This window comes from Arachis stenosperma, chromosome 5 (assembly GCF_014773155.1).
Source record: "Arachis stenosperma cultivar V10309 chromosome 5, arast.V10309.gnm1.PFL2, whole genome shotgun sequence".
In the NCBI taxonomy this organism is placed as follows: Eukaryota; Viridiplantae; Streptophyta; class Magnoliopsida; order Fabales; family Fabaceae; genus Arachis; species Arachis stenosperma.
Window position 1 is genome coordinate 5,595,205 of NC_080381.1, and position 72,089 is coordinate 5,667,293.

General features: G+C 33.1%; 3 protein-coding genes and 1 long non-coding RNA gene across 4 annotated transcripts in view; 3 read left to right on the forward strand and 1 right to left on the reverse strand.

The window, feature by feature from the left end:
• The first annotated feature begins 38 nt into the window (after positions 1-38).
• LOC130978964 (uncharacterized) lies at positions 39-3,677 on the forward strand. Its single transcript, XM_057902297.1, has 5 exons — positions 39-299; positions 547-608; positions 2,231-2,321; positions 2,626-2,728; positions 2,821-3,677. Exons 1-5 carry the CDS (start codon positions 163-165, stop codon positions 3,514-3,516), a joined length of 1,089 nt encoding a protein of 362 aa, XP_057758280.1. The 5' UTR covers positions 39-162; the 3' UTR covers positions 3,517-3,677.
• A 21,398-nt stretch (positions 3,678-25,075) lies between these two features.
• Positions 25,076-34,933, forward strand: LOC130981917 (E3 ubiquitin-protein ligase BOI-like). Its single transcript, XM_057905678.1, has 3 exons — positions 25,076-25,358; positions 33,782-34,141; positions 34,233-34,933. The coding sequence occupies exons 1-3, from the start codon at positions 25,104-25,106 to the stop codon at positions 34,767-34,769; spliced, it is 1,152 nt and encodes a 383-aa protein (XP_057761661.1). The 5' UTR covers positions 25,076-25,103; the 3' UTR covers positions 34,770-34,933.
• A 2,282-nt stretch (positions 34,934-37,215) lies between these two features.
• On the forward strand, positions 37,216-39,053 carry LOC130979597 (uncharacterized). The gene is made up of 2 exons (XR_009086684.1): positions 37,216-37,470; positions 37,767-39,053. It is a non-coding gene; the product is annotated as an uncharacterized LOC130979597 (long non-coding RNA).
• A 31,495-nt stretch (positions 39,054-70,548) lies between these two features.
• The window catches only part of LOC130980328 (uncharacterized), a 10,150-nt gene continuing 8,609 nt past the window's right edge, over positions 70,549-72,089 (reverse strand). The window contains exon 3 of the mRNA XM_057904020.1: positions 70,549-70,799. Within this exon, the coding sequence (XP_057760003.1) occupies positions 70,549-70,799 (251 nt within the window). The remainder of the gene's footprint in view (positions 70,800-72,089) is intronic.

The window sequence follows — 72,089 nt, forward strand, 5'->3', positions numbered from 1 at the left end:
TCAAAATTAAGGAAATTACGCCGAAGAAAAGTCGTCGGAAAAAAAAGAAAGAGAAAAAAAAAGAAGAAAGAAAAAGCTCCGGACTTGAGCAGTGGCGCTTCTTGAGCTGAAATCCGCGTGGTTCCATCGAATCGGAACTCGAATAACGAAGTGCGGCAAGCTATGGCGGCGCTTTCGCCGGCGCCGAATAACAGCAACCAGAAGGCAGTGTCGTTGAGCGGTGGAGCAAACCCTCCAAAATCGCAACGTGGTCAGAACAAGCCAAAGTGCAAGCAGTGCGGCAATGTTGCTCGCTCTAGGTTCCTTCTCCCTCCTTTCTTCCTATCATCTTCTTTGTTTATTGATTTCTTATTCTCGCTTTTATGGCTCTCAATCTTTGTTGTTGTTGTTGATGATGTATGCTCTTCTGGTAGGTTAATGAAAATTATTTAAAAAACTGAAATTTAGTTACTTTTTGGGAATTACAAAAGGGTTTCTACCATCTACTGCATCTCGTGCGTCATATTCGTATTGATTTTGATTTTTGTGTTTAATCAAATATTGCAGGTGTCCGTTCGAATCATGCAAGAGTTGCTGTTCAAGGAATCAAAATCCCTGCCATATTCACGGTCTGCTAACTTTTCAAACACTGATTTCGTGATTTTCTTGAATATATTTTTTGTATCCGTTTTCCTTTGATTTTTTGTGTGCTGAGAGCTTCCTTTTACTTGTGTACACATTGTTAGCTCATGATTTTGAGGTTAAAAAAATTGATGCTTTAATGAAGTTCAATCGCTATGTTGTGAGCCCTAGAATCAATATGCTCTTAAGCTACTTAAAAGGAGCATATATTTGGCTTAGTTCATTCACTATTTATCCTCGGTTAGACCACAGGTTAGTTTGTAACTTAAGGATTCCAGCTAAATAGATACAATAGTTTCCCCCTTCGCAAAACTTTCAAGTTGAGTGATATTAAAATATTACTCCATATTTTGTTTCGAGCATAGCGATTTGCAGACATTAGAGTTCTTGAAAACTTGCCAGTATTAGTAGTGCTCATGTAGAAGCAGTCTAGAAGAAATTGTTCAATAAATAGAAGAAAAGAAAATAGTAAATAGTAAAATACACATTAGGAATTCAATTATCCTATTCAGAGGCCCAACAATTGGGGACAAAAAAAATTGTTATGTTCGGGTTTGGGCATTGATTTCTTGTACTAGTAATATTCTATTCTATCATATGTCCATCCGTACTAGGTTTGATGTTCAATTTGAAAGAGTGAAGTTTATTGACATCCTAAGATCCTTCACTGTTAACATATTCAATGTAGAAGTGGTCAAATGGAAGCCTTACAGTTCTGCTCTAGCAAAGAAGCTCTCCTGTTAAATTTTTTTGGACTAGTCTAGCTAGTTCAGAAACCTTAGAAGCTCCTGTCACTTGTTTATGCTATTAGGAAATAGGTGTCCAATTTCATTTCCTAGGGAAACCATGACTTAAATGAGTATTTGAGAAACGATGCAAATGCATGTATATTTTGGTGGAGAGTAAAAGATTTATTTATTCTTCCTTTCCTTTTCAATTCCTGCTATTGGTGAGGTCGGTCTTCTTTTGGGAGATGATATCAGTGGAACATATCAAATATCTAAGCCTTGTTTCACTTGGTGAGATAAGTTACATGGATTAGGCAATGTCATATTATCTTGTATAAATCCCAATGCAAACATATGATTGACATATATTTGTTTTTTTTTTTTTGAAAAAAAAAATTGTTGTTGCTGCTGTTGTTGTTTAACTATAACAGTTTTATATTAACTAAGTTGTACAATACATACAATTTCTAAAGTTGAATTAAACAATTAACAACTTGTGTTTTTTTTTTCTACAAGACAAAGGAAAAACGGAAAATTTTAATCACATCTTTGGTGGTGATTTCTTTCTAGTATATATGTTAAATATGATAGAATAACTTAATTACAAAAATATTGTTCAATGAGTTTCATGTTAAGTTCTTTGTTTGATTTTGTGCAAGTACTACTAACCAGTTGCATCATTAATAAAAACTCTTTTCCACTACTTGAAAAGCTGAAAGAAGGCACAAAACTAGTTGCATAAATGCGTTTTTCATTTGATAACTTTGAGATTATCTATGTATAATTCTATTAATTTTCTCAAATTTGTCTATAATGTGAAGATTCTAACATCTTTTTACTCCATTCTAAGTCCCATATTATGTGTCTTATGGTGAATGCAGTTTTGAAGACAAGTACAACTTTGCCTGACAAGGCACCATCTTCCAGTGCTGCTCCAATTGAGCAGCAATCTGTAGAGCCATCTCAATCATCGTGAGTTATATAAGTTTCGAGGATAATCATTCCACATTTTGATCTTGTTCATCTGATCATCTCACAGTTTTATTCTTTCAAACTTAAAAACTTAAAACTAGAAGGAACAAACAAAATGTTATTTAAAGTCTATTTTTTGACAAACAGATGCAGGATTTTTATCCTCTAAGAATAGGTCTGCTGTTTCCTTCTAGAAACAGGGGGTGAACTCTGTAGTGAACAATTGTTTATTCGTGTTTTATCTCATCTAAAACTGTAAAAGTATTACGTCAAATAGTCATTAATCTTTAGTCATGTATTTCAGAACGGCAAGTAGAGTTGCATCACTTCGACAACTTTCCAACAGTTTTGCCCAGTTCAATAATTTGAACATTTCATTTCGCTCAAGGAAACCACTAACTAGAAAGGTAAAGATATACGCAAACAATGGTTGTTTAAAGTGATTTTTTGAATATCATTTTTCGTGAAAGTGAAAGTGAAAGTGTGGGAGTTATTACAGGATGCTGCAGCTATAAATGAATGGAGATTTTCAAAGTTAAAGGAATACAAGGAACGAAATATTGAACTGGAAAATGAAACATTTGACAGATACATGCAGAATATAGATCTACTAGAGGAAGTATTGGCAGTTAAGTCTATGGAAGACAATGTGTCTTCTGAGTCGGAGTCAAACGCTTCATCAATGGAGGTAAACAATGATCTAATGATAACAAAGCTAAAATTGCAAATACGATCCAACTCCGTGGGAAGTGACGCTGCAAGAATGAGAATGCAACAAATTGTAGACAGGGGACTAAAGAAGCTTAAGATGTCTGCAGTCAATGGTGCCGCCACTGAAGCACTTAGTGAAGATCCCAATAACACTTCAGGAGCAGCGAAAAGTTTGAGGACTGAAAGGTTGTCTGCTATAAGCGATCTTATTGATAAAATTAACAAAGCCCGAAGTGAGGAGGATTTGAAGTCATGCTTGGAGATAAAGTCCCAACTCTTCAATATGGATGGGGGCTCCAGCATAGTAGACCCTCAACCTCAAGACAACGAGACACATGGAAAAGAAATTGATCAAGGTGATTCAACATCAGGAGAAGAATTGGAATATTCTTTACCAAAATTGGTTGGAACTACTGATATTGATCAAGAAACTCTAAACACCATCGACAATCATTTTTCTTCCCTTGAGTATTTAGAGTTATGAGGTTCTTGATATCAATATAAATTTATATGTTCTGTTGTTTTAGTGAGTCTTGATTATACAATGACAGAATGCAGCTTCCACATTTTGTATCAGACAGCAATATTTATTTATATATAATTGTTCTTGCTATATTTTGTGCAAGTTATTCTTATAATCTTATCCACTAATGTGTTTATGAGATGAATGACAATTGATAGTTACACATTCCTCACATTTCTAAGGAATATCAGAGCCATTGACCAAAAAGAAAAAGAACTATACAGGTACATATTCCTGCCATATAAATTTATTGCACTATGCACCACCTTATCAGTGAAGAAACCAAATCGTATATATTCTTTCCCTTGATATCATTTTCATTAATTAATAAATTATTATTCCGGCAACAATAAGCATCCAACTTCCAACTGATATAACTAAAGAGAAGAATATTTTGGTGATAAAATGCTTAATAAAACAGCATGCATGATTCACTCAACGCTTAGTGGTTTAACAACTGATAAACAGATTATAGTTTACATTAGCATATTAATTTGATTCACTTGAAATTTGTGTTTCAACTACCTATTGAAGTTGATAATCCTATTTAGAATTTATCTTTGAATCAAAGACTTCATCAATTGATTTGAACTCAATTACCTCAAAATGGAATTAGATAGGGTTAGGCAGGTCTTTATGTTTCTTCTTGAAGATTTAATTATATACATAGAATCTTAAGCAACCAAGTTTTGTGTGTTTCACTTAAGAGCTATGAGTTTTAATATGATTAATTATTATTCATCCATCGCTATTGTGATTAGGAGAAGATATCATTTTCCCGCAGCCAAACAAATGTTTACAAGTTTTTGTTAGGTTTCTTGAGAGGTGGCATAAACTTTCTTGTTTATGTAACCCATTTTCCCCTTAAAGCAAGGCTTTCAATAGACTCAAATCTCAATGTTATTAATAAGCTTCAATGGCTATACTCATTTCAATGTCAACTTTGTAGTTTTTGCTAATTAATCTATTCATCATACTCAATGCTTCTCTATCCCCTTTAACTTGTGATGATAATGATTCTCTGATAAGACTTTGATTCATCAACCTACACAAAAAAGAAAGTAAAGGAGCCTATCAAAGTGGGAATTAAGTGTTCATCACGTAATTGACATAATATATGCTTTATTTTACTTTTGAACATAGGTAATATGTGTGGTGCAAAAATAACATACATAAGTAGTCACCCTTCCAATCACATTATTTAATTCTTAGATTCAAAAATACATATAAATAAATCTAATTAAAAATTCAATTTCCACCCCTCTCCTAGGACTTTGCATCTTACTTGCTTCCACAAAACTATGATTATGTTGGTGATAAATCGATAGTGATGGAGGAAAAGTTAAGCATATCACATGGAAATGGTGTTTTCCCAAGAGGGTATTAATTAAAAGTATGGCTTTGATAATAAGAGTTGGGATTCAGTAGAGAGAGCATCATGGTTTGGTTAATATATAAATATTCCTCTTTTGATGAACATGTCAGTCCCATGTGTATGGTGCAGCCAAGAATCGTGGGGTCTTGTTCATATATGAATCATGGCTTCTCTATAATTGTGATTTGTAAAGTCTTAGTGTGTTAGGACTGTGATTGATGCTGACACTATTATCTGGTCAAACAAAACACAGCAAGTAGTTTAGCTTTCACATTAAACCAAAAGAAAGGGAGGGGGGGGGGGGGGGAGGGTGATAATTACATAGAAAATAAAATAATTTAAGAAAAAATTATGAATGGCAATCTAATCTCGTAATTAATGTAGTCACTCAAAGGATATATATAATTGATTGCTTAATTTAAAACATCTTTTACATGCTATAAGCTATATCAATTATAGACTTATAGTTGTATTTGGCTATGTGATTGGTTTTGTTATTATGATATTTTTATTTTGACTTAAATATCAAAAGCTTTTTAAGATACACACGTCAAAGATAATAGAGTTTATCTAATATGTGTCCTAAAAGCATAAATTAAAATTGCTAGTAATAGATAAATATTTTACTTAAATAAATACATAACAAATACATTAAGGATTTAAATTTTACATTATTTTTAATAAAGACTTTTTTAATTTGTTATCATGTGTCTTAACTAAACCAAGATAATAATATCTACAAATTAGATAAATAATATTAATTTTTAGAAAAATGGAATATTATGTTCAAATAATAAATTTAAACGAACTTGAAGGATTTGATACATCAACTTGTGAAACCAGATGATGAGGTATGATTGCATAAGTTTCATTTAAAGAAAAATGGGTCAATGCTTATATATATAATAAGCATAGCTGGTAAACATTATTACATTAAATTCGTAACGAATTTTTAATTGTATTCTATATTTTTTTTTCTCAACTACATACATGTTTTAATTTCTTTATATATACATATAAATTGTTGTTCATCATTTTTGTGATTAGGAAGTCAGAACGATTTTGTTCAATGTTATATATGTAAGTCACAATCATGATGAAGAACCAATTGAAAGTATATGCTTGTAGAAGAATACTGAAACTTATGATTCAGCATAATGGTTTGGTTTGCTAAAGATATATGTTTTTTAATTTCCCTATAGTTGCTGAACTCTTTAGATTTCCTAAATTATTCAAATTTATTTTCAACAAGCAAAAACTATAAGAATAATATTTGATAAAATTATTCTAATCTTAAATATAATACATATGAATATTAAATAGAATAATTTATCCTTTAATAAATTATTAAATAAAAGATGACTCATTTTATAAATTTGCCCTTGCTGTAAATAGTGATATCTTCAATAACAAAAGAAAATAGCCCATTCTATATAAACTAAAGTATTTTGTGAAGTGGGCACTTAAAACATTACAATAAGTGACTTTTAAAATTAGGATTTGTTTTTAATTTATTTATAAAATTGGAAAAAATCATAATTTTCATAAATAAGAATACTCTAAAAAATTAACCATACTAAACTAAATCTAAACCTATCTAGGAATGCACATTTTAAATAAGAAACCTAACCTAATCCTGAAGTATATATTTGTTTTCAACCAACTGAGCCAAACTTCTTCCATTTGTTTATGTTTGTATTTTGGGGAGAATGATAAAGAAAAAGAGGGTAAACAAGAATATAGGAATTCAAACCGAATAAAAAAAATATATTTAAATTGAAACAGTAATAGAAATTAAAATGGATATATTGAAATTAAATATAAAAAGAATCAATCTACCTTTTATCCAATTTTTTGACGTAATAAAAAAGAGACTCCTCAATCTAATTTGTACACGCCATAATTTATTTAAGAATTGAATCGAAGGAACTCTTCAATTTTTTACTCAATTTTCCGATGAAATAAGAGAGGGACTCACTCAACCTCTCTTGTCCACACTATGATTTTATCACGAAATTAGAAGGGAGGTTTTCACACCTCTAATCTCTGAATCGACTACCATAATTTATAAGATATTTATAATTTTTTATTAAATTAAAATTAAAAAAAATTTAAGCCTATAACAAAGTCTAATTTAATAATTAAATAAATAAAAATAAAATATATCAAATTAAATTAAATATTTTAAAATATAATTTAATAATTTTTAAATAATACTTAATTTTTTTATATTACGAATAAATACGTATAAAGAAAAACGTATTTATCGTTGTTAACCATGCCATCATTCTTTTTAAGTGAAAATAACGACTTAGAGGAAGATAATAATAACCCAAACCTAATGAGTTTAAATTAAAAAGTATATTCAACAAAAAATTTTATTTTACATATCATTAAATTGCATTCATGTCCCAACTATTAGGGGTGTTCGCGGTGCGATTTGGATCGGTTTTGAATCAAAAATTCATCCGATCCGAACACTAATTTTACTTGCGGTGCGGTTTGGATTGGATGATGTTTTAAAATAAATCCGATCCGATCCGATCCAATTTCAAGCGGTTTGGATTGGATTGGATTTGCGGTTTTGTAAATTAAAAAAAATTAAATACATATAACAAGTCTTAACATCAAATTTTAAATAATTAACAATGACATAATAAGTCTCAACAATATCTTAAAAAACTAACGATAACATAACATAGAAATAAAATTATAGGTTAGTTAAAATAAATAATAAATAACATTTTGAACATAAACTATTTATTAAATAATAATAATACATGAATAATATAAAAATATATAATAAATTAAACATGTTATAAGTATAATTATAAATATAATAATAAAATAATAATATTATAGCACATTGTGCGGTTTGGATTGGATTAGATCGGTTTTGAAAAGTAGATCCGAAATCTGATCCGATCCAGCGGTTTGTAAAAAATAAAATCCAATCAAATCCAAATTAGTGCGGTTTTAATCGGTTTCGGTTTGGATTGGATTGGATGAGCGGTTTAATTTGAATCGGTTTGGATTTGAACACCCTACCAACTATATACCCTACCACCCTCGAACAGTTACAACTAAACATGTATTCAAAAAACAGTGGCTGATGGCTTAATCATATCTATCAAATATCAATGATCATTATATATACAATATTTTGGTGTATTGACATATATATATTAAACTACTCGTTAGTCTTAGCCCATGATGAGAATAAAAAAATTTTATAATCTACAAATTTAACCCAATAGAATACATAAATTTAGTTATAATTTTAGTTTTTATTATTTTATTTTATCTTATCTTTATCTTATATTTATGTGTTTTTATCTTATTTTTATTTGTTTTTATTTTTATTTTTATTCATAGACCAATACTCTATATATATTTAATTTTACCTTCATAAGTTACAATACAATTCAATTCAATTCAATCAATTAAAAAATACAAAATACAATATTCTTCATCTTTTCTTATCTCGTTCTTTTATAATTTTATCATAGTATCAGAGCTACTGTTCACAAACAATTCAATTCCACATTCGAAGATGAAGAAGTTCTTTACGAAATTAAAATTGTGCTACTATCCACGTCCGACTACTAATAAGAAAAAGCTATCGAAGTTTTCACTGTCCAGTGGCCGCATCACGAAGGATCGTTGTGATAGCAGCGTCGACCACAACGAGTTGTTGTTACCAAACCACAAAAAAAAACCCAATGTGATTTTACCCTCCGACGATTACAAGAACAACAAGGAGTGGTGGAAGTCAATGCCGATCATGACTTCAGAGTTCGCTTTTTCCATATCTTAAGCTCTAAATTCGTATAATGTTTAAGTGTTGTGATGTGTTCAAATCTGTGTTAATAACTAATAGTTAAATTTTTATGCTATTATTAGAATTGCAACTGTACATAATAGAACAATTAGTTTAACTTCTATATTTATACCATTCTATTTCAGATAGATTTTTTCTTAAAAAAATAAACAATATTCTTTATCTTTTCTTATCTCACTCTTTCATAGTTTTATCAAAATATATATATTCTTCATTGCCACAGCCTAAAGCTCGAGGAGTTGAGGGGTTAAGTCAAAGAAGGCAACTTATATTAAGCACTAGAAACTAGGGGTGTTCGCGGTGCGGTTTGGATCAGTTTTGAATCAAAAATTCATCCGATCCGAACACTAATTTTACTTGCGGTGCGGTTTGGATTGGATGATGTTTTAAAATAAATCCGATCCGATCCGATCCAATTTCAAGCGGTTTGGATTGGATTGGATTTGCGGTTTTGTAAATTAAAAAAATTAAATACATATAACAAGTCTTAACATCAAATTTTAAATAATTAACAATGACATAATAAGTCTCAACAATATCTTAAAAAACTAACGATAACATAACATAGAAATAAAATTATAGGTTAGTTAAAATAAATAATAAATAACATTTTGAACATAAACTATTTATTAAATAATAATAATACATGAATAATATAAAAATATATAATAAATTAAACATGTTATAAGTATAATTATAAATATAATAATAAAATAATAATATTATAGCACATTGTGCGGTTTGGATTGGATTGGATCGGTTTTGAAAAGTAGATCCAAAATTCGATCCGATCCAGCGGTTTGTAAAAAATAAAATCCAATCAGATCCAAATTAGTGCGGTTTTAATCGGTTTCGGTTTGGATTGGATTGAATGAGCGGTTTAATTTGAATCGGTTTGAATTTGAACACCCTACTAGAAACCTCATTCCACGAAACACATCGTTATTATTCATCACGATATCTAATGTTTCAAGAAAATCCAAGCACAATTCAACCTTAGCTTTCACAATTTTTTTTACCTAGTCCAAATGAAGAAAATGGCACCATCAATATCCCTTTAATTTTATATCGGAGACATACACAAACCTATACTAGATATTATGGCAATAATGACATGATTGAATCTAATAATTCCAAGTTCTTTTCTCTAAGCTTTTTTCTTTCTCCTTTAATTTGCGTATATTAACCGTATCATTGCTCGATGTTTATTATGTCTTATGATTTACAAAAAGGAATGATATTATTTATTAATTAAAGAAACATAAAGGAATTAATTAAGGATCTATTATCTATAAAGAGAATTGGTTGTTTTTAACTTTAGCTACAGAGAATCAAACCTGAATTATTTGTACATCAAAAAACAAAAGAGAGAAAAAAAAAAGTTGGCAAGCTATGATGTTTGGATTGAGATAACGACTTGGCAACACCCTTTAAGTTAAAAAGAATTTGCACGAGTTGGAGCAACTAGACAATTTTGTGTATTGTTTTTTCAGTCACTAATATTGGAATGATGCTTTTAAGCTAACCGTGCATACAATAAAGTACTCAATCATTCTATCTATTTTTTATTTTTTATTCTTGTTATGGCACGATATAATGGACTAGCTAGATATGTCAAGATTCTCCAGATTAACGCTCAAGGCTTAGTTTGGAATATTATTCAGTTAATTAGTTGTAATTGTAATGTGAATCTATATAGTTTAAGTTCCATCACATAAATGAGTGGATATGCATTCTCTATTCACCACTATACACTTCTAATTGATAATAATGCATGCCATGGTCTACGCTACTTCTTAGTAAATTAATTTATAAACTCATAGGAATTATTTGTAAAATAATCTTACACTATTCTATTACAAAAAGAAATAAATAAATAAAATAAAAAAGAAAGAAAGAAAGGCAACTGTTGGTGTGGATGAATCATTGATCAAAGTCAAAAGTAAATATTATTAATTAGACGAACATTAAGTATAATAATAATGTACCCTGTTCTGACCTGGCCAGAAGTTTGTACATATAGTGCGTTTGGAATCCATGTTCCGTATTAGTCACATGTTATGCACAAGAACTGTCACCTCCATATATAATTTCAGTAGTAATAATGTCCTGAAAAAATATCCAACTCGTACACATGCATAATCATAATCATAAATAGGAGCACCCCAAATATTAACATATATGTCATTTTAATTTTTTATGAAATATTTGATAATAAAAAAAATTAAATAAAAATAGTGAGAATTAATCTTATTTAATATTTATTAATTTTAATAATAATTAATGAATGACAAATAAAACAAGTTGTAATTATTTTTTTATTATTTCTCTAATATTATCGATTTATTTTTATATATAAAATATACTATAAATAAAGCAAGTTTCATTAATTTTACTTAAAAAACAAGACTTTTTTAATGTATAGTTAATATTATTTAATAATGGAAATAGATTATTAGAACCATTAGCTAGTGTAGTAACATGGCATTCAAGAAACAAGAATCTATTGAGTCAGTTATGGTTTGTTAGTGATTCTTGTAGCAATTCTTTAGTCCTATATAAGCACCATAATAGTTAGGCATAAGCAGGCTTTTGTATTCTACAATTCAGTGATAATTCCAATCACTTTCTTCTTTCTTTAGCAAATTTTTTTTTTCTGCTTTTGTTCATACTCTTGCTGCAACTATTCTGTTAATACCAATTAACTTTTTTATTATAAAATTATTGCTTTTTGACCCTCACTTTTTGGATAGTTTAGTATTAAAATTTAGTGTGTACTGTGTAGGACTTAAAATTTAGAGTTTAGAAATTAAGATTTAAAACAAAAGTATAATCTTAAAAAAAATTGATATTGACTGAAAAATAATTAATTTTCTAGCTAAACTCTTTTACTTGAGATGAATTCATTATATACATGTGTAATATTTGAATTTCTTTATGTATAATTATTAGCTTTTTTTTTATAAATAATGGAATAATAGAAGTTGGGTAACTTAAATATTACTATGATAATACATTGTATCTACATGCATCGCTCATCTTTAAAGTTTTGATTAATTGTATTAACCCTTTTTGTGCCTTAATTGTATTAACCCTATTTTTATGTTTTTATTTATTTATTTTTAAAACAAATATATGTATGTGAATAAGTTTTATGGTTATTGTTCCTACCCTGACCCAACGGTATGGCCCAGGTCCAAATACACCAAAAGGCCCAATCCAAAGATTGGCCTTCGTTATTCACCGACCTCTTTAGAAGAGGTCGGACTCAACACAGACTTCTTTCCAAAGAAGTCGGGTTCAAGAGATAGCTGGCAGATAACACTTATTCAAATAAGTAACTGCCCCTAAAATCTCTCTAACCACTTCTAGAAGCCATATCCCAACAATTCCTAGATAAAAGGGACGGTTATCCACCTAAAAAGGTGGCACTACTCCAACGGTGGTTATTGGATCACCACTATAAATACCCTGACACCCCTTAGGTATCTCTAAGTTCCAATACATTCTAAACCTGCTTAACCCCATGCTGACTTAGGCATCGGAGTGTCTTTGCAGGTACCACCCCCATCTCTTGGAACACACAACTCGGAGGCGGCTCCCAGACGTAAACCAAGTCGGAGACCACACTCCTCCAGCGCTTGGGCCTCAAACAAGTCCAACCACCGTCCGGTTCTAGGTAAGCCCCGGAACATTGGCGCCGTTGCCGGGGACCTGGAGCTCAACTCTTGATAATGGCGGATGATCAACAACATAGTCAGACAACCACTCGACATGAATAAGATGCAAGCATGTTAAAAAGAAGCTGGAATACAGTTTCTATGGATACCAGAAATCCCGTAAAAACTTCTCCCAATGGGCAGAGGATATCAAATAGGGATGATGATTCTACTTCTACAGTTAAATTGGATTAAAAGAGAAGAAAGCACCGTCCCAAGGCCATTGTAGAAAGCAAACCAAGATGAATTCGAAAGCCAATTGAATAAAAGAATTTTCAATTCAGAAAATTCAATTGGCAAAAGAAGTTACTTGAAAAAAAAAAATGAACTCGAAAGCCAATTGAATAAAAGAATTTTCAATTCAGAAAATTCAATTGGCAAAAGAAGTTACGTGAAGAAAAAAAAAAGAGGAAAAGGGAACGTGACTAATCCCAACCTCTTCGTGAAATAGGATGGACAATGACATCTGTGCCAACTTACAATCTCGGAAAAATCCATAATACCCACTCATGAAATGGAACAGTTGCATGTTCCAAATACACAACATCAGCCAATTTGAACGCAACCCAATCCGACAACGGAGTGATGAATCCAGTTTTTTCTTCAGTGGATTCACCTGTCAATTACAACAGTGAATAACACAAAGAATTCTCATGGTACATCTTTCGTTGGTTGCTCAAAAATTACATCACTGCAAATGAATATGGAAAGAAATATTCCTGTGGTGGAATTTGATGTTGTTTGCACACCAATAAAGATGGATGTCTTCCAGGAAGAAAACTGGAATCCGATCCAAAGAAAAAAGAAAGTCGGGGTGACAAAGGCCCAGTCTTCATTGGAGGGAATGATGGTCAGACTTTTCTTCAAAGGTCGGATGAGCCGGGAGCTCACAAAGAAAATCCGACCTCTTTTAGAGAGCTCACGAATAAAAGTCCGACCTCTTTTAAAGGTCGGACTTTACAATAAGGTCGGATGAGTTGGGAGCTCACCAAAGAAAATCCGACCTCTTTTAGAGAGCTCACGAATAAAAGTCCGACCCCTTTTAAAGGTCAGACTTTACAATAAGGTCGGATGAGTTGGGAGCTCACCAAAGAAAGTCCGACCTCTTTTAGAGAGCTCACGAAGAAAAGTCCGACCTCTTTTAAAGGTCAGACTTTACAATAAGGTCGGATGAGTTGGGAGCTCACCAAAGAAAATCCGACCTCTTTTAGAGAGCTCATGAAGAAAGTCCGACCTCTTTTAAAGGTTAGACTCTACAATGAGGTCTAAAACCTCATTGCTCAGAAGAATCCGACCTCTTTAGATCCGACAAAGAAAAAATCCGACCTCATTTTGGAGTCTGTAAAAAATCTGACCTCTTTTACGATCAACTCTACAATGAGGTCAAAAACCTCGAAGAATATCAGAAAGAGGTTCCGACTTCTTTTAAAGATCAGAGTCTACAATGAGGTCGAAAACCTCCAAGCTTAGAAAGAAAGTCCGACCTCTTTCTGAGCTTAGAAAGAAAAATCCGACCTCTTCTAAAGATCCAAGCTTATGAAGATAATTTGACCTCCTCTGAGGATTCAAGTCTACAAACAAAAATCCGACTTCCTTTAAGAGCTTACAAAGAAAAGTCCGACTTCTCTCTTGAGGTACAACTTCGAGAACCAGATCCCAAGCATAAATGGCCATGAGAAGGTCATACGAAGAAATTTCTTAACTGACAACCTCGTCTTGATCCAAAATGACATCGGACCAAAAGCGGACGAAGAAAAGCCAACACCAAAATGAAAAGATCCAACAAAGTCACTTAAGACTTGAAAAAGAACTACTACAACATACTCAACTTACTCGAAAACAATCTACCTAGATTGTGCCATGTTTACAACAAAAGGGATACTACAGCTAGAAAGTGCACCTTACTCCTTAATGCACACTTTTTCTGACTTGAAGTGATGAGATCCAAAGTGGCGTAAGAAGTTATAAATGCAAATCGTGGTCCGACCTCATTAAGCCACTTGTACTAAATTAAACTGGCAAGGGGCAAAGCCTAAAACGAATTGCACAAATAACTTAAGGACAACGTGATCATAATCAAACATCAACACGGAGAGGATGTAAACCCGACGTCACAACAATTTGTTTAAAACAAATTGAGAAAGGATGGCGATTTATAAGAATGCCTCCTCAAGCCAAGAGATAAGTATCCGACCTTACTAAGTTGACACAACAAGTATAAAACAAGTTATCCGACCTCCCAAAAAGAGAGTCCAAAATAACTTGTAAAAGTCACATAGCAACAAATAGTAAGATTCAAGAATGGCATGACTGAATACTCGAGTCCGACTTTATGAAGCTCGACCTCGAGTAGGGGCACTGGCTTATCATGAAAGCTAAGTCCAAAATTATTAAAAACTAAAGACAACATCCTACAATGATGCTAGAGCACGAAAGAAGAACGTGACCCCCTTCCAGAAACCTGAGAGCAAACTCAGATAAGGAAAGAGCTCTTGAGACAAAGGATGGCTACGAGATTCGCCGCAAAAGACCTCATCTTGATAAGAAAAAATATCAGGCTACTGAGTTCGGGCGAATGAAAGCTGGCAACAAAAAGGATAGGACCCTACAAGATTACTAAGATCTTAGGAAAAGGTTATTACAAGGTGACCGACTTAAACAGCACCGAGCTACCAAGGTCGTGGCATGCTTGCAACATGAAAAGGTACTATAGCTAAAAGCGAACTCTACTCCCTAATGTACTCTTTTTCCAACTTCATGATTTTTTCCCAAAAATTAAAGGATTTTTTCTGAAGAAGGATTTTTAACGAGGCATCATAGTAGAGACTAAGGGATCATAGATAGTGAAAAACCCTTAGTAGCAGTAAAAGTACCTTCGCAAATAAATAAAGATCTTTTATCTCTTATAAATTCCTTCTCGTTTTTCTTTCTTTCTACGAAACGCGCCGACTTAAGCTCGACAAAGCGTGAAAATCCCATGAACCGACCTAGATGGTCGTCAGGATAAAACGACGAGGTACAAGTCGGTGTAAAGATGTTATAAAAGTCGATCGTAATAAACTCGGAAATTATCTGACTTACAAGTCGGAAAAACCGAGAAAAAAGGAAACGCATCGCAAAAATAACCTAAATCATAAGAGCTCAATAAATCAAAAATTGAGTACAAGGAATACCAAAAAGAGATCAGAAAACCTATTGAAAGCACTAAGGCAAAAGGCTGTCCCGAGTTGTTAAGGAAAACTTAACTTAAAGAAAGGGACAGTCAGCCAAGAAAAAGGTTTTTCCAAAACAAAGATCAAAAAGGTTTTTTCTAAGATTACTGAAATCTTAGAAAAAGGGCTACTACGAAGTGTCTAACTTCGAGGGTGAAAAACTACCCAGGTCGCAACACACCTCCAACATAAGGAGATACAACAATTCCTTATGAAAATTGATTTTCTACAATTAACACACACCAATTGAAGCTCGATAAACCGCGAAAGTCACGGGCCGATCATATAAAAATCGCCTGGATGAAGCGACGAAGAACCAATTGGTGGAAAGAAGTTACATATGCGAATTGGAAAGAAAACACCTCGAAACAGCTCGGGCCAAACGGGTTGAAAAAGTTGTGTTTAGAACAAATCGCAAAAGTAACTCAACTAAATATGCCCCTTAAGGCATAAATACGATCTAACAACTCGATCCACACGGATAACAAATGGATCGTACAAAATCTCAAGCCCACAATCTCATCTCTACAAGTTCTAAAAATAAACGACCTAGTCGTATAAAATGGAACACTTTCACAAAAACAAGTTGTTCCAAGAAAACTCGTTCTAGCATTCACAACAACATAAGGATAACTTGGATTAAACGAGTTATGCCAGTCAACCATATTTTCAACGAAATTGTGTCAAGCACAAGTCGTGTCTATCTAAAAGCAAAGCTTTAAAAGTGATTTGTATCAAAATGAATCACTTCAAACGACTCGTATAGAAATGAGTTAAAAAGGAAGGATTGTAAACGTTTTTGAACAAAATTGAAACGTAAAAACTATCCTCCAAAACAACTTGGATAAAACAAGTTGTATCATACACAAGGACGACAACCTTGTAAAAACTAGAAAGGGGAGGGAATAAGCATATAATCCCTTCACCTATGGCGCCAATTTATGCTCGACAAAGCGCAAAAATCACGAGCTGGCCTTTTCAATGGTCGCTCGGATAAAGCGACGAGGTATAAATTGGTGTCCAATGGTTATAATACGGCTTGATGATTTAAAACAACTCAAGCCCATGAGTTGAACAAAATCGAGTAAAAAATAACCATATGATCTAAGTAATTTGTATCAAAATAAATTGCGCAAAACAACTTGATATATAACGAGTTGTGCTTCAAAAAAGTGACTTGTATAAAAACAAGTCATCTAGAAAACTCAGAATGAATGAGTTCAACAAAAAAAAAAAAAAGGTTTCATTCGAAAATCCTTTCTGCTTGATTGCTCGAGTCCGACTTCATAAAGCTCGACCTCGAGCAGGGGCATAATGGATAAAGCAACGAAGTCTGATGGTTATAAAGATGATCTGATAGTTTAAAAGGACTCAAAATAAACAATTTGTACTTGAAACAAGTTGTGAAGTCCTAAAAAACAGCTCGAATTTAAATGAGTTGTACAAAATTAGGATAAGAAATGTTTTCTGGTTAAGCACGATGTGCTAAAACCAGTCATACAAAGCCTATAAGCCTTAAATAACTCAGAAAGAACGAGTTGTACCAATCAGTCTTAGAAAAAAGACTTGGCCAAAAACAAGTCGTTTAAAGAGGGAAAAGTATTTATAGCACGCCAGGGGCATAAGGGTAAATTGACGCGATCATTAAAGAAACGCGCTGTTACCAATGTAACTGCTCCCACGTGTAAATGCGAAAACCCCAACAGACGCGACATTTGATTAGACTTGGCGTTAAGAAATTTAAAATCACGTCAGTTTTAAAAGTCACGTCAGCTACAGACCAAGTTCAATACTCGAATCCAACTCATAAGCAAAAGAGATTGGACTCGAGTAGGGGCACTGTTCCTACCCTGACCCAACGGTATGGCCCAGGTCCAAATACACCAAAAGGCCCAATCCAAAGATTGGCCTTCGTTATTCACCGACCTCTTTAGAAGAGGTCGGACTCAACACAGACTTCTTTCCAAAGAAGTCGGGTTCAAGAGATAGCTGGCAGATAACACTTATTCAAATAAGTAACTGCCCCTAAAATCTCTCTAACCACTTCTAGAAGCCATATCCCAACAATCCCTAGATAAAAGGGACGGTTATCCACCTAAAAAGGTGGCACTACTCCAACGGTGGTTATTGGATCACCACTATAAATACCCTGACACCCCTCAGGTATCTCTAAATTCCAATACATTCTAAACCTGCTTAACCCCATGCTGACTTAGGCATCGGAGTGTCTTTGCAGGTACCACCCCCATCTCTTGGAACACACAACTCGGAGGCGGCTCCCAGACGTAAACCAAGTCGGAGACCACACTCCTCCAGCGCTTGGGCCTCAAACAAGTCCAACCACCGTCCGGTTCTAGGTAAGCCCCGGAACAGTTATATATGTTAATATGTATGTTATGAGTTATCCAATGAATAATCCATGGATGTTCTACGTAGGTCCTATATTGATTTAAGTTATAATTATTTTCACGAAAATGACATGAAATTGGAAACGAACAAGGTTTATGTTAGCTACTAAAAAATTATTGAAACATAGCCCTACCTTTATTATTGGCTTCTTCTCATGATGACCGTCCAACACCGACAATGCAAAAAGAAAAGGATATTATCGGCATTTCAACTTTGTTTTTCTCTCTCATATTTCTCATTTTTTTAGAGTGCTCTAGGAACTCTCTAGTACTACTTGCTTTATTGCTTCAATTTACTTTGTGTTTCTATAAATAATGGCATACAATATTGTTATATATAGTCACGATTAACGATTTTATAGTAAATTATTTGACGATTATAGCAATGGTACCATGATATCATTTGGAGACAAAAAATAAAATTGATTGTTATTATATTATGTTTTATTTTAGATGTATGATTTTATTGTTGTTAGACTAAGTTTCTGTTTTTTTTTTGTCTGAATTTTTTTTAAAGGTTTTGTTATTTTTTATGACAATGTCGAAAACATACATAACTGTCATAAATTGGTTTTGTTTCTTCCTTTTTAGGTCGAGTTTGTACCGAACCATTTTGAAAAACAAATATGTTTGTCTCTTGATTGTAAAAGTTAGAGTCAAAATAGGAAAAAATCAAGAAAATTGAGTATACTTCATTTTGAGAGCCTCCTCCTCCAACTTTGCCAAAGTTAATTAACACGATAGAACTTGGAAGGAATGGATTGCCATTTTTACGTATCATGAATAAATGAAATTAGATTTGTATTTAAAAAGTTCTAATGGTCGAAAATTTTAGGATTCTTAAAATTGCGAGTATAACTGAAAGAATTTGTTTTTTTAATTTTTTTATTAAAGTCTTTTATATATATTTTTTATAGAGTTGAATCGCAACTCTTTTGTTAAAAACAGAATTATGGAAGCGAATTTGATGGGTTGAAAGTCAAAATCTTAAAGTCATTATTTATATTTGAATATAACACTTATTAAACTATAAAGTCTAAAAGTAATTTTAAATAAATAAAATTACCGTTATATAAATTATTTAATGTAAAATAGTTTAATTTATAATTATAATTGATATATGTATTTTTCATAAATAGATTAAGAAATTAATAATTTTCTAACACTAATAAATTAGTATTTTTATTTATAAAATATTTAGAATATTGATAAATTTATTCATAATAAAATTAATATTTGAATATTTTTGTGACCCAAATAAAAAATTATTTTTTATAGTGCAAAACTAATCTTATTTATTTATAAAAAATTTTATAAGTAAAAATAGTAGTTGATTTTATAGAAGTGTATGTGAGAATATTATTGGATTTGTTGACTACAAGTGCATTGTTAGAAATGGAGGAATTTAGGTAGTATTTGTTTTGAGGTATTGGGACGAAAATTGGGAGACTTGGATTCAGTATTATGTTTATTGGTCCAGAGACTAATACTAAAATTTTAATTTCTATCTCTAAAATTTTAATATTTCAGTACCTCTAAAAAGTGGGTACATATAGGAAAATAAAATTTTTTGAGACAGAGATTGAAAATTTAATAATATTTTATATCTAAAATATCCTTATTTCAATTAATTCTAATTTTATCTTTTTGTTCAAATTAAATTAAAATTTCATTCTTATTTCCATCTTTATCTCTTATTTTACACTAAATACAATCTTAAAACTTATTTTAGTTTTTGTCTCTTCGTCTTAATTTCTTAGTCTCTGTCTCTTTTTCAAATATTACTTTAGCTTTGATTTGGAAGTGTGATATTAAAAAATTATATTATATTGAATATAGTTTTGAGAATTGGATTGAGTCAAAATTAGACAAGTTTAGTTTAAGAAAAAAGAATAGTTATTAAGAATCGGTAGAAAAACGAAAAAATGGTTTTAAAAAAAGAACTAATTGAATTTATTTAATATTTTTATAATTAATCGTTGATTTAAAATAATAAAAGATTATTTTAAAAAAGTATATATTTCATATATAATAAAAATAAATATTATTTTAATTTCTATAATTTGAGATCAAAATTGAAATCGTTCATAATATTTTTTTAAATGGTCATCAACGTCATATTTAATATTAAAATATTTTTTAAATATAATAACTTTTTAAATGAGAAAAGTTCTTCTTGTTTTATTTTAGTTGCAGCATTCTTCTCTCATTCTCTCCATGGTTACCATTACCAACAATATCATACTTTAAATCTTTTAAATTCAACCTAAATAACAACAAAAAGCTTCTCCTTTAAATTCAATAATAAAGAAAAATAGGGTAACAAAACAAAACAAGGACATTGGTGGTGGCAAAACCTAAACCCTAACAGCGTGGAGGACGCCAATGAAAGAAAAGGAGGAAGAAGTTGCCGAGAGAAAGAGATGAAGCTGCTGGGGACTTCTAAGTTGCTGTCATTGCTATTGCTATAACTTTTACTGTCACCAACCAGAAAAAAAAGGAGAAGAGAAAGGAGAAGAGAGAAAGGTAGAAAAAATTACTATGATAATACATTGTATCTACATACATTGCTCATATTTAAAATTATAATTAATTATATCAATCTTCTTTGTGCCTTAATTTTAAGGTTGGTTTGCTAAAGTAGGTGAAGAAGTTACACATATCAAATAAAATAGGGAGTAAATAATTATTTCTAGCCATAAAAGATCTGAATGTTGACAAAAATAATCACCAAAAATTTAAACTAACTTTGTATTCATCAGAATTTAGCTTTGTTTGACAATTCTAACCAAATATTAATTTTGGAGTGACGCTATTAATTATATTCCAATATAAAAATAATTCAGTTAATTAACAAAAATTTGTGAAATGAAATAAATATTTGTTTAATAAATCTATCTTTGTCTTACCAAATCACACAAAAAACTAAGAACCTAATTTGGACTGCATTGAGAAATTTTCACAAATATTTAATGTGCATGTTAATACTAAGACGGTCTACTATTACTAATTATACATCGCTCATCTTTAAAATTATGATTAATTGTATCAACTCTCTTTGTGCCTTAATTTTAAGATTGGTTTGCTAAAATAGGTGAATAAGTTACATATATCAAATAAAATGGGGAATAAATAATTATTTCTAATTATAAAAGATCTGACACTGATAAAATTAACTATTAAAAATTTAAACTAATTTTGTAATCATCAAAATTTGGTTCTGTTTGACAATTTTAACCAAACATTAATTTTGGAATGATGCCGTTAGTTATATTCTAATACAAAATTAAATCATTTAATTAACAAAATTTTGTGAAATGAAATAAATATTAGTTTAACAAATTCATCTTTATTTTACCAAATCACACAAAAAACTAAGAACCTAATTTGGAATGCATTGAGACATTTTCACAAACGGTTAATGTGCATGTTGTTGAATTTACAGCAAAATTTTGACTTCTAATCGATACAAAGTAATATGAAATTCAACACTATTTACAATAATGTACTCACTATATATTTCGTAAAGAGAAAAAATAATATGAAAGATTTATTCTAACTAATTCTATAAGATGACGTAAATAAGGATATTGTTATTGTTATTCAATTATAATTCTAGAGACGTATATATAGTATCTCTATGCTATAACTTCAACGAATAAGAATAAAATTCTCCGACAAAAAACTCCTTACTAAACATTTTGAGTTCTCTCTTATTAAAACTCATTTATTTTACTTCCTAAAATTACTTTTATCCTTCCTTTATTAACCTAGCTTTGAATTTTGTACCATCTGACTTAGTAGGATCTTCTTTTCTTTTATACACCTATTTACAATCAATTGTAGTCTTTTCCACGGACAATAGACCACCTCCCATGTCTTGTTCTTATGAAGAGATTGCATCTCTTCTTCTAATTCGACCAACCAACTTTCTCTATCTTTGTATTTGATAGCAAGTTTAAAGGTGACCAGCTCATCATCCTCCACCGAGAGTGCATAATCAACCAAGTTTACTTGCCCATAATGTCTTAGAGGCTTGTCTAACCCGAATTTTTGAACGAATTTATAATTTCTCTTTGGCCTAGTGGATGCCAAAGAATCCTGCTGCTGCTATTGACTATTGTAATGCATGTGCATTTTCTCGCTGAATCTCCTCATGATCAAGTTCATCCTCCGCATCATCGAGTAGTATTAGGATGTTCCATCTGAACATCATTAGAATCTATTTATTGGTATTTAGACTCTATCTCCACCACTTGAGTATTTGAAGTTTTTCCAACATCACCATCATCTAGCATCGTATTTTTAGACAAAGCTACCATAGATCGTTCATCAAAGGTAACATCCCTGCTAATTATAAACTTAGAATGATTTACGCTATAAGAAAGATACCCTTGAACTCCTCTTGGATACTCCAAAAAGATTGTCTTTTTAGCTCTATCATCAAGCTTACTATCTTTGATATGATAATAGGCTGTGCATCCAAAAACTCTGAATTTTTCGTAATATGCATGTTCTCCTGACCACATCATATAAAGTGTGTCTCCATCTAGAGAAGAATGTGAGAATCGGTTCACTATGTAGCAAGCTGTAGCAATCGACTCCGTCCACCACTCTCTGCCTTACCCAAAATTAGAGCGCATACACCGTGCCTTCTCAAGTAGCGTATGATTCAGTCGTTCAGCGACTCCATTCTGTTGTGGTGTTTCTCTAACTATCCAGTGTCTCACAATGCCCTCTCGATCACAGAACTCCTTGAAAGCTCCATCCGTGTACTCTGTGCTATTATCTGATGGTAGAGTTTTCAGCTTCCTACCTGTTTGGTTTTCAACCATTGCTCTCCATCGTTTAAAAGTGTCGAATACCTCATTCTTATGCTTGAGGAAGTAAACCCAAATATACCTGGAATAATCATCAACAAAAGTAATAAAATACATGGAATCACCATTGGAAGTAACTTTAGACGGGCTCTAAACATCAGTATGCACGTAGTCTAGCAACCCTCTGCTTTTGTGCTTGCTTGTAAAAAACTTCACCTTGTATGCCTTTCCATACACGCAATGCTCACAAAATTTCATTTGTGGTTTTTTTCATATTCTTCAACAAACTTTATCCACAAAGTAATGATAGACTTTTCTCTCACATATGTCTAAGCCACATGTGCCATATTCTTATACAATTTGTTTGATCTCTACTTCCACCGATTCCAATTGCTAACTCACATGTGACTATTGTCCCCGAAAGAGAATAAAGATTATCATGACAAACTCCCTTCATCACTACCAAAGAACCACAAACAACTTTTAGTATCCCATTTTTCGCAACTATTTTGCAACCATTTTTTTCCAACAAACCTATGGAGATAAGATTTTTTCTCAAGTCTGGAATATGTCTGACATCCTTTACGGTTCTTACTATTTCATCATGCATCTTGATTCTTATAGTACCCAACCCCATAGTTTTACAAGCATGATCATTTTCTGTTAAAACTGTGCCACCATTTACGCTTTGATAGGTAGTAAACCACTTCTTATTTGGGTACATATGTTGAGATGCTCCTAAATCAAGAATTCACTTATCGAAGATTTCATAAGATTGTTCTGTCATAGAGTAACAAGCCTCTTCATCATTTGAGACGTAGCTTGCTTCTTGCTTTTCTTCGGGTTGTCATTGTTCTATTTTTTAAAAGTTATCTTTTTATTTGGACAATTTGCTTTGAAATGTCCAGGCTCCCACATTTAAAGCATGTTCTCTCCACGTGAGGTCTAGATTTTGGCCTAAACTTTCTACGCTTATTACCTTTTCCTCTTTCATTAGTCCTTCCTCTAGCCGCAAACAATCCTTGTGCTTGATCATTATACTCTCTTCCATTTGGAGATGACATTACACTTGTAAGAACTTTACGTAGATCATCTGCTAAAAGTGATGCTCTCGTCTCATCTATGGTTAGAGTGTCACCCACCAGCATCAATGTCTGCACCAGATTTTCATAGGACTTCGGTAATGAAAGAAACAATGAGTGCCTGATCCTCATCATCAACCTTCACATCTATATCTTTTAAGTTTGATATAATCCTATCAAACTTATTGATATATTCTTGGATTGAGGTACCTTCTTCCATCTTGCATGTATATAATTTGGATTTTAAGTAGATCATATTAATTAGAGTCTTTGTCATGAAGTTACTCTCTAACTTTGCTCAAACGCCTGCTGTAATTGCTTCTTCATTTACCAAAAAAGCAACATCCATCTCAAGACATAAAATTATTACAGCCTGTGACTCAAGATCTAATTCTTCCCAATCTTCATCTTTTATTTTCTCCAGCTTTTTCTCTTTTCCTACCAGTGCCTTGTGTAATTTTTGTGATATAAGCAGATTTTTCATCTGCATCCTCCAATAAGAAAAATTATTTTTTCCATTAAATTTTTTCATTTCATATTTGCCTACTTTTACATTACCACTAGTAGAAGCTATTATATTCAAAATTGAATTTTATCACGCAAATCATGAATAATATAACGTTAGCTCTGATACCAATTGTTGAGTCTATTGCGAAATTTTTACTTCTAATAGATAAAAAGTAATGTGAAATTAAACACTACTCACAATAATGCACTCGCTATATATTTTGTAAAGCGAAAAAATAATATGAAAGATTTCTTCTAACTAACTCTATAAGATGATGTGAATAAGGATATTGTTATTGTCGTTCGATTACAATTCTAAAGATGTATATATAGTATCTCCATGCTATAACTTCAACGAATAAGAATAAAATTCTTCGACAAAAAACTTCTTTACTAAACATTTTAAGTTCTCTCCTATTAAAACTCATTTATTTTATTTCCTAAATTTACTCTTATCTTTCATTTATTCTCACACATGTTAATACTAAGACGAAGAACTATTACTAAACCTATAAACAATATGTCTCTTGAAAGAATCATAGCGACTGACCTCAACCTTGACGCTATCTTTCGGTAATATTCTGATGATATTCTTTCAAATTTTTCTAGAAACATATCCGAAAATGAAGTCCGCGTTGTCAAGACGAATGCGGAACATGCTACTGGAGAGGGACGACTCGGTGATGAGGCTCTCGTGGATCGACTTCTGCTTGTCGAACTTGTCAACAGGAGGGGGGCTCAGTGTGCGACACAAGGAGAGTTGCCGGCGGCGACGGAAGTGGAGGGAGGGGGCGGAGAAAGGAGTGAGTTATGCGGTGGTGGAGGATGATTGGATGAGGGTGAGTTATTTATTTCATTTCACAAATTTTTTTAATTAAATAATTTTTTTTATATTAGAATATATGATATTTAACTAACAGCATCACTTCAAAATTAATATTTAGTTAGAGTTGTGAAACGAAACTAAATTTTAATAATTACTAATTTAGTGCAATTTTTTTATGGTCAATTTTATTAATATCCAAATTTTTCATAATAAAAAATATAATTATTTACTCCTAGAACGGAAAAGGATTTAAAATACGTATCAAAATTAAATAAATGGAGGCATGGCAAGTAGGAGGGAGGGGGTCAATAAGGGAACAAACAATTAGAATCATGCATTATTACTCTTTTCATGAGAATTTATTTGAAAAAAATGGACTAGAGGGTTAAAATTATACATATTAATTAAATTAGTTTTTAAATTTTTCATTCAATTAAATTGTAATTGTTTTTGTTAGGAATAAACTTATCTTTTTATTAATAGAAAACCATTAAAAAATTAATGTTAAGAACGATTTAAAAAAATTAAGAACGATTTTGATTTTGATTTTAAATTTTAGAAATTAAAATAGTATTTATTTTTATGAATATTTTATAAATTTAATTTTAATATATTGTCAATATAAAATAATTTACATATATATTTAATTACATAATATTATATTATTAAAAATAATTATTTTTTATATTAATCATATCATCAAAAATTGATTTCAATTAGATAATTATTAAAAATATTTTATATTATTAATAAATTAAAATTAAAATTATATTTTATTCTATCTAATTGAACTTCACTTGTAATTTTATTTTAACCTTTTAGTTTTAACTTCTTCCGTATAAATCCGATTCACTTTTCAAAAGTTTGAACATAGAAAAACTTAGGGTGCATTTAATTTTTATTTTTATTTTTATTTTTAATAATTTTTATTTTTTAAATTTTATAAAAAATAGAAACAATAAAAATAATAAAAAATTTTTTTATTTTTTATAAAAATTAAAAAATAAAAACAAAAAATAAAAATACAAACTAAACGTACTCGCTATTAGCTTCTCGAACAAAATAATACTATTTCTAATAACCCGCTGAGAAAGACATCAGTTATATGTATCATGAGATTATTGAAAAATACTGGAAATTAGTTTTGCGTGATTCAAATAACAGTTAATTATTGCGTGGCATAATGAAATAAACTGAAGAAAAGTCATTGATTGATTTGTTTGTCTCAAGCACGTGATAATAACTAGATTTCACTGGTCATTTGGGTGCATTTCAGTATTTCACCTTTTCAATTTGTTAGGTTTAATTTATTTTCTGCTCGTCTCTATTATCCTTTTTTCCCAAATAAAAAAGGCCCACTTGCTTTTACAACATGAGGGAGTGTTTGATTTATAGTTCAATGACATAAATATGATTTATGTTTTAAAATACAATAATAATGTAAGTCCTAAATTTACATTTTATTTCAAACATATTTTAATATATTTTTATAAATTTAATTTTGATATATTGCTAATATAAAATATAATTTTATACGTATTTTTAATTATATAATGTTATTATTTTTTATATCGACAACATAAATAATTATCCAAAAAAATAGTTATGATTGTACAATTATATAACACATTTTACATTGTGAATGTATTAAAATTAAATTTTATTTTTATTATGATATATATTGTTTCTTATTTTTCAAAACTAATCACAAATCAAATGATGGTAGATAGCTAGCTATTAGACATGGTTCTATAGTCTAGATATATATAATATAATCCCTATTCACATTATGGACTAGTATGCTTATTTCTAGATGGCACTATGGAAACACGTAACGTAACTTGGAGGGTTTATTTCCCATGAATTTGATTTAAATCATAATAGAAACAATGGAAAGCCAATAAATTTAATGTACAATATATACAATAGAAGAAAATTAAAATTAACATTAAATAATAATTAAGTTAATTAATTTTTAATAATTTTTAATTTAAAATTTAAAATAAATAAAAATTTACAACAGTTATATACACCACAAAAACGACCTCCCACTTTACCATGTTATGTGACTTGTTGACTTGTTGTGTGTTTTAGTATCGTTTTAAAGATGTGTGGTTCGGGCCCTTCCCAATTCAATTTAAATGAGTTATTTGAAAGTCTATATGTGCTGGTAAACCTTTTGGTCTTTTACTATATTAAGCTGATGACTAACCTCTCAATTTATTAGTTTGATATCAAACCTAACCATAATATGTCCCAGAATTTATGAGTTAGTTTTATAAATAGTTTTGTTGGGAACTAATTTTTTTACCTAATATTAATCAGTCAATAAAATAATAGATAAACAAATTGAAAAATTTAAATGATTATTTTAGGAAAAAAATAAATATCCCAACAACACGCTCTTCTATCTCACTATCTATTATCGAAAGTTATTCACTTCTTTTTCCCATGAACTTAAGATCGAGTAATTTCTAAGCACCTACAAATCAAATATCATCACTAAAAACTTATTTGAAATGTTAACCATTAGAATTCATTCAAAAATTAATTTTTTTATTTTAAAATAATTAAAAATAAATAATTTGAATTATTTTAAAAATTTTAATTTTAATTTTTTCTTTATTTGTAAATCAAACTAAAAAGATTTTTAAATTTACTCTCACATTTTTTAAATTTAAATTATATTCTAATAATATATTAGAGTAATTTCAAATCATGAAATTGAGTTTTAAATAAAAATTAATTCTTTTCTTATATTAAATAGTTTCTAAACAACCTCTTAAATATTTTATATTTTTAATTAATTAAGAAGTAAAACGTCAAGAGTTTGGCATTGATTTTAATTCTCAGAAACAAAAATCAAAGGAGCGAATAAAGTTAGATAAGTTTAAAATTCTTTTATTCGTTCCAATTCCTCCAAAGAATGCCAACCCATATATTATGGCATGTCCATTTTCCAATGCATTTCATTATTGATTCACAACCTTATTATCAATCTTCACCTCACCTTATTACCTTATATATATATCTACATGGTCCCCATAATAAACCCACGATCACGATACACAAACCTACTTTAAGAGAGAGTAGTGTGAACAAAAATCTATCTAACCATCTATCAATTTGAGGCTAATGAGGGGAGTCCATCGTTCTTTTGTTTCTAAGTGAGGACACATACATGGCCATATAATTAAAAGCAAAAAATGGGTCATGGGTCATACCTCGTGCTCTTATCTCACTAGTTATAATAATGAAAACTAGTTTAACTTAGCCTTATAGCCTACCTCATTGCTTGCTTGCTACACCCATCACATACAATTCAATATTCACAACTTGGAAAGCTCTATTTCTTTTGATTGATATAAGATTTCAAAATTTAAGAATGTTGTTATTATTATTTTTTCTCCTATTGAACTAAGAGTTTAATTCTAATGCATTGATTTTGTAAAGCGTTTTACACAGACGTGCAGTTACATCCACCTTTTTGAATGACCATTCATGTGGTTAATATAAAAGATAGTTATATTTACTAATATTGTGTTATGTAATTGAATGCAGTGTAAAAATATTTTATACCGATAATACATCAAAATTAAATCCGTTGAAGGAATAATATATTATTCCATAAAAAAAATTAGTATTTATTATTTGAAAGTCATATAAAAATAGTAAATTGTCAATATTTTTTAAAACATATATTAAATATATTTTAAAATTATATAAATATTTGTCTATAATTTCTTTCTATCGAACTTTACACTATAACTAACATAAAAAAAAAAAGTTGTATGTATGTGTAGCACTTGAATAATATTGAAAAGAGATAGAGAAGAAGACACCAAAAATTGGTTTAAAAAGTTAAAATGGTAGGGTTTGTATGGTAGTCGTTGTTGGCAATAGTAGGAGTCGCTTTCTCTTGTACGTACGTATTGGCTCCTGAATTAATATTCTTTGTTTCTTAATTACATGTGACATAATTTGTTTGTTCACCAAGAAACATTGAAAAGTTGAGAGATGATAACAAAAGAAATTTAAGATGATGGCTAATTCTATATACATGCCTTATATATGCTCGATCATGTCAAACAAATTAAAAGCTTTCATGGGCCTCTCAATTCTAATTTCAATCTCATCATGGACGGAGGACGGTGAATATATATTAAATCAAAGTTGAATAACGCCGACAATAATTATATTAACGAAACCCATCACCATATAGGTCTATTTAGTGCAACTTGACTAATTAAATTTATATTAATTATTTGAGACTAGCAATGTTGGACTACTACCCACCCAATAAAGCGTTAACAACTGTACGTCGTTAATTTTATATGTAAGATTATTATTACTTGATGAGGATTATTCTGTTTATATATAATAACATGATTATTTCATATTTTGATTACTTTTATGCATCAGATTAATTATGAAAGAGCTTGCCGTGTAGCTTACTACCTAGTTTCCATTTTATTTTAATACTTTAGTTTGTATCTTTATCACACTATACTTTGATTTGTTTGTCATTACTTGGAAATCATCATCAATTCCCACACACTTCACGTTGTTTTTGTTATTGTAATAGTAATTAATATACGTTACTCCCTCAAACGGTTTGAACTACTGCCAAATACATGCATTATATTCCTGACCTTAGTTTATTTGGTTTCTTAATTAGGCATGCATAATTATTAGACCCCAGAAATTGAACTTGCTGATATACAAATTGAAATTACTCAAACGTGTTAATGTCTCAAGTGTGAAGTGTGTATAAAGTTAATCCCATATAAAAAAAAACAAGAAAAAGTAAAGAATTTATAAGACGAGAGACCATTAATTTACTATAAATTAATCATTCTACCAATCTAAATTGATTTTCTATGTTTCACATTAAAATCCTGTAAACACAATCAAGATATTAATAAAGAGAGTTATTTGAAATGGTGGTGGATGGTAGGGGGAAAAGTGGGAAGTGTGATATATGAAATAGAAATGTCGTATTATAGGCAGGTTGATGCATGAAAATAAATAATTAAAGGGACCACACTGCGCTGCAAGGGAAGCATGGTGGTTCTTGTGACTGCCATTATCATCATATTCATGCAGCTCCTCCTGGCCCTGCCTCACCCCTCATAAATAATCGCCAACCTTCCCAATTCACAACAATCCCATTAATAATTCCATACCTATACGTATTCTATTCCATCTTCCAAATTCTCTCAATTAATACACTTGCAAACTATTCTTCTTATTCTAATAACCTTACATGCTAGCTAGCTAGGTAGATAAATCTCTCGCCTATTATAATTATCTAGTGCATGGTTAATAAAAGGGTCAAATATATTTTGTCTTTAAAATTTATTAAAATTTTTTAAAATATTCATAAATTTTATTTTGTTTCAATTTTGTCCGTAAAATTTTTTATTTATATCAAATATATTCCTAGCAACTACTAATTCACTAATAATGTATGACAATTATATCTAGTTTGATTATGTTAAAAATTATTCTTGTAAAATTATTATTAAATTAGTCCTAATTTTTTTTAAAAAAATTAGTCCATCAAAAATATATTTATCCAATAATTTTAGAATTTTTAGGACAAAACTAAAACAAATAATATACTTTATCCTAAACAAAACTATATCTACTAATACTCATAGATTTAATTTGCCGTGCAGGGCTGCAATTATAATTAATTAATAATTGTTTAACTATGTTTACTAATTAATTAGTATACAATATGCCGACCCTACTGCTGGAGGGACCTGCTAGACAAAAGCAAATTTCGTGATGCCATTCTTCGAAGCACTCTCTTTCACATTTTTTTTCTCTCTTTTGGTTTTGGTGGCTTCTCTCTTTCTTTGTCACCATTCTCCCAATTAAAGATAATAGCAGCTGGTAGAAGTTCTTGAATTTTAGGTAACTTCACCGAATACCGGCTTCATTTTTTTTCCCTTTTTTTTTTCACTCGTTAAACTTTAATAATATATACATATATATATATATATATATATCTATAACAAAGTTACAGCTACCGTACGGAACATATTGAAATAAGGATCGACTATATATTTATATTTATAATTAAATTTATAAATAATATAATTTATATTTTGTAATCAAATTTTATAAATGATATAATTAATTATATTTATATTTACAATTAAAATATAAATAAACATATAAAAATATAGTGACAATTAATTTTTGGTGCTTATAAAATTTTAGTTACACACTTAATTATACCCCCACAAAACATTTTAGTTATTTGACTGTAAAACATTTAATTATTTTAATAGTTAAATATTTTATTTAAAATATATAAAATTATCTGTTTAAATATACATAAATATGAGCTTTCTTATTATATTTTACCATATAATTCATCAAAACTTATATTATATATATTAATTTTAGTATGTCTATGTTATTGTCATTATAGTAATTATATATGATGTTTCAAAAAGTGTTAGTTATTAAAATTATTAAAATAACATTTTTTTATTATTTGGCAACGGTTTTTTAAAAAGTGTTACTAAAAAAATATTACTAAAATATATAAAAAATATTACTTTAAATTTAACAATATTTGTATAAATACCATAACCACTGTAATATTATAATAACCATATAAACATACTCTGTATATATAGGGAGAGAGCGAGAGATATATATCCTAGTAAACATAAATGATGTTGATTTGGTTGACACAGGATGATGTTTGAAAGCATATTGTAAACAGATTTGAAAAGGGAGAACTATATTGGCAGGCTCCAAATCAATCCTTAATTTGAATAATGAATATGAAAAGGAAAAGAATCTGGAACAACTCTAGATCGGCCAAGAATGAATCGGAACAACTTAATTAATTATAAATATAATAATTAATTTTATTTATTTATGATTTAAAATATTAATTATTAAATATTTCACCACATTTAAATTAGCAGGAAATACGTTTAATATCATTGCAACGTGAAGTACGGAAATCGATTCAATTAGCTTCCGTCTCTTCACTCTCAATCTCTCTCCAAATACCTAAAACATGATAAATTAGAAAACAGATTCAAAACTATCTAATTTACAAAGAAAAGAAACATCATAATACCTAGTATAAGCACTATCTATGTAGAAGTTTTGGATTCACCCAAAAATATTTGACTGATTTTTTGTTGAAACCATCTTGATTTCCTAGCATTATTGATATGAAAAAAGAAGTAAACTAAAAATAACATGCTAATTAAGCTAAGGTAGATGTAGTCAATTTTGTTGCAGCTATTTCTTTTATAGATAACGAATGTCAGGTTTGAAAGTTTCTTGTGCGTTAGTTATTAATTAATTATATGGGGTTAAGTTTTGCTCCGTTAGTTTTGGCTATTTGAAATCCTTTCCGATAAGCAAAAAGCTGTTACTATTAAGGAGAGAAATAATGAACATATATGGCTGTATATATTCGCGTAATATCCAATTAGATCGGAGATATTTTGGTATGCTTTGTTCATCGCTAAGGTTAATAGTTAAGATAATTGACACACAGCTGTTAGGTTTGAACATTCTCAAACCTAATAAAGAATTCAACGTAGCGTTACCACCATTATTGACACTGGTTTTAAGGTTCAAGCATCGTAATATAATTAACAACCTAAATATTACAATATCAATCTATAGTAAAAACGCCGATAATAAGCTACTAATCTTTGTCAAAGTTTTTTAGTGATATGAATTTTAATTTCAAAGTGAACGTAATTATTATACACAAATTGAATTTGTGTTTTGGTTGGATAGATTCAATTAACGGATTCCTCCTTTTCTTATAACAAGCCTAATAATAATATGAGTTGTTTTTTCAATGAACAATGTTTGATAAAACGTTTTATCAACATTTTTTTGTCATGCAAACATCATTGGATTAAGACGGCATGAAACTTCAATTTGATTTATATAAAAGTAAGGCAACCAGCAGAGGCATGTATATATATGTCAAAGGGAAAAGCATAATATGTATTCACATTTTCTTTTAATGAAAATTATAAGCGTACGTGTATATATATATATAAGGTTGGGGTTTTTAAATAAAATAAATTAATTGTAGTAATTTATATGAAAGGAGTTGGCATTAATAGGAAAGGAAAAAATAACTGCACATAAAAATAACTGCATCTGAGTTTGTATCAAAGTTGAATTGTTTTGAGGTGTAGTATAGAAAAGGGTGGCGCGGGTGGCATGGCATGGATCCATTGAGGCAATTATTTAATAATTAAGAGTGAAGGGAAGGAAAAAGGCTAATTAAGGTGGGTGTGGTAGGGGCAAATTGGGAAGAAAAAGATAATGTGCCTTAGCTTGAGCTGCCTACTGCGTCGCCTCTCATGTACGTTACGTTGCTAAATAAGAGACTCACTCCCTTTCTTCATTTTCATTTTCATTTTGTGATAGATGGCTGTTCAAGCTCAATACCCATCCAATCTTCTCCTTCTCAACACCAACAACAGTAATAATAACGATGACTATTCTTCTGCCTTACAACCACCTCATCAACTCTCCCGTAAGAGACCAAGACAAACAACCCCAATTCCAATTCCAAATAATCTCATGAATCAATTCAATCCTCCTCCTCCTCCTCCTCAACAACAACAGCAGCATCAAAATCAAAATGTAGTCTCCACTGGCCTACGCTTATCCTTCTCTTCTCAACAAAGACTACAATGGCAGCAGACTTCTTCTCTATTATCCCAACAATTAGCAGACCAAATCAAACAACAGAGACACGAAATTGATCAATTCCTACAAGCACAGGTACCTATCATATTCCTATCTAGCTATCACTTTTTTCCAATTTCAATATCATCTTTCGTTTCGTCTTATTAAAGTTGAACATCTTCTATAGGGAGAGCAATTGCGCCGTTCATTGGCGGATAAGAGACACAACCATTTCCGCGCACTCATAACCGCCGCCGAGGACACATTAGCGCGACGCTTGAGGGATAAAGAAACAGAGGTTCAAAAAGCCACGCGCCGCAACGCTGAGTTAGAGGCACGCGCCGCGCATCTTACAGCCGAGGCTCAGCTTTGGCAGGCCAAGGCAAAAGCGCAGGAAGCCACCGCCGCTTCCTTGCAGGCGCAGCTCCACCACGCCATCATGAATGCCGCCTGCGGAGGCGGAGCCGGTGCTGCAGGTACGGCGGATGACGCCGCCACGGGGGTAATGTCGTGCGCGGAGGACGCAGAGTCGGCCTACGTTGACCCGGAGCGAGTGGCGGCGGCGGCAGGTCCAAGGTGCCGCGGGTGCGAGAGGCGCGTAGCGACGGTGGTGATGCTGCCGTGTCGACACCTTTGCGTTTGCGGCGAATGCGAGATGCATTTCCGTGCTTGCCCCGTTTGCCTCACCGTTAAAAATTCAACCGTTGAGGTTTATCTTTCTTAATCCCAATTTCATAGGGTTTCGTTCGTTGAACAAAAAAAATAGTAAAAAGAAAAAATTTAATTTAATTTTTTGTACATGACGGTCTTCTGTGACTCGAGATAGTTTTTTTTTTCAAATTTTAAAATTATAATATAATATTACTCTTCCCGTGTAGAATTACCTTATTACCTCTGGTAATTGTAAATGGCCAAATAGCTATAGTGGCATTTTTCTTCTCTTTTTTTTTTTAAATTTTCTTAAATTTCATTAAACTGATATTGGGTATATACTTGATTTGGGGTAATCTTGGTGCATAATGTTGAGAAGCTTCTCGTTAATGTGGAGCATCCATATCCATATAGATGCTTTGATGGGTGAGGCATTAAGTTATGCTTAATTTCTAGGCATTATTTATTGTATTTCTGCATACTTTGTTTACAACTGTCAAAAGAAAATACTAGTTTTATTTTAATACGTGATTCTTTGAAATTATATATAAATATCACATTCAGATTCCACTCCAAGCACCATGGTTGATGCTACTAGCCAATTTGTTTATTTGTTTCTTTTTTGGTGGGAACGAATTGATTTTGGAACACACTACTGTCCACATTCCAAGCAACCCACTATAGGGTGGGGAATAGTGATGTGCACATAGTTTCAAGGAAAGCATTAATTTGTTAATTGTTATCAAGGCTATTTGGGTTTCCTTTCTTAGGGAAATTCTTCATACTTTGGGAACATTTTTTTTTTGGTGACTACTTTGGGAACATTTAATATATGCTTTCGTAGCTTTTATTTTATAGTATTCGTAAAATATGTGAAAATTGAGAATGTTGATCATGCCAATACTTTTTTCTTTTCCACCTTAGATTCCATGCGAAATTTGATAGGTGGGTAATCTTTACACCTCTTTTGGGGGTTGCTAATTGGTCAGAATGAAAGCAGGGTGGAAGTTTTATAGATGAGCTAATAAAAAGGGTGGAAAATAAGTGTGTTTCGAGTGCGTTTTCACTCTTTTTATTTTAGTATTATTTATTTTTAGAATGTAATAAAAAATAAAAAATAAAAATATAAACTAGACGTATCTAAATGTTTCAAAAAATTGATAGTCATTTTCCAAATCTGATTTTATTTGTACTACTTTTTTAATAGAAAGCTACAAACCAGATATTCTAAAGTAAAACCTTATTTACCTTGATATTTGTTCGTTCTTCTAGTTCATTAGTAAACAATAAATGGTAAATATATATAAAACATTATTTATCAAATTAATCCCTATACATTTGTTTATATTTATATATATATATATATATATATATATATATATATATATATATTATTGTATTCTAATGTATATTTTATATAAATTTAAATAATTAATTTAATGATTATTTTGTGTATATAATATAATTAAATAATAGATCAGTAATATTCATTGGTTATAGACTAATGAGGCTTACATGCATTTATATATGACACATCATTTTATTTTATTTTTTTTAAATAAATTAGTAAGTGAACTATTTACCTATAAATTAAAGTCATCAATTTGAATTTCACCTAATTTACTCGGAAATTGTTAGCCCATATACTTGTCAAAGTTTGCAACATAAAATGTGGCTAGTAATTCTGGCTCAAAATATAAAATCACATATTATATGTATGATTTAATTTTGATAGGTTGATAATGTAATTTTTTTTTTTAATATTGTCGTTCGAGTAATTTTTTGGGGGAACAACACTATTAATACCGTGATCTAATTCAACACTATAAATATTTTCTTGTCTTTCAACTTTATTTTTTGTCAATCTTGTCAATAATGATGAACACTATGATAAAAGGCCCTTTAGGTTAAGCGAGGTGAAGTAATGTTTAATTATCCAAGATTTTGATGTTCTAAAATTTGAATTTTATTTTAAAGAATAAAGTATGATCTTCTACTTTTAAATAGTTTTTTTTTTTATATTTATTCTTGATCTCACTTATGAAATAAATGGTGAGAGATCATATTTTACTCTCTAAAATAAAATTAAAAAACTTTAAAGGATTCAAATCCAAGTATACAGGCACACTTTCTGAAATCTGAATTCTGAGAAAAAAAAAATATATTTAAAGAGAAATGTTATTTATAGAATTAATAGTTAAATTACTTTTTAAAAGATAGGTTATTTTTTAAATTTATTTTTAAAAAATTTATTAATTAAATTAATCTTTTAAAAATTAGGGGTAAGTATTGTTTTGGTCCTTAATGTTGAATGTCATAATTGAAACTGTTCTCAACATAATTTTTTATTTAGAATCATCCTTAATATTTTTTTTGTATTAAAATCATCTTTTTTAATAAAATTTTTTATTTTATTACTAAACTACCCCTGTTAATAAAAAATTATAAAATTAAAAAAAATCCACGAAGGAGTAGGGGAGAAGGGAAAAGGGGGAACGGCGTGGGAGAGTGGGGGAAGGAAAAGGGGAAAGGGAGAGGGGAAAAGGGGGAGGGGGACAGCGCCGCCGAAGAGGGAGCTTTCTGCTTGAGCTTCAGCTTCTATTTCTGTGACTGCTGTGTTGCCGGGAAGGAGAGCCCGACGTGAGGAGGGCGGCGTGCGAAGGAGAGAGAGAGATTTGAGGCTGAGCTGGGCTCCTACCACCACCGATCTGCCCAACCGCCGTTGCTCCGTCGCCCACGAGTTGCCGGTGGTTTTGCTTCAGCTTCTGCATCTGGTTTTTCTTATACATCTGTTTCTTCTTCTTGTTTTGGCTTCTGCTCTTTGTTTTCTGTTTCTGGCTGAGCTTTTGCTTGAGTTTTTGCTTTTGCTTTTTGTGCTTCTGTGACTGCTTCTACTTCTAATTCTGATTTTGATTTGTTATTTTCTGATTTTATTGTTGTTGTGTGTTGATTTGGTTGTTGAATTTGTATTGATTTGTTGAATTTCTGATTCATTGATTTGTTGAATTTTTTATTCCTTGATTTGTTGAATTTGTATTGATTTTATTGATGTTGTTATTCTTGGTGATAGAGGTCCTGGTGCTCGTTGATGTTGTTATTCTTGGTGGTGGAGGTGCTGGTGGTGGTGGAGGTAAAGGTGTTGCTATTGGTGGAGGGTATTTTTGTCCAAAAAAAAGTTAAAAGGACGATTTTAATACGAAAAAAAAAACGTTAAGGATGATTCTAAATAAAAAAAGACGTTGGGAACGGTTTCAATTCTGACCCTCAACATTAGGGACCAAAACAATACTTACTCCTAAAAATTACAAATTAATTATTTTTAATATGGAAAAATATATATAGACAATGAGAATACTAAACAGTAAACAATGTGAATAATGGATATGTCGAATGTTCAATTCAATAGATATGCAGATAATTATGTTCATTATTTTTAATTAGATGGTTATTCATTTTGATTCGGTTTACTCATGCATAGTTAATAATGGGTGGATGTTCAATTCATTAAGTGTGCAGATGGTTATCCTACTGTTAGGATTTAGGGGATAATTTGAGAGTGGAGTATTTTTCTTTACTTTATTGGGCTAATTTTAGAACCCATTGTTCCCATTATTTACAAAAATCATTGTCTATCTAACAAAACCCTTTTAATATTCTATCACTCTATTAACAGTTTTCGTCAACTACTAACAATATAAAATGTTAACTAATAATATACACTTGTCGGAATAAAGAAAAGACAAAAATAATTAATTTATAATTTTTAAAAGACTAATTTAATTTATATAATCTTTTAGAAACAAATTTAAATAATGACCTATGTTTTTTATGAGCGAATTTAACCATTAATCCTATTTTTATATTATGTAAACATTATTTTTTAAATTTAAATGCTATAATATGGTTTATTGCAATGACTACATGCAATATGATGCCTAATGACCCGAGTGTTTCTCTATGTGTTGCTTATACCAAAGAGCAACCTTTCAATTAAAGCAAAATTCAAGTTGTGCACACAAAAACATAGGCATCATCGCAAGTGTATGTTGACCCTTCTTGGAAGTGAAGCAGCTGATGAATATAGTAAAAATAATAATAATAATAATAATAATAATCAATAATTCTTGGTTCATGGACAGAGTGGTAAGTAATAAGTAAGTAGGACACAACTAACAGGAGAAGCAGAAGTTGAAGTGATTTCCAAGAAAATGTCCTTCATCTTTCAACATGATTAAAGTTTTCATTTTTCACTGCCATGCCCAGCCGTATATTTATTAGGTGGATCCATTTCATATTCCATGTATATAATTCCAAGTTTCTTCACAAATAAAAACAAAAACGTTTCCCTTTATTTTAACTTCAATTATTAAAGAGAAGTTGAACTCAATTTGAATACAGAACTGTGACAGTGAGACAAACGTTACAACTTAGGCAACACAAGAGAAAACCAATCTCAAAGGTCGCTATTATTATTGTTACAATATGTTTATTAGTCAAATAAAAAAGATTGGATCTTAAGCATGTAACTAATCTTTTGTTATTAATTAGTAGTACATGATAATATGATTCATAGCACTAATAATAATAATTGTGAGTGGTTGTGGCACTGACTCGTATAGATAGATATACACAAACGCTGTTGCTATCAGATTGTCACATGTGACCACATTATATGATGCCACTGCCTCCCAATTTTTATTTCATTTCAATTTTCTATGTACTGTCTCTGACTTTTCAACTAGCCCAGAACATAGTAGATACAAACCAAACAAAATTATTTTGAAACAGGAAACCAAGTCATGCATGAAACATGGTAGAAAAAAAAAAGTACCCTCTAAATATATATATTGCTGGCTTTGGGATGTGATATTATGGAAATGTTTGATATCTAAAAAATTAAATAAATTTAGTTTTTTTTTTTTCTTTTAGATGGCGATGAATATATAGATAGATATTCACATACATGGGTAACATTATTCTAGAAAGCCTCAATAATAGTTACAGCCATTACCCTTACATGAGTTATTTGTTTAACACGAGACTAATTGCGATGTACGACATATATGTTCTGTTCATGATGTGGACAAAACCAATGTCGGTAAAACTAATAAGAGTGTGTATATAGTGCTCAATAAATTTGAAAGTTTGAAACGCGATCAATTAAAGTATTCAAACAACTTCTATCGATTTAATATGAAATTTAGAAAAATTGAAAAAACAGAACACTGAATCAGTAGTTCAGTACAGTATCAAGAGTCAGTATTGAAGAGAGGCTCAAGCAATTCATTTAAATGGAGAACACATTAACCTAAATAAATAAAGCTCTGTATACAATATAGATGTATAAATATAATTATTAATACTGAGTAAGTTTGTTTCTACTCGAGAGGATCCAATCCCTTACTACTTGGGTTGATCTGATCTTAAGAGGAATTGAGACTTTCAATCCTCTGTAAACATAACACTTAGGTAGCGTTTTGTGGAAAAACAGAGAAGGAAAGACTGAAATTGAGAGACAAAGATTGAAATAAATTTTAGTATTTGAAATAAGAATGAAATTCTAATTTAATTTGTACAAGAGGTAAAATTGGAATTAATTAATTGAAATGAATGTATTTTAGGTATAAAATATTATTAAAGTTTCGGTCTCTATCTTTAAAAATTTTTATTCCCTGTGTCCCAACTTTTTGGAGGTACTGAAATACTGAAATTTTGGAGACAAAGACAAAAATTTTTGTACCAGAAGCAATACTGAATCTTAGTCTCTCAGTCTCTGTTTTAGTACCTCAAAACAAATATTATCTTAAAGTTTTACTAATTAGTATATTGTGTTGATTATATATGTTACATGAATTGAGCTCCCTTTGTACTCGGAATTAGAAACTGGTACATAACGAACTTAGTGCTTGATTCATGGCAATACTGAATGATGATAATTATTCTGTTATAAAAAATGGTGCATGTCCAAGACTATGTATAAAACATGGCCTTTCTGAAATGCTTAATATAGCAATAGTAATATATCAATGTGAAGGTGAGAAATTGAAGAAAATTGCATGCTTAAGTTTTGTAATTAGTATTAATTCATCATATATTCCGGTTCCCTAAATGGAATTTACTTGTTAAACTCAGCATTATTACTTGTTATTTATTTGTGTCCATAGAAAAATGAAAAGACTTGTGTGGCAAGCATTGATGAGGGAAATGGAAGTGAAAGTAATAAAGCAAGTCAAATAGGAGGGTGAGGAGCGTGGGTGCACCTTCATTTCAATAATGGAATGAGACTAGGCGTTAGAAACGAGCACAAATCTTGCACAGCAATAAGTTGACATTTATGCCAATTTTAGGTCTATCTAACTGCAACAGATTCCTCTGCCTTCCATCGCGGGTCAACTACTCCTAATAATAGCTACTACGTACACCATGCAATATAATGTAACGTAAAACAAATTAACAAAATAAAAGTGCCCATACACCATCATCTTTGTAACATGACATAATTATTCCTATAGCTTCATGTTAGGTGGGGTACGTAATATTGGTTTGGTACCTTCTTTTATGAGGATTTGCCAACCCATTTTAACAACAAATTTCAAAATGTTGTACCTTACGTAGACATTTTAATTGGGTACAGCAATATGAACCTGTGACCTAAGACCCATCCACAGTAGTATTACCTAAGAAAAAATAAAAAGGAGAAGAATAAGAAAGCTTAGCTTCATCCGTGGCACATACATGCATTCATGACAGGGATAAGTAAAGTAAAGAAGACACTTGGTTATGTTCTCATCAACTACCACCATCATCTCATTCTTTAGAACCAAAAATGATTTTCAACATTAACTTTATTATATTTTATAATTTAGAAGATCAAATCTTATTTTATTTTATATATTTATTTTGACAAAAATTATGTTTTCGTTAAGAGTTAAGAATTTGTCATTGGTCAATAAGTTACGGCATATATAAAATAAAATTTAAATTGGTTATAAAAAATAATAATTTATTATTTAATAACAAAAAAAAAATAGTCAAAAATAATGAACTTGTCCCTTTTCTTTGGCCTTTTTAGTATTTCCGTTTAAATAGTTGGATTGCTCAGAGAAATCCGAATCTCTTGGAGGAGGCATTTTTGCTTAATTGGTCAACGGAGAAGACTTTCAAACAACCCAGGTTATGGAATCAAATTAGACAGAGCTGCTCTACAAAAACCATATTGGATTGGGCTTCTTGTGTTTCACAATACCAACCATCTTCAACAGAAAGAAACAGAAAAACACTTGCATTGTATTATGGGCTTGGCGGAAGGCCTTGTGCTTTGAATGGTATACTTTATACTTTTCTTTTTTTCACACACCAAAGAAGAGGCAAATAAAAACAGATCAATATTGAACCAAGTTGGGTTGGTCTAGTGGTTAGCTCACTAGTCCGCTTAAGCAAGTGTCGGGGGTTCGAATCCCGCCTTGTGCATGCAGCAACCCATTGGCCAGCGGCAAACCCTTAAATGGAGCTCAGTACCGCGACGGATTAGTCCTTGACTTGTCGGGTTGGGAGATACCGTGGAAAACCAAAAAAAAAAAAACAGATCAATATTGTATTTATGAAAATATTAGTGCTAAAATTTTCCTAAATCGAACACATTATTATGTAAATTCCTAAAAGGCCAATGTATGAATTTTATATATATATTTTTTTGTCTTTTACGATATCCCTCAACCCAATAAGTTAATGACTAATTTGTTAACTCCATTTAAATCTTATAAAATTTATTGATACTATGGTCTAGTGAATTGAAGCCATGGCCCAAAAATGGACACACGATAAGCCCAAAGCTGACTACTCAGAAGGGGAGTGATAGTCTCAAAAGCACGTGGGTCTATGTCTGAAAAAAAAAAAAAAAAACACGCGGGTCACTTAACCCAGCCTGCCGAGATGTGGGGATCCAGGATTCGAACCCGACTTCGCTTGGGGAGCAAGTTACGACTTCCCTTCTACTACTTCGGTTGTTGTCTTCAAGAATAATAACCACGTCAATGTGGGTTAATTCTTTAGAATTTAATTTTGATGTATTATCGGTGTAAAATAATTTTATATGTATATTTAATTATATAATACCATATTAATAAAAATAATTATTTTTAATTGATTACATAAATAGTCATTTAAAAAAATAAATTTAATTACACGACAGTTTAAAATATTTTAATTATTAGTGCATCAAAATTAAACTCAATTTTTTATATAGTAAAAAAAAAACTACTTTTCTTTAAAAGAGATTATCATTTGAGATGACCAAGTCATTATCATCCTTTTAAAAATACAAGATATTTTTTAATTTAATATTTATTTAAATTTATTTCTAACTCTTGTTAAATTAGACATTAAAATAAATATTCTCAACTGTAATTTGACATAAAGACACTTTAAATATATTCACAAATATTACGATTTTTTTCATCTAATCCATTGACACACACTACATTTTAGATACACTTCGAAACAAACTCATACAATTATGTATTAATTCCTTTACAATCATGTAATTTCTTTTTTAGATATATAGATATTTTCTTTTAATAAAAAAAAAGAAAAAACAACCAGTATCCATAAATTTTATAAACGTCGATAAAAGTACTCATTAAACAAAAAAATTAACATTATACTAATAAAAAATAGATTCCGTACAACAAAAATATTAAAAGTCTAATTTTTTGTTGACTTTTTAACAAAATACCCAAATTAACCCTATCATTTTCTCTTTTCCAAACTTCAACAAAAACAATGTTTTGAGAAATTTCATTCATCGATGGTTACAATATCAGCACCTTTGTTTTTTTCCTCCCAAATCTTCTTCTTATTCTTCTCAAAATTCAACAAAAAACCACACCTTTTTAGATATAAAAGAACTATAATCAGAATCAGAAGTTTAACATGGCTGAATCTACAAACTGCCGGTTACTACCCTCTTATTATCATCGCCTCATCGTCACCATGTCTTGCGCAACGCTTGTTCAACAGCATCATCATCTCTGGCTCCACGCTCGTTTGTCATCGTCGCGGCCTCCGAATCGATCTTCCTCATCATTGTCGCCTCCAGCAGAATTGTCACCGTCACCAGCAGCATTCTTGCCACCTCCAGTAGCCTCTTCGTCACTCATCGTTACTGCCTCTCACAGTCTCGTCGTTGTCATCGCATCAATCTTTTCTTCTGTTGTGGGCACCTCACATTTTTGCCATCTTTTGTACTAAATACTTTCTCTTATTAACATTTTGGGATTTAAAGTTTCTTCAATTTTTTTTGGCAATATAAATTCTGGGAATGACTTGATTAAATAAATTAATTGGCAATTTAACTTCTTCTTGTTATAAAATAAATATAAAATAAAGAAGTATAAATAGAAGACTCTGGTACCATAATTACTATCTCAATATAATAAAGATGATTAATATATTTCCTAATATTATATGTAAAGAGTAATAGAAAAGAGTATTTAAAATACTTATAAAATAAAGGAAGAGAGAGAATTGTAGTAGAAATATAAAGAGAGAGAAGTATTGTAACATAAGGAAAAGAGAGAATATTTTATTGCTTGTTGTATGTTTCGTCAGAGACAAAGCCTCTATTTATATACATTCATAAGGTTACTTTGTCAAACCTTATTAAATGAAATCTCTCTTGAAAACTTGAACTTTATGAAAGATGGGCATCCACATCCTTTGTACTTATCATAACACTCCCCTTGGATGACCATTTAGGATTATTGCCTCGTTAAAACCTTACTAAAGAAAAACTCAGTGGGAAAAAACCTTAGTGAAGAAAAAAGAGTACAACATCCTTTAGTGATAGGGACTGACTCATTAAAAACCTTGTCAAGAAAAATCCAATGGAAAAAAACCTGACCAAGGGAAAAAGAGTACAGTCTCCCCCTCTTGCTGACATCATTTAATGTCTTGAAATCGGCGCATCCCAATCTCATGTACCAATCTTTCAAAGGAGGATTTTGGGAGTGACTTTGTGAACAAATCTGCCAGATTGTCACTTGAGCGAATCTGTTGGACATCAATTGTCCCTTGATTTTGAAGATCATGAGTGAAGAAGAATTTGGGAGAAATATGCTTTGTTCTATCACCTTTGATATATCCGTCTTTAAGTTGAGCAATACATGTTGTATTATCTTCAAATAGGACAGTTGGAGCCATCTTATGATCAATCAGTTCACATGATAACAGAATATATTGAATCAGGCTCCTTAGCCAAAAACACTCGCGACTAGCTTCATGAATTGCCAGTATTTCAGCATGATTAGAGGAGGTTGCTGCTATCGTCTATTTCGTGGATCTCCATGATATAGTTGTACCACCATATGTAAACAGGTATCCTGTTTGAGATCTCTCTTTATGTGGATCAGACAAGTATCCGGCATCTGCATAGCCAACTAGTTGTGACTTGGATCCATAGGGATAAAACAACCCCATATCAACTGTTCCATGAAGATATCGAAAGATCTGTTTGATTCCACTCCAATGTCTTCTGGTTGGAGAGGAACTATATCTTGCTAGTAAATTCACCGCGAACGATATGTCAGGTCGCGTATTATTAGCAAGATACATTAGCGCTCCAATGGCACTAAGATATGGTACTTCAGGACCAAGGATATCTTCATTCTCTTCTTTAGGATGAAATTGATCATTTTTCACATCCAAAGATCTTACGATCATTGGAGTACTCAAAGGATGAGACTTATCCATATAAAATCTCTTCAAGATCTTTTCTGTGTATGTTGTTTGATGAATAAAGATCCCATTTTTTATATGCTCGATCTGCAGGTCGAGACAAAATTTAGTTCTTCCAAGATCTTTCATTTCAAACTCTTCTTTTAGAGTTTTTATAATTGTTGGAATCTCTTAAGGAGTCCCAATGATATTTAAATCATCAACGTACACAGTAATTATAATGAACCCAGATGTAGTTTTTTTTATGAAAACACATGGGCAGATATCATCATTCTTGAATCCGTTTTTGGCCAGATACTCAGTAACACGATTATACTATATTCGTCCAGATTGCTTTAGACCATATAAAGATCTTTGCAATTTGACTGAGTATAACCCTTGCGAATATTCATTGGATGGTTTAGATATCTTTAGTCCTTCAGGGACTTTCATATAGATATCCCGATCTAATGAGCCGTACAAATAGGCTGTTACCACATCCATTAAATGCATATGCAGTTTATGATATGCAAATAAACTGACCAAATAACGCAATGTTATCGCATCCACTACAGGGGAATACGTTTCTTCATAATCTATACCGGGCCTTTGTGAAAAACCTTGTGCCACAAGTCGGGTTTTATAGCGCACAATTTTATTTTTCTCATTTCGTTTTCTCACAAATACCCATCGGTATCCAACAGGTTTTACATCTTCAGGTGTACGGACTACAGGTAAAAAAACTTCACGTTTTGCAAGTGAGTCTAATTCAGCCTTCATTTCTTCTTTCTATTTTGGCCAATCATTCCTTTGTCGACATTCTTCGACTGATCTTGGCTCAAGATCCTTACTTTCATACATGATATTCAATGCCACATTATATGCAAATATTTCATTGACAATTGTCTTATTTCGGTCCCATTTCCCTCCTATAAAGACATAATTTATCGAGATCTCATCATTTTCACAATTTTCAGGTACCTGAACGTCTTCTGGCGTTAACATTATATCAGAATTTTGGACAACTACAGGTGTCTCTGCTATGTCTTTTTCAACAGAAATAGTATTTACCTCTTTTCTTTTTCGAGAATTTTTATCTTTGAAACCGACAGGCCTGCCACGCTTCTGGCGTGTATTTGCTTCAGTGACTATTTGTCCTACTGGGACATCAATTCGAATTGGGGCATTTTCTACCCTGCCACGCTTCTAGCGTGAATTTGCTTCAGTGGCTACTTGTCCTACTTGGACATCAATTCGAATTGGGGTATTTTCTGCTGGTATATAAGATTTGGTTATCCTCTTTGTATCGAAAAATGCATCAGGTAATTCATTTGCTATTCTTTGCAAATGTATAATCTTTTGAACTTCTAGTTCACATTGCCCAGATCAAGGATCTAAATGCATCAACGATGATGCATTCCAATTAAGTTCCTTTTCAGGAAACTTATTTCTCCCCCTAATATTAGAAATTTTGATTCATCAAAATGACAATCCGCAAATCGGGCTTTAAATATATCTCCAGTTTGTATTTCAAGATACCTCACTATAGAGGAAGAATCATATCCAACATATATCCTCAATTTTCTTTGGGGTCCCATTTTGGTACGATTAGGTGGTGCAATGGGAACATATATCGCACACTCAAATATTCTTAAATGAGAAATATTTGACTGCTGGCCAAAAGCTAATTACATAGGAGAGAAGTGATGGTAACTCGTTGGCCTCAAACGAATAAGTGCTGCGGCATGTAAAATAGCATGCCCCTAAACTGAGGTTGGGAGATTTGTTCTCATAAGTAAGGGTCTAGCAATTAATTGGAGGCGTTTAATAAGCGATTCTGCTAACCCATTTTGTGTGTGAACATAAGCTATTGGATGTTCAACACTTATTCCATTAGCCATACAATAAGCATCAAAAGCTTGGGAAGTAAATTCACCAGCATTATCAAGACGAATTGCTTTTATTGGATTTTCTGAAAATTGTGCTTTTAATCGAATAATTTGAGCCAGTAATCTCGCAAACGCCAGGTTGCGAGAAGATAATAAGCACATATGTGACCATCTCGAAGATGCGTCTATTAGGACCATGAAATATCTAAACGATCCACATGGTGGATGAATAGGTCCACACATATCACCTTGAATCCTTTCTAAGAATTCAGGAGACTCAAATCCAATCTTTAATGGTGATGGCCTTAAAATTACCTTTCCTTGAGAACATGCAGCACAACAAAATTTACTAGATTTATGAATCTTCTGGTTCTTTAGTGAATGTCCATGAGAGTTTTCAATAATTTTCCTCATCATGGTTGTTCCCGAATGACCCAATCGGTCGTGCCAAGTTATGAATTCATTTGGACTAGTAAACTTCTGGTTTACAATGGCATGTGATTCAATTGCACTAATCCTTGTATAATATAACCCAGATGAAAGTGAGGACAACTTTTCTAATATAACTTTCTTATTTGAATCATGAGTTGTGATATATAAGTACTCATGATTTTCCTCATTCATAGTCTCAATATGATATCCATTTCGGCGAATATCTTTAAAACTCAATAAGTTTCTTCGAGACTTGGTAGACAATAGTGCATTATTTATTATGAATTTTGTTCCTCCGGAAAATAAAATTATAGCTTTTTCGGAGCCTTCTATCACGTTGCCTGAGCCAATAATAGTATTAACATATTCTTCTTTTGGCACAAGATGGGTAAAATATATATTACTTTTAAGAATAGTGTGCGAACTTGCACTATTCGCAAGGCAAATATCTTTAGAATATGTCATTGCCATTTTTCTTCAAAAACAAACAATAATAATAATAAAATGAGTAAAAGTACATGCACAATAAAATTATTCATATGAATATTTAGCAAACACACATATTAAACTATTCCATCATTTATCAAATAGCCAATATTTCTTTCAGAATCCTTAAAGAAATTAGACACATCATAATGAGTGGTGGAATTTTTATAATTTGAAACAAATTTTGTTTCCTTTTCTTTGTCATCATTTTTCAAGAATGCTTGATAAAGATCAACTAGGTACCTTGGGGTACGACAGGTACGTGACCAATAGCCCTTTCCACCACAACGGAAGCATTGATCCTCAATTGATTTATTTTGCCCATTGTTCCTTTCTTTATCCCACTTCTGGTGAGATCATTTCTTGTGAACATAATTTATTTTTCTTCTAAAATTTTTCTTGCTACCATAGCCTTTCCATTTACCTCTTCTGGGGTTATAATTTGCCGCATTTGCTTCAGGAAATGGGGCGGCGCCAGCTGGGCGCACTTTATGATTTCTCAAAAGTAACTCATTGTTGCGTTCAGCAACAAGAAAGTAAGAAATTAACTCAGAATATTTTTAAATTCTTTTTCTCGATACTGCTGCTACAGGAACACATTCAAGACATGGAAGGTCGAGAAAATTTTCTCTAACATATTAGGCTTGAGGAAGTATCACCGTCTTTTGATGATTGTACCTTTCTTCAAGGTCTTTCCACAGATCTGCAAGATCTTTTAATGTAGGATATTCATTTCTCAATCATTCGTTAAGATGACGATAAAGAAAAATCATGGCCTTGACTTTTATCCTTCTGTGATGTATTATTTTCAACCTCAATGGTATCTTTAAGATCCATTGAATCAAGATGGATTTTAGCATATAGTATCCATGATAAATAATTGTTTCCAGATATATCAAAAACATTATATTCAAGATGAAAGAGTTTCGACATAATAAAAATTTGTTACTTGAAGTCTTCCTAAAACTTCGTTAGAGCTTCGTGCTGATAACGTGTTATGAAATAAATATAAAATAAAGAAGTATAAATAGAAGACTCTGGTACCACAATTACTATCTCAATATAATAAAGATGATTAATATATTTACTAATATTATATGTAAAGAGTAATAGAAAAGAGTATTTAAAATACTTATAAAATAAAGGAAGAGAGAGAATTGTAGTAAAAATATAAAGAGAGAGAAGTATTGTAACATAAGGAAAAGAGAGAATATTTTATTGTTTGTTGTATATTTCGTCAGAGGCAAAGCCTCTATTTATATACATTCATAAGGTTACTTTGTCAAATCTTATTAAATGAAATCTCTCTTGAAAACTTGAATTTTATAAAAAATGGACATCCACATCTTTTGTACTTATCATAACACTTCTTTCTTTTTTTTGTTGGTGGTAGTGGTGTAGGTAGTGAAAAGAACTTTTCAAATTTTAAGTATTTTGAGTACTTTTGTATTGAAATTTTTTACTGTTAAAAAAATGAGCGTTAATGCTGAAGTTTAGGAAAAAAGAGTAGCTGTAGAGTTGAGGTCGAAGACGAAAGATACGTTAATTTGAGAATTTTGTTAAAAGGTCAATAAAAAATTAAAATTTAAATATTTTTGTCATATAAAATTTATTTTTTATAGATACAATTTTAATTTTCTTATTTAATGAGTATTTTTATCCACAATTATAAAATTCATAAATACTGATGGTTATTTTTCCAAAAGAAAATTAAGTGATTCACTTGATTCTCCTCCTTTTTCCTCCTTTTTCTTTGAGAATGGAAATTGAGAATAAACGATTAGCATGTGTTAGTAAAAGAGTTTAGGGACCCAACAACATAGAATAGTAGCAACTAGAAGCAAGAAAAACTCAACTTGTGATTTGGTTTGTCGTTACTTAACCAGGCTGTCACTCATATGCGATTCTTCTTCGCATGCTATCAAATAAAATAACACCAAAATGTATAAGACAAGGTATACAAGAACAGCAAAAGGAGGAAACAGCATATTCATTTAACTTTAATTAATTTTCCTTAAACCCCACCATTCGTGATCTTCTATAGCTATAATCTCAATTCATATTTAATTTCCTTATATGCACCTAAAACAATGAGCGGCGCTCTTTAATTATATGCAATATTTTTAAGTTTTAACCAAATATTCTAATGTCATAGCAGGCCAACATCATTTGCAGTTCAAGATGTGTCCAATGCAGGAGGATTCCTAGCTTTTTTTTTTTTTTTTAAAGTTATTCGTAGATTTCATCATATTCCAAGAACTTTAGGTTTCTCTGTTTTGTCTAGATTCACAATGTAAACACCTAAACTTTTTTTTTGCGTTCTTAAATGTGATGTAGCATCATAGGGAGGGTATGTGTCAAATAACTAATATGCACATGTTGCATCAATAATTGAACAATAAGAAGTAATTATGGGCAATATTTACATTCGCAAGTCCAAGTGGGTGGTCTAAATTAAGCATCTTCATAAAGGGGTTTTAAGAATTTCCTTTTCTGTTTATGATGTATGCAAGCATATTCAACAACAACAACAACAACAACAACAACAACAATAATAATAATATTATTATTATTATTCTAAAGGTTACCTGAAATATTGATTTAGGCCTAAACGTGAGGTCTAGATCTTTTTGTGTGGCAGCATCTGACTTATTGATGTCGATTTACCGTTTGTCTGAATTCCTCGTAAAAAGGTGGGAGTAGTATCTACAAGAGACTTTAATGTTTAAGTTAACAAGGGTTTTAAGCAAGTTTTTAGTATACTAGAACGTGAATTATACGTTAGAGGTGTTAGTGTATTTATAGTAGAGTTTGATGAACTCCTTAGCGACGGTAGTTCCATCTTATCTTATATTATATCTTGGAAGTTTTTTGGAGTCTATCTTTTGGAGGAGATAGAGATTTAATCACGACTTCTTCTGGAAGTAGTGACCTTCCGCGTTAGATAAGTGGAGCTAGGCTCCTTGGTTGGATTCCGACCTCTTCAAAGAGGTCGGGTAGGGGATGAGAGGCCACCTTCCAAAGTTGGTCCTCTCATCATTATTGGGTCTGACTTTAAGATTGGATCAGAATATGAACAGTGCCCTACTTGAGTCCCGACCTTTTTGTAAGTTAGACTTAAGCATTTCATGGCTTCCGTCCGAGACGTCGGGCGCTTCTTTCTGCAAATCTCGGGTTTTTGGTTACGGGTTTGAAAATTTGAACATTGCCCCTATTTAAATGAGGGGCTGAATTGGCACAACAGTTTCTTTGATCTTCGTGCATGATTTAAAGTGAAGTTATTGGGCCCGTTACTCCTTGCTTCCTTATAAAAGCTTCGTGGATCCTCTTCTTTTCTCCATTTCTGCGACTCTCTCCACTTTTTCCTTGCGAAAGAACTTCTTCCTTCTTCTGTTTCTTGTTCTATCATTCTTGTTTCCAAGATTTTCTTTGTCTTGGGTTTTTCGGAGGCTTCTTTCTTGAAGAGAAACGTTTGTGTTACTGCTATTTGACGCGCCCTCCCTTTTTCAACTTTTAATCAAGTTGGTGTTTTAATGGCTTTGCATTTTTTGCTTACTTTGCTATTGTCTTGAATGATTCTGGTGATGTTGATAGTAGCTTGTTGTTGGTTCTTATTTTTTTATATGACTTTTGCTGTTTCCTTTGGAGGTTTCTTCTTTATTGCTTTGACTGTTGTTTTCGTTGCTAAAAAAGTCTTCCCTTTTACTTGATACTCTTGTTTTGGTTGTTTTCTGGACTTTGCGGGACTGTGGTTGATTTATTTTGCCTCATTTGCATCTGTGTTGTCCATAAAGGTGCCGCTATGATGCGACAATGTTGCATGGGAGAGACACCTTTTGGTTTGAAAATATTTTGAAAAGGCTGTGTTTCTTTGGTTTCACTTGTCTTATCCGGCTTCTTTTGGCTCTGTCTAATTTATTGTAGTAATGATTTCCTTGTTACTTGTATTGTAGGTGTAGCTATATGTCTCGTACTGTCTTAATGAAAATGTCCACTAAAGTCCCTCCAGGCCTTCGTAACTGGGTAGACACTGTAGTCCTTTCTTATGTTTCTGTAGTGGATAACGAGTACTGTGATGAGTTTCGTAAGCACCACAGGATTTGTGTGATAGAGAGGATGAGAGAAATTATGAGCTCATTGTTTCCAATCCTGAAGATAGGGTTTGTTTCCCACTTTTTGACAACTCGGAGCGTCCTTTTTTCTACACTTACGACTGTTTTTTCACTAAGTTGGGTATTGCTCTTCCTTTTATCGAGTTTGAAACGAAGATCCTTTGGTCTTATAACGTAGCTCCTTCTCAGCTTCACCCCATTTTTTGGGCATTTTTGAAAATTTTTCAGCTTCTATGTTGGGAGTTAGATGTCCGACCTTCTGTTAGCCTTTTTCTTTATATGTTTGTTTTGACTAAACCTGGGTCGCAGAAGGAGAAGACTTTTTGGATATCTTTCTGAGCTGTTCAGGGTTTAGGGTTTAGGGTTTAAAAATCATTACTTTAAAATTCGAGTTGTAGAGGATGTCCGACCTTTCTTTTTGGATGAGAGTAACGAACTTCCGAACGTACCCGTCTCGGTCGAGGATTAGCCGCTGGTCCTTCTCCCTGTGGACCCTGTGGACTGTGGTTTAGGTGGTGGTGGTAGTATAACAGCGTTGCCTTTGGGTTGGGGCTCACCTTCAGATTCGGATGCCATATGGCCATCTTCATGTTAATTATGTGCCATCGTTGAGGGATGAACTCCAGGTCCTCAGCAATGGCGCCAATGTTCCGAGAATTACATTAAACGTTGATTTGAGTCTGAACGTGTCATATTCCTTTGTGTGGCAGCATCCGACTTATTGATGCCGAGGTGCCACCTGTTCGAGTTCCTCGTGAGGAGGTGCGGAGTGGTACCTGGAAGAGAATCCGATTATTAAGTTAGCAAGGAATTTAAGCAGATTTTTAGTAGACTAGAACGTGAATTATACCTGGCGAACGGGATGTCAGTGTATTTATAGTAGGGTTTGATAAACTCCTTGGCGGCGGTAGTTCCATCTTATCTTAAGAGTTTGTTGGAGTCTATCTTTTGAGGAAGATAGAAATTTAATCACAGCTTCTGGAAGCAGTGACTTTTCGCGTTAGATAAGTGGACTTGGGCTCCTTGATTGGATTCCGACCTTTTTAAAGAGGTCAAGATAAGGAATGAGAGGCCACCTTCTAAAGTTGGTCCTCTCATCCTTATTGAGCCTCACTTTAGGAGTGGACTAGATTTTGAACAACAACAATAATAATAATAATTAAAAAGAGAGGTAAGATTTTTTAAAATTAGTGAAAATTCATATAAAATTGTATTTATGTAAAGTTGATATTTGAGAATTGATAAATAATTTAATAAATGATTAAATTATTATTTAATAATTTTTAACAATTAATTTCATATAAAAGTATCTGTATGTATTTTTTTAAAGTTTTTTAAAACAATTTTTACTAAGAAAAAGCAATTATATTAAATAAGTATTCTCCAAACGTCTTGCCATAGGGATTGGAATTAAAATAGGCTATTTTTTCGATATGAATTTTTAGGATGTATTGTTTATAGTTATAGAGAATTTGTGTGTTTTTAATTAATATAGAACCGATTTTTTTTTATTTCCAAAATACAAATTGGAAGCACCGAATTGGGAAGAGAGAGGAAAACTAATGGTCCGATTTGAGAGAAGCTAAATTCAAATTTCAGGATTCACAAAATCGAGAGTTAAATTTATACAAGTTTACAAATTATAAGTCAATTTTGTGTTTTAAAATTTTTTAAAAAGTTAAACTTCATAAATCAGAAGATCAAATTTATGATCTCCATATGAAAAAAACACACTAAATTTTACATATTATTAAAAAATTACTATAAATTCAATAGCAAAATTAAAGAGAGATTAAAATAACCTTCACTAATGAATTTTAAACTGTATATTTATAATTTATAAAAAGGATTTAATATTTTTCTTTTGTTTTGGTAAACAATAGAGATTTATATGCTTTGATTGACACTTAACTTAACTTGTGAGACCTTGAAAAATGTTTATTGTTATAAAAGTCTTTGCGACAAATCATAGGCGATGAACGAATTGACTTTTTCAGTTAACATTATTATAGATTATAGCTATACCTATAATTATTTTTAAAAAACGGATTCAATTTTTTCTGATGAAAAATTTAGAATTATTATTGTGAGAGATATAATAATTTATATATATTTTTATATTAATTTAATATTTAAAAAAATTATTTTATAATATAATATCAAAATATTTATAAATTAGAACTTGATTCCTATTAAATTTTTAAAAAAATTATTTATATACATTATATATTAATTTAAATTTTAAAAAAATATTTTTATGACCCTTTTTCTTATCTATAGTTTATTTATTTATTTGTTAATGTTAAGTCTGTTAGATATGAACAAAATACCAGCTTTAAAATATTGAAGGAAGAAATCATCATGCAAACTTTAAATAATCAGATTTCTTTGGAGAAAAGAAACAAAGTAAAATAAAATATCTGCCTCAAATAAATTAAATATTTATTTAAATTTTTTTATTTATCAGTTAGTTATTAATATTTAAAAATATAAGATAAAATAAATTACTAATAACCAAATAATAATAAAAAATAATAAATTTTTATTCTAATATTTTTCATAAAATAATAAATGCAAAAAACTTCTATATACACATTATAAAATAAAATTAATGATAATAGAATTACATCATAATTTTTTTAATTAATTCTGTCTTGTATATATGTAACAATTTATGGATTAACAGTAAATTTTTAAATAGAATTCAGTATCATAGTAGATTAATACTTAACCTGCCAAATAAAAAATATCATAAAAAAAAATCATTTATATATATTGTACCCTCTTTTATCCATCTTAGAAATATATGAATCTATAATTTGATTTAATGGTTTACCTCTTTAAAACATAAATTATTGTCTATCAATATGTTAAAAAATTTTCTGATTTCTCAATCAATCCATGAAGTGTCTCAGAAAACTTGGTATGCTAATTCCGATTTTCAAGCAAGAGCCGTATCCTACCCTCAAACGTACGCAAAATTACTACTGATATTTGAAATTTTATATATATTACCGAAAAAAATAAAAAATATGAATAATAAATAATTTTTTAAAAAATTAAAAAATATGACAAAAAAATAATAAATAATTTTTTAAAAAATAAAATATTATTTTGATTTCTAAAATTTAGATTAAATTTTAATTTAGTAAAGATTTTGAATTTTTTATTTTATTCTCAAAAAATTTTAAATATATTTAATATTATCTCACAATTAAATTTAAAATAAACAATTAACATATTAAAGAATTAATAACGTTTGATTTTGATACATAAGTAAAATTGATTCATCAATAATCATTAATATGAATTTTTTTCTGAGTCTAGAGTGTTAATAATTGATTAACAGGATTTTATTTTTTTTACATGTTACCTGAATTTTTTTTATGAATAATAGGTTTATTATTGTAATTATTTTTTAGCAAGAGTACATAAAAAGTACATAATATATAAGGAGTAATAACTCACAAATATTTTTTAAGAAAAATTTTTCATTCTTCACTAATGAGAAGAACTCATTTTTTTTTCACTGCTCAAGATAGCACAATAAGAAGCGCAAAAAAGCGCAAAAAACTACGGAAAGAGGCACACGAAGGAGCAGATCTAAAACACACCAAAGGAAAGAGCAGCCGCAGCTGCCGTCGGTCCTACGCGGCCAAGCCTAAAAAAGGTGAATAAAAGAGATGGAGCCGAGCCACCAATGACGATGACGCATTCTTTTAGGTTTTTTTTTTTATTTTTTGATTCAAATCTTTTTTTGTTTGATTCAATTGTACAATACTATAATCAGAGTTGTATAATCAGCGCAGCAAATCTTTCTTTTTTTTTATTCAATTAAAACTCAGAAGTTGTGAATAAAAAAAATGTTATTTAGATTATTTTTTATTAATAATAAACTTATCATTGTAATTATTTTTTTTGAAAGAAAATGAGTTTTTTTATTGTTGAAAAGAATGAAAAATCTTTTTTAAAAAATATTTTTTGAGTTATTATACCTTATATACTATGTACTCTTTATGTAGTCTCGTTAAAAAATAATTACAAGGATAAGTTTATTATTGATAAAAAAAATAATCTAAATAACACCAAGTTGTATTATTGATGGTTTGATGAACCAGATAAAATAAAGAAAGGAAGAAAAATGAGTTCTTCTCATTGTTAAAAAGGATACAAAATTTTTCTTAAAAAATATTTGTTGAGTTATTACACCTTATATACTATGTATTTTTATTAAAAAATAATTACAATGATAAGTCTATTATTAATAAAAAAAATAATCTGGGTAACATAACAAAAAGAAAATTGACAAAAAAATGTATTATAAAAAAATTGGTTATGTTTTTTTAACGCACAGAAAAAGATATGATTTAATAACAACGATGTTAACTTTTACGTTAGTTATTCTATTAACTACTCTTGTCAGGACATTGAAGATTGTAAAACGAGCTCAATAATTATGTGTTTATTGAATGAGCCACACTTATATAGGCCATTAGATTTTATTATATGAAAATTAAAGACTAATATAAAAGAAGAGCAATGATAGACTCTAATAAATATAGAATATTCTAGTACATAAATAAATGTTTTAAATTGTAATATTTTAATACACAATACTTTAAACGGTAATAGAATCTTTTATTCTTAAATAATTAAATATAAAATATATGAGTATTTTTTATTTATTAAAATTAATTATTATGCAAAAAATTTTTATAATATTAAAAATTTATATTAAAATTTATTAACTAATATTATTTTAATATAATAAAATTTTTTTGCATAATAATTAATTTTAATAAATAAAAAAACTTATATTTTTTGTATTTATTTAATTTATATTTTTTAGAACAAAAAATTTTTACCTTTATATAGTAAAATATTTGATAGTCTTCTTAATATATATATTAGGAGTGACAAAACGGGTCAAGTCTATTGGGCCGACCCGTCCTGACAACTAAAGTGGGTATAAAATGTTAGCCGTTTAACTTTGTTTTTTTTTTTAAATAAAATCAATTAAAATTATGTAAAAATAATAATTAAAAAATTAAATACAAATAAAAAATAGTCAAATTATGATATAATTTTTTTACTATTTTTTAAAATTTTTAACTTCAATAAAATTGTTCAAAATAATATTTGTCAATAGAACCATCTTTATTTAAAAAAAAAGTCACATAATTTGAACATATATACGAAAATGTAAAATAAAATAAATAAAGTCACATAATTGGAACATATATACATAATTTGGCGAGTTTTTTTAATTTGACAGGTTTCAAATTCTAGCCTGAACCATCTTTTTTAGTGGGTTCGGCGGGTCGGCCCGACAGATTCGACCCGTTTTACCACCCCTAATATATATAAGAAGATTATCATTTATTTTATTATATAAAGATAAAAAAAATTTTGTTCTAAAAAATATAAAATAAATAAATACAAAAAATATAAGTTTTTTTATTCATTAAGATTAATTATTATACAAAATTTTTATAATATTAAAATGATATTTTAAACTACAATATAAAAATATAAAATATATAAAATTTATTTTATATTACTTGACAAATAATTAGTTTATTATATTTAAAATTTATTAACTAATTACTTTGTTAAATATATTATTATATAATAAAAATTTTTATCAAAATATTTGTAAAAGTAAAATTTATTTAAAACGTATATAATACATTAAAATATTAACTTTTTTATTTAGGTATGTATTTAAAATTATATTATTTATTCTGCTTTTCTAAAAAAAATTAAAAAAATAAATATTTTTATGTATTATATATAATATTTTAAATAAATTATTTTTTAAAATATTTTTAAAAAAATTATATCATATAATAATATCTGTAATAAAAGTAGTTAGTTAATAAATTTTAAATACAATAATCTAATTATTTATCAAGTAATATAAAATAAAATTTTAATAATTTTATATTTTTATGTTACAGTTTAAAATATTATTTTAATATAAGTTTTTAATATTATAAAAAAGTTTTACATAATAATTAATTTTATTAAATAAAAAATACTCATATATTTTATATTTATATTTTATATTTAATTATTTAAAAATAAAAGATTCTATTGTCGTTTTAAGTATTGTGTATTAAAGTATTGTCATTTAAATCATTTATTTAGGGATAAGTACGATTTTGGTCCCTAACGTTTTGTGCCAGAATCGAATTCGTCCCTCTTGTTAATTTGGGTTTAAAGTCGTCCTTAACATTTTTATTCCTATTAAAATCGTCATTTTTATTTTTTTTTGACAAAAATACCCTCACCACTACCAACATAATTACTTCCTCCACCACCACCACCACCAACACCAACACCACCGCCACAACCTCCACCACCACCACCACCAGCACCACCAGCACCACCACCAATGCCACCGCCGCCCCCCTCCCCCTCCCTGCCTCCCCTTCCCCCTGTCCCCTTCCCCCTCCCCGTTTTCCCTTCCCCTTCCCAGCACCCCCACCCCCACCCCGCGTCACCCCCCTCCCCGTCTTCCCTTCCCAGCAACCCCACCCCGTGTCACCCCCCTCCCCGCCTCCCTTTCCCAGCACCCCCACACCACCCCGCGTCACCCCCCTCCTCGTCTCCCCTTCCCAGCACCCCCACCCCCACCCCCACCCCCACCCCGTGTCACCCCCTCCCCGTTTTCCCTTCCCCCCACCCCGCGGTCACTCCCCTCTCCGTCTCCCCTTTCCAGCACCCCCACCCCCGCCTCCCCTTCCCCCCACCCACAAACAGAAACAAAAACAGAGAAACAGAAATTCAAGTAACAAATTAACAAATTCAAGTACAAAGCCAAATCAACAGAGGAGCATGCATGAACGGCGAAGAGGCAGCGACGGGGTGGAGAGGTAGCGGCGGGGCGGAGAGGCAGCGGCGGGACGGCGAGACTGTGGCGGCGAGACAGCGGCTTCCCTTCCCCCTTCATCGTCATCATCATCAGAGTTTTGGAGGAGGCGGCGGCGACGACGGAGGCTCCCCGGCACCGTCCCCCTCCCCCTCTTCCCTTCCCCTCCCTTTCCCCTTCGTATTTTTTTTTTTTTGGTGACTAAACAAAAAGAAACAAAGAAAAAAAGAGATTATCCTAAATCAACAAGCATAAGATGCTGAAACTCATCACAAGGTTCCGACCAAGTAACATGAGTTGGATTGGTCTTGACCGCATATCTCGCCAGCCAAATAGAAGCTCCTGTATCTTCTGAAGAATATCAACCACATCACAATTTAGCCCATTTGCCGGATTTTTTAAAATGTGCAAAATGTCAAGAGAATCTGTTTCGCACACAATATCTCTCAAGCCATAATCCCAAGCTAAAATCAAACCCCTCCAAACAGCAAAAAGCTCACATCTGACGATAGGCCCTGGAGGATAGCTACTAGAACAACCCGAAATTCAACGCTCATTAGAATCTCTAATAACACAATCAATTCCCTCCCCCTTCGTATAAACGCGTTTTCTTCCCTCTCCCCGAAACACGCGTTTTCTTTTTTTTTAATTTTATAATTTTTATTATTAAAATAGGAATAGGGGTAGTTTAGGAATAAAACAAAAAATTTTATTAAAAAGAACGATTTTAATACGAATAAAAATGTTAAGGACGACTTTAAACCCAAATTAACAAGAGGGACGAATTCGATTCTGGCACAAAACGTTAGGGACCAAAATCGTACTTACCCCCATTTATTTATGTACTAAGATATTCTATATTTATTAGAGTCCATCAATGTTCTTCTTTTATATTAGCCTTTAATTTTTATCTAATAAAATCTAATGACCTATAATAAGTATGGCTCATTCAATAAGCACATAATTGTTGAGCTCGTTTTAGACATACTCGATATTGAACCCTTTAAAATTTTTGGGACAAAAATAAAATATTTAAAATATTAAAGATTAAATTAAAATTTATTTTAAATGTTAGAGACTAAAATAATATTTTATAAAAAAATTTTAATAATAAACGAATTTTATATTTGACATAATGTATATTTGATTCTGGAGTTGTGGGATTTTTTAGATAAATATAAAAAATGAAATAAAATTTAGGAATGACATCATGAGATAAAAGGAGAAGAATGTTTTAATACACACAGCTGGTCCAAATATTTGTTACCTACCCCGGCCCATTACCCGCCTAATTACTTGCGGATATTTTAAAGACTTGCATCGGCCATGTTCCACCCCAAACTAAATTCCTTCTATCTAAAATATCATTTGTCTTATGAAAATAAAATACAAAGTACTAAAAAAAAACATGTTAAGTTTTAAATATAATTAAAGTTATCATATTACAAATTTTAAATATTCTTAAAAAAATTTAAATCCATCAAACTAAACTAATCAAATCTAATAATCTATTTTAACATTCATCTTCATCTGCGTATGTTTTGAGTAGGTATGAGTAGAACAATCATTACCCTCATTTAAATAATTTCATAAAAGCATAACTTGTATTTGTTCAAAAAACTGAATCAACAATTGAAAAATCTGTTTCTTTTAAAAAAGAGCTGATTGGTTCAGATTAGATTATATTAAATTTGCCAAAAATTTGACATATCATATTTTGAAAATGGCATGCTGATCTTCGGTTGATCTTGAGAGATGTAAATACAATAGCAGACATCATGGCAAAGACCGCAATGAGGACCCTTTCCCCCCAAGTGGAGCTTCCGTTGCCTTGGAAAAAATTTGAGAGTAGTATTCAGCAGGACTGCCTTTCTTAAGCAGTTTCTTGTTTTTTTTTTTCTCGTTCTTAGTTTTTGTTTATTTTCTTTTAAGTCACCAAAAAAAATTTACTTTCTAATATAATTTTATCACTAAATCTCTTTTCCATTTCATTAACTTACATAAAAAAAAAGAAACAAATCACTTGGTATAAAATTACAAAATTTTAAAGATAAAAATATTTATTTTCATATTTAAGAAAAAATATCAAATTTTAAATTTTAATTTTTTTATATTTTTAATATATCTTATTATTTTTGTTAATAATTTGAATTTTTGAGTGCCACACATTAAAATCAGTTACTAAAATCAATCATTAATGTACTTATATATAAATATATGTGTGATTTAATTTATTTTTAATATGTATTTATATTCTAACATATATTTTATGTTGGTAACGGACTTTAGTGACTGATTTTGATGTATATGTAGCATTACTCTTAAAAGAATAGACTACAAACTATTAAGTAAAGAGAGAAAAAGAGAAATGCTAGCTGCATGAAAGCTTAGAGATTGAATCAAACAATTCATCCATTTAATGGCAAACATGGATTAGCTTTGTGGGGCTAAACAACAAGCAGAAGAGATGATGCTTGAGATCGACTTAGTTGATATCTACAGCTACCTCATCGAAAGACAAGTTACTCACTGTCACCGATGTGAATGAATATCATAATGTATTCAGCAATACAGAAAATTAGTAGATGGACCGGTTAAGATTGATGGTCAACGCTGTAATGGAATCGAATAGCCTATTAATTATTTGATTGGATCTATATTACAAACCCAAGTGAAAGTATCTCGGAGAAATCTAGAGAAAATTAAACTATGAACTTAGACCTTAGCTGTGTTTGATTAAAATTTATTTACTTGATGAAATTTTACAGCAATGAAATAATTGTCCAGTCCCTCCGCCCCTTAATGGTGATGCCAAAATGAGGTGGTGGCTGGAGGAGGCCCAATAGAGGCTTTTGCTAAAAAGATAATAAAGAAAATATAAAGGATAAGCATCTAAATTAATTTTAAAGAACTTTATATTCAACAGTTTGATTGTTAATAATTTTTTATTTTTTAAAAGTTTTTGAAAATTATTTCATCGATTAGATTAGTTATTCCATTATAAGTTATGTTACATGTACATTAAAATTAGTTACTAAAATCCATCACCAGTTTAAAATACATATTGAAATATAAATATACATTAAAAATAAATTAAACTACATATATATTTATACATAAATATATTGATAGTTAATTTTAGTGATTATTTTTAATATACAAATAGTATTTTTGTTCTATTATTATAAAGAGAATTAATCTGGATGATATTTCTGCTAATTTAATTATTTAATAATAATATTTGTTAGAAATTAAAATTATCTGTCTGAGATACATATTAAAAACAGTAATATTATATGATCAATAAAATTTATTAGTTTTAATTAATAAAGATATTTTTATATTAAATTTTAATAATATAAAATAAAATATTAGTACAAAATATTGACTAATATTAATAAAAAAATAATAGTGTCTAATATTTTTATTAAAATTGACAAAATGAACGATAGATAATTTTTGAAAACTCTTAAAACATAAAAATTTTTTAGAATAAAAATGTCTAATTTAAAATTTATTGAAGACTTTATAATTATTTACTCAAATGTCTAATTTTATTTTTTTTCAGAGATCTTTAATTTTAGTAAACTTTTTCTATACCTAACTTGCTCCGGGGTCGCGTCGAATATATCGATAATATATTATTTGAATGTTTGTTAGAAATTATATGTTTTTTATATTAGGAAAAGAAAGAAGATTATTCTCTTGTTTTTTTTCGTCTTTCTAAAGAATTCCTTTGAAACCTATTGATTGGTTGAAAAGAAAGAAGATTATACTTTGTCGCTCCTTTTTCAGCTTATCGACATTTCCTTTTCTCGGAGCATGACCAACACAAACTACTGGCTATTCTTCTCATATATGAATGTTAACTTAGAGTGGAGCTTCAATTACATTCATGGTATCTTTGCATGTTAGGTGGCTATGTTTGTTCACATCTTGTGTATAGCTTTGTGCATTATTGATTATTCACTCATTGCTCTTTCTTTCTTCTTTCTTTTTCTTTTTCCAAAATTTGCAATGTTATTGTTCGTTCGTCGGCTCCCGAACAAGTCGGGTGAACAGAAGATGCAAAGGTGGATAGGTGAGGATGTCTTAGTCCTGGTCGCACTGATTGTGGGACTACCGAGCTGACGAGCACTTGGGCTGGTGAACGGACGAGGGGGGTGCCACCTGCAAAGACACTCCGACGCTCAAGTCAGCAATGTGCAGGCGGGCAGAATAGTGGGGTGAGAGAATGTGACGTACCTCGGGGGAAGAGCCAATCTTCCCCTTATATACATGTCAGTAGTGGGCCCCTTATGAAACAGGCCCATATTTCCGAGGACGCTGTCCTGCAGCCGTGTGTGAACCGTACAGGACACGTGTCCGGGTCGGTTGGAGGGCGCGTGACCGGGTCAGGTACTGCTTGGGTCGGGTCGGCCCAAAGCTGATTCTGGGCCGGGCCGTAACAGTGCCCCCACGCGCCAATGGTAGTCGTGGGAGCTACCAATGGCGTGTCGTCTCTCATCTTGTCTGGTCGGTCGCTCGTGGGGAGGACGTGCCCCCAAGGCGCGTCTCTTGGTTGCTCAAACAACCGTTTCATCGCTTCGTTTCCTGCGCCGAGCATTGAATGCTCATAATGGGGTAAAAAACCCCTTTTGAAAAGACCATTTTGCCCCCAGGCGTTTCGCGCTCTGGAGGCAGTTTTTAAACGAGTGGTTTTGATATTTCTGCACTTTATGCACCTTTTTCGCACTCCCTATTCTCCCTTCTTCCTCCTTGCTACAAGGCTTTGCTGTGGTGCCTCCGTTCGTGTTTCTTGCATTTTTCCAGATTCAACTTCATCTTCCTTTCATCAATTCAGGTAACTTTTGGATCATCCCCTTTTTATGCATTATTTCTGTGCGCTTGTTGTTTGGTTCTTTGAAGTTATCGTGTAGCTTCTTAGTTGCGAGTAGACGTGTTAGGGGAAAAAGTACCATTCCAGGGTAGGTTTTTTCTCGCTCTTTTAGCCATTTAGTCTTGTTTGGCCTTAGTCGGGAAGTCGTGAGGGTGGTGTGTGTGTTCGGCTTGAGCAACCGATCTCTTAGACTAACTGGATGGTACCCCCATGTAGGTATGGCTCGCACGGTCTCCCGGGCATCCGTTAATCCTGCGGCGTACGACCAATACGCTTGGGTCGTCTCTGATATAAGGGATTCCCCCAATCAAATGGGTGAGGAGGAGCTCACCGAGTTCCGACAAGCCGGGTATCTGTGCGGCGGGACTGACGAGGAGGCCAACTATGACGTCTTCGTCCCGGCTCCTCACGAGCGTTTGTATGAAATCAATTTCCAACCCCGCCAGGTCGCCGACTGGATTTGGTTCTATAAAGCCATGTTCACTCAAGTCGGGGTCCGCATTCCGTTCTCCGCCTTTCAGATGGCGCTCTTAAACCGAATCTCCGTGTCACCGTCGCAGTTGCATCCGAACAGTTGGGCTTCTATCCGCTGTTTCGAGATGGTCTGTGAATATCTCGAACTGCCGGTGTCCGTGGATGTTTTTCTCTTTTTCTTCAACCTCACAAACCCTTCCAAGGAGGGAAAACATAGAAAGGGGTTCATGTCCTTCCGGGCTGCTCAGGGTCGGAAGATTTTCGGCTTGTTCGAAGATTCTTATCATGGGTTTAAGGACAAGTATTTTAAGGTCCGCCCGGCCAAAGGTCGTCACCCCTTTTGGTTGTCTCTGGAGGGGGTACGGCTCATCCCGACTTATTGGAGCTTCGGGGCGGGAGCCAATAGTTTTATTAAGGTAGTTTATAAAAACATGTCGGCAGTAGATCAGCAGATTGCCGAGGTGCTAAACGCAGTTTTTGGGAAAAACCCGGTAAATCCCCATCTCCTTATGGGTGACCGGGAGTCCGGCCGTAACTATATTTGTGAGATGCTTTCCACTTTTCCCTTTATCTTTTTTCCCTTTTGTTGGTATTATGTGACGATTAACCGATTTCCTTTTTTTTTTCCTGCAGTGGATATGTCTGCGTCAGTGACTGGTCTTCCCGACCTGTTTCAGACTTTCCTTGGCGGTGGTGATGATGAAGAGGATAATGATCAATCTGCTGCCGAGACGTCCGCAGCTCCCCCAGAGGACAAAACTTCTTCAGGGCAGGAGGCCGTTGTTGGGGGGATCGGGACCTCGACGCAAGCCGCCCAGGTCGAGGTCGGGAAAATGGTTCATGACTCTCCCCCTCGCGAAGTGGTAGGTCAAGGGGGTTCGACGTCTGCTCCTGACGATGACGTGGAGGTGGTCGTCCCCACCCCTAAAAGGAAGAGGACGGCGTCTTCTAGTCCCGAGGGGGTCCTCACCGTTATGGAGAGGAATTTTGATGCAAGTAACTTTATAGATACCCAACTCATTCCTGGCACTGAGGAGTACTTCCATGAGTCTTCCCTTGCCGGGCAGGCGAGGTGGATGTACCGAACTCTTCTGCGGGACGCCGTGATAGCCCGGAAGGCCGAGTTTGAGCTGTCCGGGATGGAGTCTCTCCGTCGGAAATTGGACTCCGCTGGGAAGGCCAACAATGAATTGAAAAGTGAAGTGAAAACTCTCCGGGAGCAGTTGACTCAAACTTCGGAGAAGTTGGATGCCGCCGAGAAGAAAATCACCACCGCTGAGCAGAAAGCTACCTCCGCCGAACAAAAGTTAACAGCTGCCGAGAAGAAACAGAAAGAGTCGGACGCGACGATTGAACGTCTGGTCGAGCGTGAGATGGCTCTGGAGAAACAGGTCGGCGGGGCGCAGAAGCGTACGGCCGAAGTCGAGAAGGAGAAGCAGGCCGTGGAGGCCGAACTGGCAACATGGAAGGCCAAGTACAAAGACGTCGTCAAACAGGGTAAAGGCGCGATCTTGGGCACCGAGGAAGCCCTGAAGGCTCAAATTAAAATTGTTGCCCCTGAGTTCGACACGTCGGCAATTGGCGTTTTTAAGATTATTAAGGATGGCCAGGTTGTTGATGTTCCGAAGAAATGAACTCTTTGTTTCATCGTTTTTGTTTAGCCGTTTTGTTTTGGCTTGTAGACAGTTGTTTTTAGCCGTTTTGGCTTATACGAACAGTTTAACCTTAGCCGTTTTAATTTTGGCTTGTGAACAATGACTCTTTGGTCGCTTGCTCGTGTTGTCGCGATGAAGTTTTTCTTACTTGTCCGATTGTTATCGTTTTTAGTAACCGTTTTTGGGTTATGGTTATTTATATCGGCGGCCCGTGGGCTCTCGTGTAGTTGTTCGTTACAACGGTAGTTGATGACCTCCCGGGGTGATCAGTCCCGGGTTAGGTGTCGCTGCTAGTCACGTCAAGATGATTTATCTGAAAAACGGAGGTAAAATAGAATGGAGAATTTGCACAAGTGTATCTTATTCGGTATCCACATAAAAGACTTGAAAGTTACTATGAAGTTCAAATGACAAATTAACTACTTAGCTAGATTAGCCGGCAGGTCGCTCCGTCCACTAGGAGTAGAATCTTCTGAGGTTGTCCGCGTTCCATGTTCTCGGGACCTCCTTGCCATCGAGCCTTTCTAACTTAAAGGCCCCTTTTCCCATCACCTCTTTGATTCTGTAAGGACCTTCCCAGTTTGCCGCTAGCTTGCTCTCTCCGGGGGTCGGTGGGCCGATATCATTTCGCCTTAGGACGAGGTCGTCAGGCTCGAATTCCCTCTTGAGCACTTTGGTGTTGTATCGCAGAGCTATTCTTTGTTTTAGCGCTGTTTCCGTCAAATGGGTCATCTCTCGGGCTTCATCTATTAGGTCTTTTTCTACAGGTTCCTCCACTCCTTTCAAAAGCAACCGCGGACTCGGTTCACCGATCTCTACGGGTATTACCGCATCCACCCCGTACGTTAATCGGAAAGGAGTTTCCTTGGTGGAAGACTGCTCGGTTGTTCGGTAAGACCAGAGGACCGATGCTAGCTCGTCGGCCCAAGCACCCTTCTTATTGTCCAACCTCTTTTTCAACCCTGAAAGGATAACCTTGTTGGCGGACTCCACTTGTCCGTTCGTCTGAGGGTGTTCTACTGACGAGAACCTTTGCCTTATACCCAAGCCGCTGAGAAATTCTGTGAACTTCTTGTCGGTAAACTGCGTGCCATTGTCTGAGATGACGACTTCCGGTATCCCGAATCGTGTTATCACCTGCCTCCACACGAATTTTCTACAATTGGCCGAGGATATGCTAGCCAGTGGTTCGGCTTCTATCCATTTGGTATAGTAATCAATCGCTACTATGAGATATTTGACCTGCCCAGGGCCGACTGGGAAGGGCCCCAAGAGGTCGATTCCCCACTGAGCGAACGGCCGGGAGGTCGTCAGCAAGCTTAACTCGGAGGCCGGTGCCTTGGCAAAGTTGGCGTTCTGTTGGCACTTCATGCATTTTTTGACAAACTCTTTGGAATCTGCCATCATCGACGGCCAGTAGTACCCAGCTCGGATTAACTTCCTTGCTAGAGCTTTGCCTCCGATGTGGTGCCCACAGCAGCCCTCATGGACTTCCTTGAGGACGTAGTCCGTTTGGTCGGGGTGCAGGCACTTCAGTAGGGGTTGGCTAAGCCCCTTTCTGAACAGTTGTCCTTGGATGACGGCGTATTTTGCCGCTTCTCTTCTTAATTTTGCCGCATCCTTTTCATCGCCAGGGACTTGGCCGTGTTCTAGGAAGTTGGTGATGGGGTCTATCCATGAAGAGCTCAGGGTTGTTATGTGTAGTGCAATTGCTGGTTCCCTTGTCATGCCTTGGATGAGAGACCGGTTCCCCTCCCCTGGCTTCGTGCTAGCCAATTTTGATAGGAGGTCTGCCCGTGTGTTCCTTTCTCTGGGTACATGCTGGACCGTGACCTCTTCGAACTTTTGGCTCAAGTTCTTAACCTTTTCTAAGTACTTCTGCAACAAGGGGTCCTTGGTTTGATAGCTGCCGTTTACTTGGGAAGTGACGACTTGAGAATCACTGCATACTTCCAGTCTCTTTGCGCCGACTTCCGCTGCTAGGGTCAAGCCTCCTATGAGGGCTTCGTACTCTGCTTGGTTGTTTGAGATGGGGAATTCGAATCTAACCGACTGTTCGTATACGACCCCAATCGGGCTCTCCAGGATGATCCCGGCACCTCCGAAGGTCTGGTTGGAGGCTCCGTCCACATGGAGCTTCCACCGTGTACCCATGTCTTCGCATGGATCTCCCGTTACTTCAACCAAGAAATCCGCCATGGCCTGCGCCTTGATAGCTTGCCGGGGTTCGTACCGTATGTCATATTGAGAAAGTTCGATGGACCAAGTCATCATTCTTCCCGCTAGGTCGGGTTTCTGAAGGACTTGCCGAATCCCCTGGTCCGTTCTGACGATCACTTGGTGACTTTGGAAGTATTGTTTTAACCTTCTCGAGGAAGTTAGGAGTGCCAAAGCTAGCTTTTCCAACTTGCTGTATCTTAATTCTGCTCCTTGCAGGGCCCTGCTTATGAAGTAGACTGGTTGTTGGGCTTTCCCGTCCTCCCGTATCAGTACTGCGGCCAGGGCTTCGCTTGTTATAGCGAGGTATAGGTATAATGGTTCCCCGTCCCTTGGCTTTCCGAGAACGGGAGGTGCCGCCAGGATTTCCTTGAAGTGTTGAAAGGCTTCTTCGCACGCGGGCGTCCACTCAAAGGCCATCCCTTTCTTCATGAGGTTGAAAAATGGCAGGGCCTTTGTCGCCGAGGCCCCGAGAAACCGGGAAAGTGATGCCAATCGCCCTGCCAACCTCTGGACGTCCTTGATACAGCCCGGGCTCTTCATCTGAAGTATTGCCTGGCATTTCTCCGGGTTGGCTTCCACCCCTCTCTGAGTTATCATAAATCCCAGGAACTTGCCGGCTTCCATGGCAAAGGCGCACTTGAGGGGGTTCAGCCTCATACCGTGTTGACGGAGGGACGCGAATACACTTGCCAGGTCGTTTAGGAGGTCGTCAGGTCGTGTTGTTTTTGCCAGGATGTCGTCCACGTAGACTTCAACCGTTTTTCCTATGAGGTCGTGGAATATCCTGTTCATCAGCCTTTGATATGTCGCCCCCGCATTTTTCAGGCCGAATGGCATTACCTTATAGCAAAAAGTTCCTCCTGGCGTTATGAACGCCGTTTTGTCTTCGTCTGGTCGGTGCATCGGTATCTGATTGTAACCGGAGTAGGCGTCCATGAAACTCAAATACCGGTACCCCGCCGCCGCGTCGACGAGTGCATCTATATTGGGGAGGGGGAAGCAATCTTTGGGGCATGCTTTGTTAAGGTCAGAGTAGTCCACGCACATTCTCCACCTGCCGTTGTGCTTTTTTACCTGCACCACGTTTGAGAGCCACGTCGTGTAATCCACTTCTCGTATAAAGCCTGCTTCTAGGAGGCCGGCCGTTTGCTTGGCTACCTCCTCTGCCCTTTCCACCGACATTTTTCTCCTCCGTTGAGCAACTGGGCGGGCTTCTGGCTTGACGGCTAGGTGATGAGAGATGATTTGTGGCTCTATGCCCGGCATGTCGGCTGGTGTCCATGCGAACAAGTCCTTGTTGGCCCTTATCATTCCAATCAAAGGCTCCTTCAGCTCATGTGGGAGGTTCTTGTTAACGAATGTGAACTTTTCCCCTTCGTCACCGATGCTAAATTTCTCCAGGTCCCCTTCTGGTTCCGGCCTCGGCTTGTCCTCTACTCTGGCATCAAGGTCGGCTAGGAATACGCCGGATGCTTCTTTGGACTTCTTTCTGAGGGAAAGGCTGGCGTTGTCACAAGCGACCGCCGTCTCGAGGTCTCCTCTTATGGTCCCTATGGATCCATCATCGGTGATAAACTTCATGACTAGCAACTTGGTACTGATTATGGCTTCAAAATCATTGATTGTTTTTCTTCCCAAGATGATGTTGTAGGCTGTGGAGTCTCGGAGGATTACAAACTCGGCCATCGCCGATCTTCGGCCTTGCATCTGTCCCACCGAGATTGGTAGGGAAATGACTCCGTCTGGTTTGATGAAGTGGTCGCCTAACCCGATAACCCCGTGCTGGTGAGTCGTCAGGTCGGCATCCTTCAGCCCCAGTGCGTCGAACACATTGCGGAACATGATGTTTGAATCAGCTCCTGTGTCGACAAGGATCCGTTTGACGAGGCCGGTTCCTACTCTGGCCGTTATGACCATGGGAGGGTTTTCCGGGGCGTCGCTGAACCATTGGTCTTCTGGGCCAAAAGAAATGGACGGAGGTTTTTTGGTACTCTGCACCGGTGGAGATGAGATCGCCAGAACCTTGGCGTCTTTCTTGTGTGCCGACCGGGACTTCGGTGCAGTGTTTTTTGCCGTTACTACGTTAATTACAGTGAGGCCGTGGTCTCCGTCTTCGGGCTACTGTCGCCGCTTGGTCGAGCGTGTCTTGCCTTCCTCGTCTTGCTCACGATAACGCCTTCTCGGCTCCCTGATGAGATGGGAGAACGCTGCTAGCTTTTCTTCCCTTATCGCTTGTTCTAATGCATCCTTCAGGTCGAAACAGTCCTGTGTTTGGTGGCCATATCCCTTATGGTAATCGCAGTAAAGGTTCTTGTTTCCACCCGTGCGGTCCTTGAGTGGTCGGGGCTTCGGAAGGATTCCCTTTTCAGCTATTTGTTGATAGACCTCCACGATGGGGAGTGATGAGCGGATATTTTGTACGCTTTTTGGGGGTAATTTCATGTAGATTTTAGCATGTTTCAGTTAGTTTTTAGTAAAATAATATTAGTTTCTAGGCAAAAATCATATTTCTGGACTTTACTATGAGTTTGTGTGTTTTTCTGTGATTTCAGGTATTTTCTGGCTGAAATTGAGGGAGCTGAGCAAAAATCTGACTTAGGCTGAAAAAGGACTGCTGATGCTGTTGGATCCTGACCTCCCTGCACTCGAAATGGATTTTCTGGAGCTACAGGAGTCCAATTGGCGCGCTCTCAACGGCGTTGGAAAGTAGACATCCAGGGCTTTCCAGCAATATATAATAGTCCATACTTTGCGCGAAGATTGACGACGTAACTTGGCGTTGAACGCCAAGTACACGCTGCTGTCTGGAGTTAAACGCCAGAAAAACGTCATGATCCGGAGTTGAACGCCCAAAACACGTCAAAACCTGGAGTTTGACGCCAAGAAAGGCCTCCACACGTGGAAAGCATTAGTCTCAGCCCCAGCACACACCAAGTGGGCCCCAGAAGTGGATTTCTGCACCAATCATCTTAGTTTATCCATTTTCTGTAAACCTAGGTTACTAGTTTACTATTTAAACAACTTTTACAGACTTATCTAGGACCTCATGACATTTTCAGATCTGAATTACATACTTTGTGACGGCATGAGTCTCTAAACTCCATTGTTGGGGGTGAGGAGCTCTGCAGCGTCTCGATGATTTAATACAATTCCTTTGTTTTCCATTCAAACACGCTTGTTCTTATCTAAGATGTTTATTCGCGCCTAACTGTGGAGAAGGTGATGATCCGTGACACTCATCACCTTCCTCAACCCATGAACGTGTGCCTGACAACCACCTCCGTTCTACATCAGACTGAATGAATATCTCTTAGATTCCCCAACAGAATCTTCGTGGTATAAGCCGGATTGATGGCGGCATTCATGAGAATCCGGAAAGTCTAAACCTTGTCTGTGGTATTCCGAGTAGGATTCCGGGATTGAATGACTGTGACGTGCTTCAAACTTTAACCTGCTGGGCGTTAGTGACAGACGCAAAAGAGGGATTCTATTCCAGTAGGAGCGGGAACCAACCGGTGATTGGCCGTACTGTGACAGAGTGCGTGCATTAGCTTTCACTGCGAGGATGGGAAGTAGCCATTGACAATGGTGACACCCTACATAGAGCTTGCCATGGAAGGAACCAGGCGTGTGAGAAGAGGACTTCAAGGAAAAGTAGA

Excerpts from the sequence above, each read along its gene's own strand:
- LOC130978964 (XM_057902297.1), top strand. The coding sequence starts at position 163 with ATGGCGGCGCTTTCGCCGGCGCCGAATAACAGCAACCAGAAGGCAGTG. Across the intron at positions 609-2,230 it reads AAATCCCTGCCATATTCACG|TTTTGAAGACAAGTACAACT; the intron begins GTCTGCTAACTT and ends TGGTGAATGCAG. Across the intron at positions 2,322-2,625 it reads GTAGAGCCATCTCAATCATC|AACGGCAAGTAGAGTTGCAT; the intron begins GTGAGTTATATA and ends CATGTATTTCAG.
- LOC130981917 (XM_057905678.1), top strand. The coding sequence starts at position 25,104 with ATGATATTCTTTCAAATTTTTCTAGAAACATATCCGAAAATGAAGTCC. Across the intron at positions 25,359-33,781 it reads TGGAGGATGATTGGATGAGG|ATGGCTGTTCAAGCTCAATA; the intron begins GTGAGTTATTTA and ends ATTTTGTGATAG. Across the intron at positions 34,142-34,232 it reads ATCAATTCCTACAAGCACAG|GGAGAGCAATTGCGCCGTTC; the intron begins GTACCTATCATA and ends CATCTTCTATAG.